The sequence below is a fragment of the Triturus cristatus genome, chromosome 1_1 (assembly GCF_964204655.1).
Source record: "Triturus cristatus chromosome 1_1, aTriCri1.1, whole genome shotgun sequence".
Classification (NCBI taxonomy): domain Eukaryota; kingdom Metazoa; phylum Chordata; class Amphibia; order Caudata; family Salamandridae; genus Triturus; species Triturus cristatus.
Window position 1 is genome coordinate 7,346,674 of NC_140579.1, and position 72,089 is coordinate 7,418,762.

Consider the following 72,089-nt stretch of genomic DNA (forward strand, 5'->3'; position numbering starts at 1 on the left):
TAATCGTTGAGGCACAACCTAATTTATTTAATTTCAATTGAAAACTTTATTTCAGTCAAAGACCATACAAGTAGCATAAAATATAAAAATACTTCACATCACTCATAAACCAATTCACAGCAGCAATTCCAATAACATGATTTCCAAAGTTCAATGGTATCTCCCACAAACCACTACTAAATCACTATGTGCCATGAGCTGCAACCCCTGCATTGCATTTCCGTTCTAGGTTGTCAGCACATACATACACACACAACTGCACATTGACTCTTTTTTCTCTCTGTTCCGAAACCTGGTATCACACCCACTGGTGAAGCGGCGATAGACCGAACCATTGCACAAGCAGTGCAGGTTTTCACCGAAGCATGCAATAGTAATGCATGCGTTTCCCTGTTTGGAAGGATTGTGAAAGTTAATGCAAGCATTGTTCGGAAATAGTCAATGGTACCTATGTGTCAGAACTGTGTTGACAGTACAATCAGAGAGTTTACTTTGACTGTTTTATTCAACATAACTCCACCAGGAAGGTGTCAGCGCACAGTACAGAGAACTACTCGGGAGATGCTTGCACAGTAACAATGGCAACAGAGATGCAGTCGCTCCCTTGCAATGAGGGGCAGTGGCAGCGATCTGGCACCTTGAGTGACTGCTCAATCATAACCATTGCAGGGCGAGGCACCTTCGCCCATGGAGTGCATGTGTGCATCAAAAAAACACTATGTAAATCGCAATTATGATTGCCATTATCGTTATATTTGTCATTATTATTACGGTTGTTGTTCCTATTATTTTTTTTTAATTAGTGTGTCAGATTTTGGGGAGCGCACTCAGGAAAGCACGCTCGGGTATGCATGTTTGTACTACTTCTATAACAAAGCGCCGACCCAGCAGCGCTATAAGAGAAAGAGAGCATTCATCATCTTGCAGACTGTGGAACGGGCAGGGGATGGACGGTGGGTTTCAGCAGCCAATCAGATCACTTACGTCGAATGCCCTTTATTTAAAAGTGCTGTGAGAAACTGCATGAAGTGGGATGTCCGTTCATAAAAACACTGCTTAATTTGTGCTGGTGGTTAGGTGCATGCACTGACGCTTGGTGACCCGCACTTATTTTTAACCCTCATATTTTGACCCAGAACAAGAATGAGAAAGGAAGCAAAGGGGGAAAGAAGGAGGAAGAGAAATATTGGAGAAAGGGAGAAAGCAGGGATGAAAAAGAACCAGCAGTGAGTAAGATAGAGAGACGGGAAGGGCAGGTGGAAGAAAGAGCCCCGAGTTGGGATTAAGACGAGGCTGTCTCGGTGTAAGTGAATGTGGACATTTGGCAGAACCAGCACCAGGCTCTTGAGAACGGCTCCGGGCCCCTGAGTTTATAGTTTTAACAGATTAAGCTTTGCATAAAATGCGGAGCAGCATCTGAGGGGGTCAGGAGTCATCGTTCTCCCTCCCTTTTCTCTAAGGCCACAGCCTGGCTGCAACTGCTCGGGTGCAAGGGGAGGTTTACAATCCACTCCCAATGGAAGAGGCCCTTTAAATCCCCCCGGTCCCTTTAAACACAGACTACCCCTGGGAGCGGGTTTGGTTCATGGCCTGGGCGGCATAGAAATGATGTAGGTCCAAGCGAGCAACAACCCCATTCAAAGATGGCAGAGGATGATGTGTGTGCATTGACAGCGGCCATTGCTGAATGGGTATGTTCAGATATTACAAATCCATATCTTGGTGCCAGTTGGGCATTCACAGGCACCCAATTTTAAATGGGTAAAACCCCACGTTAAGATGGCTTTCTGACTGTAGTACATCAGGCAACAAAATGAAAACAGTTGTAGAGGGTCATGGGAGCAAGGAAGGGATGGGTGGGGCAGCAAAAGCAACACAAGAACTAGGACCGGGAATGGCGTTATGGGAGTTGAGCAAAGGGGGCAGCACAATGCGGAGTTAACAAGAAAACACAAGCACTCCCTTGAACTGCAGAAGTTAAATTAAAAACATGTATTTTTCGCTGAATGCAAGCAATGTAAGTAATAAAGGACACAAGTGAACCAATCATAGCACAGAGACCAAATTGCTTTTAAGTATTACAATAGAGGAAGTAAGTAATCAAATCAAAAGAAGGCAACTGAATTAAACAAAGCACCCGAGAGAAAGGTGGCTGAGTGATGTCTTTTCAAAAAGGATGCCCATCAATAGTGAAAGTGTGCAGGCATTGAACTGATTTCAAATCCTAGGGTTTTTTTAAGTGGAGATTAAGGAAGTGGCTAGACATGGTGCCAAGATGAAGAGAAGTGGCACAAGTGAGCTCTGTAAGTGCTCTTCCTGGGGACTGGCCCCATGATAAACAGACTCGCCGACATTGGAGACAAACAGATGGGCAGGCGACTGCTCTCAGCAAAGCGAACGTGAGCCGCGGCGCAGTCCAAAGTACTCTTCCAAGACTGTTCAGTGTAGTCTCGCCGGTACTTGACTCTCTGTTCTCCTCCAACACCTGTCAGCACAGCCCCTCAGCAACCTGCACTGCTGACTCGAGAGATCCCGCTCAGAGGAGCGATGCGGGGAGGGCACACTGGCGAGATGAGGCAGAGAGATGGGACTTGAAATCTCGTTGCTACCGCTGAGCTCCCTCCCCTTCCCACCTCAGGGAAATGAATGAAAGGATCTTACAAAGGAGGAAGGCAAGAGAGGTCTGGAAATCATTGTGCTGCTGATCCTTAAACTGACCGTGGAGCAGAGGTTCGATTTGACACACGTCGTGCAATGAAAGAGGCCAGTGTACCTCCCCTCCAAGGACTTCAGACCCTGCGCTAAATGAAATACCTCCGGGCTAAAACTCACACAATATTTAGCAGACCTTTTTATTGCAAATTACTCGCCCCTGCTCTCAGAGATTCATACTGACCACAAGAGATTGTTTTAAAAGGTTACTTCTTGGATAGGTAGAATAGACTTTGTAAAATTGTTAACATTAATATACCTCTGGGTTTTCTATATCTCTTTCAGGCCTTCATTATTAAAACGGAGCCCGGTTTCTTTGACATGCTGTATATAATTATGTGTATTGCTTTATATGGAAATATATGCATCCCAGCCAGCCACTTTGAAATTGTTGTTTAACAAGGCAAAGTGTCAGTGGGGCACTATAAAATTCATATTCGAGTGTGAGGAGAAAGGCAAACACTGCTTGCATGTGTAGGTCTTAAAATTAAAAGTAAAAGTAAAATTCTCTAACAATGTTATGGTTTAACTACAGATAAGGTGTATTGAGGTGCAAATACCTCTGTGGATAACACAGGTTTTCCTTATTTAGGCTTAAGTGTTAATTGATTTAAAGAAAAGCATTATATAGAGGATTTAAAATTGTCTGCAGCTGCGATAAAAACATTTTTTGCAGGTTTATATAGCGCAAACTCGACCGTAAGTGCTTTACATGAGCACCGGTTACGTTACGTTACACAAGAACATTCAATTTTTTTAATTTCTTTTTGTTAGGCACTGGGAGATTAAGTGATTTGCCCAAAATCACAGGATGGGGACGAGACTCGAACCTTGGTTTCCAGCACCAAAGTCGGCACCTCTATCCGTGAGACCACTTCCTCGCCTTTCTATATTTAGTGAAGTGAGTAGTTTTGAATGTATAACTGACTTAAAACGGTCCATAGATGAAGAGCCACATGAATTAAGGGAGAAGAGATCATTAATGACTATAAAAACTGTTGAAGTCCTTTACGAGGACACTAGGGAAACGAGGGCCGGCAGCTCGTTAATGCAGGACTGGCGCAGGTCTCCACCTCCGAGCTATAATGAGGGTTAAGAGAACAGGTGTAGTGTAGCATGGTGGATGGCACGGCCCGCTGGGTCAGGACACAGGTGAGATAGAAAGATGTAGTAAGAGGGAGGCAGAACTGGAGAATATTGATCGATACACACAAACTAGTAATCCGATTGAGACACCACACCTGAACACCGTGACTCTTAGCGAGATGCATATTGAGAGTCGGCGGGTTTCCCGCAACCCTGCACGGTGCAGAGGATGTTACTTTGCCCCTCCTGCGTTGTCAAGTGGTAATGGACGGCTTCACATTCTCCCAATGCTTGAGAAATCGGCCTAAACCTGCGTGCTTCCACTCTTAGATGTCCTTTTGGCAGTAGAGACTTAGGCAGCTGCAATGTTAAAATCGGCCCGAACCCGTGGGCTTCCGCTCTTAGATATCCTTGTGGCAGTAGAGACTTAGGCAGCCCTAAAACACTTCGCAACAACACCGCTGTCATTTCCGGGGGCGGGCTAGCAGCAAGTGTAGTAACGATAGAAGCCCAACTATTCGAAGAAAAAGGATGAAACAGAACAAGCCCACATAAGAGGAAGGTGGGGCCGGCATCGGCCCCGCCGCCATTATGGTGGTCGGCCGTGCCCCGTCTCTCGCCCGTCCCGTTGCCCCCCGCATTGGTGGGGGGCCGTGCCCTGGAAGTGATTGGATCACTTCCGGGGCATGGTAGGCTCCTCCACGCCCCGGAAGTGATCCGATCACTTCCAGGTCACGGGTGACCCCTTGCCAGGAACCAGTTCCAGCTGGTGGCTGGGCGACCTTTTAAAGCCGGGGGGAGCGCGAGGTGCAGTCTCTTTGTACTCCGCTCCCCTCGGTAGCACACCCGTAGTGTGTGCCCACCTTCGGGAGGATTTCTAACCTTTTTTTTCTCTTTCTTCGTACTGCAGTTCGTCGGCGCTGGACGCGCTAGATCATTGGGTCTCCGTTTGTTTTATTTTCCCTGCCTACAGTTGCCTGGTGTTCGGCGAACGGGGGAGCGGGTACTGGACGTATCAGCGCGTCGGAGAGTCCGTATCCAGCGGCACTTGGTGTGAAATCGACAGAAGCAGTTCCAGGAGCGACTGGTATCGCGCGCATTGGGATTGACGTCGGCTCTGTGAAGGACGATCGCCGGAGCGGATCAGAGGGTGCCTCGAGGACACGTACAGGGCCTGCATTCCGGCGCTGCTGGGAGCCAAGCGGGTTGGAGCCTGTTGCTCACCTGCCTTACTGGGCTAGCCAGTATTGAGGCTCCGGTAGCGTGGGTGCTGTGGCCGGTCGTGTTTCCTCCAACAAGCGAGTGGTAACAGTTTCCAGAGTAGCCATGCCCCCCAAGGTTAAGCGCGTCGAACGGCGCCCTGATATTGCAAATGTGTTAGACGCCCTGATGAGAAAGATTGGGGAGATGGATAGCACCATGGCACAGCTGGCGGGCAGGCTGGATGCGCAGGAGGGGTCCTCGGGGAGGTCACGCAGAGGCGCTTTACCCCCTAGAGAAGCTTTCCCGCCCCTGCCTAAAAAGAATAGGACAAAGAAAGTAACGCAGGTTGTCCCTGGGAACGGTGAGGGGGGGCCCAGCTTTGCCTGTAGTGCCCGTGTCCCCCAGCCCACCGGCAAGCGAGCTTTCACCCGTAGATCCGGTAGGGGTGCCAGGTCCCGTGGTCCCTGCTTTAATTCCGGGTCCTCCGACGCACATTATTTCACCACCAGCACCAGTAAATCCTATCCTCACGCCGGGGGTACCAGTGCCAGGGGTGCCCAATGTTTCGTTAAATGTTCCACCCGCACCCGGGGGCGTACCAACACTTCTGGTTGATTTTGTCTCCAGCCTAGCAGCCGTGCTTCCCTGGCTTGGGGGCATGGGGTTGAATTTGAGTGCGGCGGGTGTGGCCGGGGCGGACGCATTGGAAAAGGCAAGACAGCTAATCGACCAAAGCAAGCTTAAAGAAGTACCATTGGTCGTGACCCCCAAAGACACTGCGGGACTTTCGCATGGGAAGCCACAGATATTGCCATTGTTGGGTGCGGGCGAATCGCGCACATCGTATGAATCTCTGTCTCGCCATTTGTCACAGGAGGTTAAGGAGAGAATTTGGAAGGGGACATATATTGACATTTTTTCACTCCTAATAGATGAGGTTGAGAGGGAAGAGATGAGGAGGAAAAAAGATTATATGCCCGCGCGTGAATGGGCGAATGAAATGCTGAAGTACAGGGTGGAGGAGAACATCAGGCATTGGATGCTGGCTTTCAATATTTACATGGCTGTGATGACGGAGCGTTTCCCGGAGGAGGCGCCCGCAATGTCTTGTTACTTGTCTAGGATCAGCACGGCACAGGCAACAAAGGGGGGCACAGGGTGGTTGGAATATGACAAAAAATTCAGGCGAATCAGGGCATCCGATCCTACTCTAAAATGGAATCAGGTGGAGGGGATAGCTTGGTTAGATCATTTGGGCGGTCTGACAGCAGAGCCTGTAAGGGACGCGCCAAGGCCGCAGCCCTTTCGGTCGTTCCCCTCATCTGCACCAGGTGGGGGGGCAGGGAAGAAGGGATGCTGTTGGGATTTCAATAGGCGCACCTGCGATAGGCCACCAGGGACTTGCAGATTTAAACACGCGTGCAGTTTCTGTGGCAACTCAGGGCATTCCGAGGCAAAATGTTTTAAAAAACAGAGGGATAGAGGGGCCAAAAAATTGGATTGAAGGTGTATTCAGCAAAGCTAGGTCCCCGATTCTTCTGCATGCAATGATACCCTGGTTGAACAGATACAAATGCACGTCCACGGCAAGGATACTGGTGGAAGGTTTCAGGGAGGGGTTTAGAATCCCAGTGGCGGATTTTGTGGGTCCCCCCTTTTGCAGGAACCAATTGTCGGTCACTCAGAACACTAGGGTGGCGGCGGCCAAAATTGAGAAAGAATGTAGATTGGGCAGAGTGGCGGGGCCGTTCGACAAGATTCCTGTGCATAACTTTGTGTGTTCTCCCCTGGGGGTGGTCCCAAAGAAGGAACCAGGAGAATTCAGGCTGATTCACAATTTATCAGCGCCAAGGGGGCAGTCGGTGAATGACTCCATTGAGGAGGAATTCTGCTCTGTGCGTTATGCATCTGTTGATCAGGCAATTGAACTCTTGAGGGGTTTGGGCCCAGGGGCGCTGATAGCTAAATCAGACATAGAATCAGCTTTCAGGCTGCTGCCCGTTCACCTGAGCGATTTCCACCTACTTGGTTTCCAGTTCGAGGGCAAGTTCTTCATGGACATGTGCATGCCTATGGGGTGTTCTGTGTCATGCGCATGTTTTGAAATGTTTAGCACTTTCCTAGAATGGTCTTTCAGACAGGCGACGGGTCATAGGCATGTGCTGCATTACCTTGATGACTTCCGTTTTTCTGGGGCCTCCAGGGAGCACGGTGTGTGGGCAGGCGCTGGAGCAATTTTGTGCACTGATGAAGAGTTTTGGGGTGCCTCTAGCGCAGGGAAAAACTGTTGGGCCAGCCGCGGTCATAGAGTTCCTGGGGATTGAGCTAGACTCAGTCGCGGGGTACTCGCGGCTTCCCAAAGATAAAGTGACAAGGTTTGGAGACTCACTGAGGCAATGTCTAGAAACCAAAAGGGTAACGTTGCATCAGTTGCAGCAAATTGTAGGTCAACTTAATTTTGCATTGCGTATCATACCAATGGCACGCCCTTTTTCAAAATCCATTGCGCAAGCAATGTCTGGCCTGAAGCAGAAGCACCACCACACCCGACTGAGCGAAGAGGTCAAGTAGGATATGCGTATTTGGTTGGCATTTCTGCGGGACTTCAATGGCTCTGTCCTGTGGCCCGGCCCAGTCACCTCCTGTGCGGAGTTGGGTTTAATGACAGACTCCGCGGGCAGTGAGGGGTTCGGCGCCATTCTGGGCACTCAGTGGGTGGCGCAGCGTTGGCCGGCATGGTGGATTGACGCTGGACTCACGGCGAACATTGGTTTCCTTGAATTGTTCCCCATCTGGGTGGCATTGTTAGTCTGGCCGGAACAACTGGGAAACAAAGCAGTTGTTTTCTGGTCCAACAACATGACGGTGGTGGAATGCATAAACAGTCAGTCAGTTAAATCTACAGTTTAGGGCAAAACATGTCCCGGGGGTATTGAATCACGCCGCTGACGCATTTTCTCGTTTCAAGATGCAGGTTTTCAGATCTCATCTCCCGGGAGCAGCACCACTCCCAATGCCTTTTCCCGAGCAGCTCTGGCAGATTGGTGCCCCCACTTACCGGACTTGGTGGCAGCTAGCCTAGTGCCAGGAACAAGGAAGGCATACGAAGGGGCGTTTGGGGCATACTGCAATTTCTTGAAGGACCAGGGGGAGGGGCATTGGGCGGATTCGGCTAGGGTGTGCGCTTACTTGCAAACCTTGCGGGATGAAGGCCGGACAGTGGGGTCAGCTAGGAGACACATGGCAGCCATTTCCTTTTTTGCACAAATGAGCGGCAGGCGGGACCCTACTCAGACATTTGTAGTGCGCAAGGCATTGAAACGTTGGTAGCGCTTATAGGGGGCCGCGCATGACACTAGCCGCCCGATAGGTCTTACAACCTTGGCATCAATTTTAGGTGTGCTAGAACAGACCTGCACTACCGTGACGGAATGTTTATTATTCAAGGCAGCTTTCACCTTAGCTTTCTATGGTGCCTTTAGGATAGGGGAATTGGTGTCTAAGAATAAAGGGGACCTGGGGGGAGGCCTGCAGCTCGGTGACATACACTTGCATAACAATGCCTTGCAGGTTACTATTCGGAGATCCAAGACGGATCAGGAAGGGAGGGGGAAGGTAGTGGTTCTGCGGCGGGCACCGGGGAACCCTTGCTGCCCGGTGTCACATATGGAAGCGTTTTTGCCATACAGACCAAGTAACAGGGGGGGCCCACTGTTAATGCACACGGGGGGGGACCCGCTGACCAAATTTCAATTTAAACGGGTCTTGGATATGCCGGTAGGCAGAGCGGGGCTGGACCCCAGTGATTTTGGAATGCATTCCTTCAGAATAGGTGCCGCCACCGAGGCAGTCGCACGGGGCCTTGGGGAAGGGGAGGTACAGAAGATTGGGCGGTGGTCCTCCAACTGCTTCAGGCGCTATGTGCGAGTGCATATGTTATGACATTCCATGACAATGGTACTGATGGCAATATTTTCCTTGTTTTATTGTCAGTTCCCTCGGCCTGTCACGCAGGAAGAGAGACAGTGACACCTCACCAAGAAGAAGACACAACCAAGACAAAAGTCAATTCTCCGAATGCCAAGTTGGAACGTCATGCGTGTATTTTCAGCCATTCGTATGTCTCCCGTCTAAGTAACTTTTTTATCGCAGGAAATGAGGCAGCGCGCGCAAAGCGGTTAGGTTTCAGGGTCTCCTTTTTTGGACACGGGGGGCCGCGTTTCGATAGGTTCAGGGAACGGATAGGTCACATGCTTGCTTCCTTAGGCACTCCCCCTGACGCTATCATTTTACATCTTGGTGGTAATGACTTGGTGCACCTAAATAGGAGGATCCTGATTGAAACAGTGTTGTCAGAGTCAGCATGGCTGGCCAGGCGCTGCCCAGGTGCGGTTATTGTGTGGTCACACATGATACCAAGGCTTCAGTGTCGGGGAGGGGAATCAGTGAGGACTCTCAATCACTCGGTTTAGAGGATCAATAATAAAATAGACAAGCTGTTTAGGACCCCCAGATTACAAGTTATTTCTCATGGCTGCATAAAAGGGGACGTCTGCTGCTTGCGAGATGGGGTGCACCTTTCGCGTTTGGGGAACGAGTTATTCCTGGGCAACATTTTAGCTTGGCTGGACCAATTTCAATGGTGAGTATGACCTTAGGTTTGGGGGGGGGGCCTGATAGTCGGTCTACTATGCAGGCCTGTGCAGTAAGGTCATCGGTTGGACAGACTAAATTTACTAATCTTTTGGGGCGCCGTATTAAGTGGGGCACCCAGAGGGGAGGGACATGTGGCTCTCACCAGACTCCAGGGGCAGTTACAACCGGTTGGTTGGAACGGTGCGGGGCCAAAGGGGTGTTACGCTTTCCATTGGCTGGTTGGCCACCCCGCACGCGGGCGTAAGTAAGCTGCGCTGTCTGCATGGCCCCTTTATGGAGTAAGTCTTGAACATATGGGGGTTGCCTGGTGGGAAGTACTTCCGGGTCAGCTTAGCCCCCTGCGCATACGCCCCCTGGTTAGGGGGCGCGGGACAATTTGGATTAAAGGGGGAGGGGCCAGCGTGTTGACCTTGCCGTAGGCCCAAAGGAATACGCAGAAATGTGATCAGCAATATGCTTAGACTAGGATAGGAACATTATGTATTAGAGTTTTGTTAAAGCTAGGAATGAATCAAATGTACCGAATCCTGTCTTGTCATTTCTGCGTAATTGTATATTTGTTTGCAAATATGTGTGTTTTGTTAATAAATACGATCGGGGGTCTACGACCCCCTATTCCAAACAAATGTCTAAGTTGGTTTCTGTCACAGTAGAGGGGAGGAGGGGGCGGTAGGCCGTACCGGACCATATGAGCACTCACGGAAATAACAAGCACAGCATACAGACATCAAAACAAAACCGTCTGTATTGCGCATGTGTTGTGCACATTGCCATGCTTTGGTCAGGCAAAATTTCTGTGACACCAAAAAAGAGTGCGATCACCCAGCCAATCCCACAACAAACAAGTATTTCTTAATGCAATAGGACTCGTACTTACGCGAGACCTATTGCATAGGAAATGGGAGGGTGGGGGTCCAGGACTGCATGAATGGGAGTGGAAAGATGAGGGGGGGGGCGAAATGTCATGGACTACAGAGGGGGCGGGGAGGGGGACACAGGGCCAAAAATCGTTTTTGAGTAAAGGGGCCAATAGCCAGGGAAGGATATAAATGAGAACATGGCCATGAGGAGGAGGGACTAACAAGCCAAAAACAAATCAAAATGCAGCATTTATTATTGAAGCTAATCAAAAATATGGCCGGAAAGTGGGCGGAGCTTCCCCCCACAATACTGTATACAGCATCTCTCGATCAGACAGCGCATGCGCTGCCTAGCCGAGACCTAAAAAGACACCCCCCCCACACACAAAATCAGGGAGGTATTCACACCAAATTGAAACATAGACTCCCGACAAAGCTCGCACCAAATTCAAACATAGTGCCTCTCAGCTAATAAAGCAGAGTGTGTGACGCCGCGAGTGAGAGATCCAATCCCCGTGGGCGGGGCTAAAAGGAGACAAGGCGGCAACAAGGAGGGACTAATAAGCCTCCTTTTCAATGGTGAGCCTGCGTTTTGCATGCAGGATGACGCCAGCGAATGAGGAAGATGGGCGGGGCTTCAACTCAGCCTCCGAGATCTTTGGAATCTGTATTGATTCCAAGAAGCTCTCTTATGACGAGGGCAGCACATGCACGCTGCTTTCGCCAGCCGAGACCTATAAAACTATGTTCAAGACAAAATTCATAGATCGGAAACCCTAAAAAGTGATAAACGATCACAAGATACTGGTAAGTAGATGCATTCTTAGTAAAAGCAGTTTTCAAACTATTGTTAGTACGTTTTGCAAAAGTAAGTCAGACTTACTTTCTTAGATATTTATTTTACTTATTTATTTAACAATTCAAAACAACTGCTAAATGCCGCATAGTTTTTGTCTAAGTGCTAGAGGAGCCAAGAGAATGCAAGACAGGCAAAATGTTCTACTGACCTGAATGAAGTTAATGATGATCGGTCGTAGGCCAGTCAGGCGTGCGGGATTAGCCATCGAAAAGGCTTCGACACTGAATGTAATTTGCAAATGCAGGTTAAATAGGATAGAGCTAAACTGGAGTCCAGTTGAGAACAAAGGGACTTAGGCTGCAGTCTAGTTGGCCCTAAGTAGTGTTTAGAACAGTGCTCGTGGTGAAAAGGAGACAGTATTGGCATACGTCTCAAGTGACACTTTTTTGGATGATGTCACCCTTCCTGAACCCATCTCCGCCCTCCATCCCAGCAAAATGTCTCCCATAGACTTTAATGGAATCACTTGCCATAAAACCTTCCTCTTCTTCCCAAAAGTATTTCATCCTATTAATTTATTGGGCACACCATCTAGAAACTGTGAATCTTACCCTCCGTGAAGTCTGAAAGATTGAGAGGGGTTGTGCAAGGGGTCTTAAATGACTACTTTGGAGAAAAGAAAGACCATATTCCGAGTATGGGGGTGAAGGGGGTGAAATGTATTCTGAACCTTAAGAAGTTCAATGCGAGTCTCAAGGAGAAAAGTAAGGAGTTCCAGAGGAATGATACACCACAGTCTTTTGAGTTTGTGGGCTTTACATGTTCTTGTGTTGAGAAGTTTCCATTTCTGGTCACCGCGCTGTTATCTGGGTAAGGAAAGCCTGCAGGGCTCTGCCAGTGCTGTATACGTTTTATGACTGAGGAAAACTTGCACAACTCTCTAGGGGAAACTAATGTTACTGCTGCCCTGTTTTTAGGTCTTGCCTTGCTATCGCGTAAGCGAGACTATTGTAAGGGGGCATTTCAAAGTGCTCCCAAAAGCAGATTGCATGGCTAGCACGCGCACAATCACGCGCATCGTGCCGCCATGCAATCCGCTTTGGCATCGCACTTCAAAGGGTCCGCTCCCCGACCTGGAATGTGCTCCCCCGCCAAGCGCGCGCCCCACGCTCTGCCGGGCTTGTTTTTTTAATGATGTGATCGTATTTGCAATTAATAGATTGATGCCTTTCAGCTGCACCGAGCATGATTGTGGTCTCTCTAAAAATGATCAGACGATAATTGTCAGACTTTAACATGTGCTAGTTGTAAAACTCGCTGCATTATAATTGTTGCCTCATTTACACAATATGTCCTTATGTTTTCACCTCCAAATAATGTAAATCGTATTGTACTCTCAGGATGAACAAAGGAATGCGCAGTTGAATTCCTCCCAGATCAGTAATACAAGGCACTATGAGACAGCTGTTTCAGTAACACACCTTTTTGAAACCAGAAATGGGTCACACTAATAACAGTAATAGATGTGGAATATTTGACTCTTTTTCACACGCTGACTTTGCCTTTAAAGATCACTGCCTGGATAGTCTGAGACGGAGAGCTATACATCGCATACAGCTACGTTCTACTATGTCAACTCTGCTATCCATATATGAATTTCTCTATACATTTCCAAATGTCTGGGCTGACCTCGTCTGTACATGAGAAATTTTAACACGTTTTTAGAGTTGTATTTCTATTTTCAAACACACACAGATTTTTCATTTATCTACAACTACGATGTGATTTGAAATTGAATAATTTTTTCTTTAAACGCTGTGCTGTCACTGCATGCATTCCTCTAACCATCAAATCGGTGATTGTAGGAGAGTAGGGTCTGCTATCCTATGGTCACCCCAAATTTTTGCTTTTTGCTTCACTGGTTTTTGACATATTGAGGCTGTGGGCCTGCCAATCAGACCCCCAGCCTGCTGTTCTCTCTACTAAATTTAAACTATGCACCCTAGGTGCATAACCAATTGGAAGTGGATCACCCTGTCAGCCCCTGTACCAGTGTACACTAGGTACCCAGGGCATTGGTGTACCCAAGGCCTGCCAGGGGCTGCAGCATGTATTATGCCACCCCAGGCTTGGCCTAACAATCTGACACAACTGGCTGATCACTCAGCTGGGGTAAGTTGGTGTAATCACCTCTTACTTAGGTGTAGTATACCTATACCTAACCTTAAATGGGACACCTGGTAACCTATAAGTCACTCCTATGGCAGGCCTTAACAATCCTGAAGGCAGAGTGCTTGGTTCCATGTGAGATGGTGCTCTGGCATGAGCTGAGCCTGTCTGCAGTGGTCGGAACAACTTCCTTCTACTGTTTCCAGATATCGTCATACCATATACTCTTAAGTGCATTATGAACCTCGCGGTTAAATGCTATCTTTGGTTTGACTTTATCAAAACATGTCGAGTAAGGTGTCATACGAATTGGAATACTAACCCCTCACCAATTCTGGCGACGGGGTTAGCATTCCACCCTTCTAGAGGGACACGACATGTACAGTACCTGAAACCCGGGTAAAATCAGACATAGCCTCAGCTCCACAAAATGGATGCTGCCACCACAGACACAAGTCTGCCCTCCTGCTGCTGGGAGTCCTTCCAGCTTGGGAGGTGTGGACAAAGGGTTTCCTGCCAGGGGAGGTGCATGCACCACCCCAGACAGGATTTTGTGTATTGGTCAGGTAGGGCTTGAAAGAAACCAGACATGCCTGTGGCTCACAAGGAGCCTCGGTGCATATGCCAGTTCAAACCGGTCCTGGGGCACACCAGTCCCGGGCCTGGGGCGAGCTGGACAAAGGATTGGGGGTGTAACCACCCCCCTTCCTGGTCCCACCCTTAGGGAGGGACCTAGCAGGTAGTCCGGCCCCTAGAATCCGCTTAAAGGTAGGAGCTGTGTCCTAAGACTTCAGACATCCTGGAATCAACTTGAAACTAAGAAGAAGACGGGAACTTCGACATTCTGCTGCACAGAAGACTGAAGGAAATCTCCCCTGTGGTCAGGGAGTGACCACCTTGCTAACGCAAGCACCATCCAGCGAATCAACATCTGCTTTGCCGCCGCCTCCCGCCAGAGCCCGAGCCCAGAGACTGACAAGACCTGGACCTCCAGACCTCTCACCGCCCGATCCACAGTCCCTGAAAAGAGGAGACCCGTGGAGGCACCGAGACACGTGGAGCCAGCCATCTTGAAACGACCACGACAAGCTGACAAGTGCAACAACCGAGGCTCCCTCCAAGTTGTGCTTTGGGATCTGAGAAGCCCAACCCTCGAGCAGCATCTGCACCAAAGGTGAGCCCTCCAGCATCTCCATGATCTGCGTGGGGCCCTTCTGCATTTTGCCACTCGACGCGCCTAACCGGTTGCTGGCCCGCTGGCTAGTAGCCATCTTGGCGACGAACTTTACGAAATACACCGCTGGTCTGGTTGCTCCAGACTGGCCCTTGCTCCCCTCCAAAGGAGCAGTCCCTCTGACCTTGCTGGTCAGAACCATCAGCTTATTTCATCTCCTACAACAATTGCTTTTGCCAAGGCTTGTTTTCTTCGATCAAGTCGCCGACACCGCCGACAGCGAGAGCCTGCGTGGGACTGCTCGTGAACCAACTCCTGGGCATCGTCGACCTCCAGGGACCATGTGGCTGCAGAGACAAGCTACACCTTTCTTCCTGTTTGCACCCGACATTGCCTGGTACCCACCTGGTGTCACGCTGGTCACTGGCTAGTGACTGTGAACACTGTCCCCTCTGCTTACAGGTCTTCAACATCTCCGATCCACTCTTGGATCCACCGCATCTCTCCCGGACCGACCGCCTGCAGCATCTTTGTCTTCAGGCTCCACAGAACAGATAGAAGAAACCCGACGCACTTCGAGGCCTATGCACCCGCTTCCTGTGGGTGAGGTAAAGCTGGCACTCCTGTGCCCAAGTGTAGTATTACATCTCTAGTGCCTGTGTTCCAAATCTTGAGTTCCTAGTCCATCCGGAAGATCCTCTTTGCTGTAACTTTGTACTTTTTACGCACCCATTGAAACCTATGGGAGCACGCGTGTGACTATTTGCTCTGCACACGCCACCCGTGGACCTCCTGGTCACTAACTGAAGTTAGCTCCTTGTAGGCCCAGCGATTCTAGAGGCCCTAGGCCTTTTCCCTTTTCTGTTCGTGGTACTTATACCACTATTTTAGTATATGGTTCGAGCGGCCACCAGGGCCTATCCATATAAAGTGCAACTTCTGTGTATTCTACTGTAATCTTGTTTGACGATTTGTGCTCCTGTGCTCATAAAGAGACTAGGGGTTACTTTGAGAAATAAATACATATATATTTTGAATATATATCTGTGTGGTGTCCTTTCATTGGTATAAAAGGGGGTTACATTTGGTAAAACAGCTGGCTTAACACGCTTCACGAGTTTAGCCTCAAAGACTGCTTAGCCTACGCTACCACTAGGGCAGCTAGTCCGAAAAGGTTGACTTACAACCACACCATAAGGGTTGCTTGGCATGGTACAAGGTGATCACTTTAACTAGTGAGCATCATATACCAGGCCAACTTCTCACATTGGTGAGCAGCGGTTGGATTTGAGCTTGCTGTGTTTTACCATTGTAATCTCTTGGTTACCAATTGAAAGATCACATAGGTACCTGTAGGTACATATAAAACAAGATTAGATATACATAAGTTCTACTGAACTTAGTTGTTGTAGAGCAAAGGGAGTAGCACACCCTGACTACAACTACTAGATAGGTTTAGTAGGTAAACCCAAGTGTAGGTAGATTGCAACACATCCACCCACACTTAAGAGCAATGGCTGGGGCAGAGGGGTCCAATGTACCTATCTCTGTTGAGAGTGACCCCCAGAGGGCACCATCCATCTTTGCTACCCTTAATCAGAATGAGCTCAGGCATTTGGCAACTCTTAGAGGCCTTAAACAGCCCAAGAACCCTACCTCTGCTGAGCTCAGAGAACTCTTGCAAAATGATGAAAATCAGAGAGAGCTCAAGAAGGCTTCCCAGTTAGCCCCCTTAGGGTCAGGAACAGGAGGCCCCCCTTCTGCAGATGCTACAGAAGTACCCCTTTCCAATAGCCATCCCTTAGATGAGAACCATACTACAGAGGAGGAAAGTGGAGAGGATACAGAGAGTAGTGATGATGAAGGGAGAACTAGCCCAGTGCCAAGTGTTATACTTGGCCCAGCTAAACTAAGGCTATTGGGGACTGACAATGGGATCATCCCATTGGATCTCCCCAGTGGACTTAACCAGGGGCTTGGGAGGCAAAGGAATCGCTCAGGTGACTCTAATGCTTCTCATGCCTCTAGAGGCTCTCAAGGTCACTCCAGGAAAAGGATGACCACCCCTCAGAGGAGGGAACATGAGGCCAGAATGCAGGAAGCCCAGCTGAGGATCAGGAAGCAGGAGCTAGAAGTAGCCCTGATGGAAGAAAAACTGAACAAGGCTAGGCAACCTAGAGAGAGTGGGTCTATACCCACTGGTGGCAGCATTGTCCCTAAGGACAAAGATAGGGTCTTTGATAATAGGAACCTGTCTAAGGTTGTGCCCCCCTACAAAAGTGGGGATGACATCCACAAATGGATAACTGCTCTTGAGAGAGCCTGCAAAGTACAGCAGGTTCCTGAAGACCAGTGGGCAGCAATCCTCTGGCTCTCCTTTGAAGGAAGAGGCAGAGACAGACTCCTCACTGTTAGAGAAGAGGATGTCAGAAATTACAGAGTCCTGAAGAGTGTTCTAGTTGATGGGTTGGGCTTAACCACTGAACAGTACAGGTTAATGTTCAGAGACACCCAAAAGACACAGACTCAGGACTGGTCTGAATATGTTGAATGTGCCACTAAGGCTTTGGAGGGTTGGTTGCTGGGAAGTAAGGTATCTGATTTTACAGGATTGTATAATTTGATGATGAGAGAACAGATTTTAAATAACTGTCAAAACCAGCAACTGCATCAACACTTGGTTGACTCTGATCTGACCTCTCCCCAAGAATTGGGAAAGAAGGCAGACAAATGGGCCAGAACCAGGGTTAAGCAAAAGAACCAGAACCAGGGCCAAGGGGGTGATCAGAAGAAAACAGACCAAAAGGGTGGAGATCAGAAATCTAAAGACCAGAAGTCTTCAACAGGGCCCCAAACTACTGCTAAGGAGGGTGGGTCCCAACAACAATCCAAGGGAAAGAAGAAAGAAGGTCAAAAGAAACCCTGGTAAAATCATTGCAAGAATACAACTCACTGGACTAGTGATTGTAAGAAGGGTGGAGCCCCCAACACTGTTGCCCCTAAGGCACCTGCTCCCAGTACTTCTGTTAGCAGTGTTGGTCCCCAGACGAAGGGTGTATTGGGAATCACTATGGGAACTGAAGGAGATTCTGACTTAGACAGAACCCTGACACAGGCAGTCTTGATCTGTGATGGGGACATTGATTTGTCCCTGACTGTGAGCCCCAGTAACCTGGGCAAGTACAGACAGACTCCTTTAATTAACGAAAAAGTGGCTCAAGCCTACAGGGACACATGTGCCAGTGTCACTATGGTGACACCAGGCTTTGTGGACCCTGGACAGTATATACCAGGTGAGAATTACCTGGTGACCAATGCCAGCAATGCCACTACTTCACATAGTGTGGCAGTTGTTAACTTCTCATGGGGAGGGGTAACTGGCCTCAAAAGGGTTGTGGTTAGTGCAGACCTCCCAGTAGAATGTTTGTTGGGCAATGACCTAGAGAGTTCTCTATGGTCAGAAGTGGAGTACAGGACTCATGCAGAGATGTTAGGTATATCATCACATGTCCTTGCTGTGACCAGGTCACAGGCCAAAAAGTGCCTCACTGAACCTCAGGTCTTGGATCCTGGAACAATGGACCAAGCACCTACCAAGAAGAAGAACAGGAGGGTCAAGGCTGTGCCTTCCCCCCTGCCTCAGAGTGATGATCAGCCTTCCCAGGAAGCTGATCTAGAGGACCCTGAAGGAACTGTCCCTGAAGAGCTTGAACCTGATCAGGTTGAGTTTCTGGGGACAGGGGGACCTTCAAGGGCTGACTTGAGGCAGGCTCAGTTATCCTGTCCCTCTCTTGAACCCCTCAGACAGCTGGCTGCTGCTGAGGCTGCTGGGAATGCTCAAGGTACCCATAAAGTGTATTGGGATGAAGGGCTCCTTTATTCAGAGGCTAGAGACCCCAAGCCTGGTGCTACCAGGAGGTTGGTTATACCTCTGCAATTTAGGGGCTTCCTTCTTACCTTGGCCCATGATATTCCTTTAGCAGGACACTTAGGCCAGAATAAGACTTGGGACAGGCTTGTCCCTCACTTTCACTGGCCTCATATGAATGAAGATACAAAGGAGTTTTGTCGCTCCTGTGTGACCTGCCAAGCCAGTGGCAAATCAGGTGGCACAACAAAGGCCCCCCTAATACCACTACCTGTGGTGGGGGTCCCCTTTGAAAGAGTGGGAATAGATATAGTGGGTCCCATGGATCCTCACACTGCATCAGGGCACAGATTTATACTGGTGGTAGTGGATCATGCCACCAGGTATCCAGAGGCAATTCCCCTTAGGACCACTACAGCTCCTGTTGTGGCCTGGGCCCTGCTGGGAGTCTTCTCCAGAGTGGGGTTTCCTAAGGAGGTAGTTTCTGACAGAGGTACCAACTTCATGCCAGGATACTTGACAGCTATGTGGAAGGAATGTGGTGTCAACTACAAATTCACCACTCCTTATGACCCACAATGCAATGGGCTTGTTGAGAGATTCAACAAGACCCTAAAGGGTATGATCAAAGGATTACCTGAAAAGCTCAGGCGAAGATGGGACATCCTTCTACCCTGCCTTCTGTTTGCTTACAGAGAGGTCCCACAAAAAGGAGTTGGCTACAGCCCCTTTGAATTGTTGTTTGGGCACCCTGTAAGAGGCCCACTGTGTTTAGTGAAGGAAGGATGGGAGTTACCTCTCAAAAAGCCTAAGCAAGACATAGTGGACTATGTACTTGGTCTCCGCTCCAGGATGGCTGAGTATATGGAGAAGGCATCCAAAAACCTTGAGGCAAGCCAGGCCTTACAGAAAGCTTGGCATGACCAAAAGGCTGTCTTGGTTGAGTTTCAGCCAGGACAGAAGGTATGGGTGTTGGAGCCAGTGGCCCCAGCAGCACTCCAAGACAAATGGTCTGGACCCCATACAATCCTGGAAAAGAAGGGAGAGGTCACCTACTTGGTGGACCTAGGAACTCCCAGGAGTCCCCACAGGGTATTCCATGTTAACATGCTTAAAGCATATGTTGACAGGGCAGACATGGGCTTGCTCATGGCTACAGATGAGGGACAGGAGGAAGAGAGTGACCCTCTCCCAGACCTGTTGTCTCAGAACCCTGAAGATGGCTCAGTTGAAGGAGTGACCCTTGGAGGCAACCTCACTGCCCATCAGCAGACTGAATGTAGACAGGTTCTACAATCATTTTCACATATGTTTTCCTTGATACCTAGTCAAACTGACTGGTGTAACCATGTGGTGGACACTGGTGACAGTCTGCCTGTAAAGAACAAGCTTTACAGACAACCTGACCACGTCGCATACCATATACTCTTAAGTGCATTATGAACCTCGCGGTTAAATGCTATCTTTGGTTTGACTTTATCAAAACATGTCGAGTAAGGTGTCATACGAATTGGAATACTAACCCCTCGCCAATTCTGGCGACGGGGTTAGCATTCCACCCTTCTAGAGGGACACGACATGTACAGTACCTGAAACCCGGGTAAAATCAGACATAGCCTCAGCTCCACAAAATGGATGCTGCCACCACAGACACAAGTCTGCCCTCCTGCTGCTGGGAGTCCTTCCAGCTTGGGAGGTGTGGACAAAGGGTTTCCTGCCAGGGGAGGTGCATGCACCACCCCAGACAGGATTTTGTGTATTGGTCAGGTAGGGCTTGAAAGAAACCAGACATGCCTGTGGCTCACAAGGAGCCTCGGTGCATATGCCAGTTCAAACCGGTCCTGGGGCACACCAGTCCCGGGCCTGGGGCGAGCTGGACAAAGGATTGGGGGTGTAACCACCCCCCTTCCTGGTCCCACCCTTAGGGAGGGACCTAGCAGGTAGTCCGGCCCCTAGAATCCGCTTAAAGGTAGGAGCTGTGTCCTAAGACTTCAGACATCCTGGAATCAACTTGAAACTAAGAAGAAGACGGGAACTTCGACATTCTGCTGCACAGAAGACTGAAGGAAATCTCCCCTGTGGTCAGGGAGTGACCACCTTGCTAACGCAAGCACCATCCAGCGAATCAACGTCTGCTTTGCCGCCGCCTCCCGCCGGAGCCCGAGCCCAGAGACTGACAAGACCTGGACCTCCAGACCTCTCACCGCCCGATCCACAGTCCCTGAAAAGAGGAGACCCGTGGAGGCACCGAGACACGTGGAGCCAGCCATCTTGAAACGACCACAACAAGCTGACAAGTGCAACAACTGAGGCTCCCTCCAAGTTGTGCTTTGGGATCTGAGAAGCCCAACCCTCGAGCAGCATCTGCACCAAAGGTGAGCCCTCCAGCATCTCCACGATCTGCGTGGGGCCCTTCTGCATTTTGCCACTCGACGCGCCTAACCGGTTGCTGGCCCGCTGGCTAGTAGCCATCTTGGTGACGAACTTTACAAAATACACCGCTGGTCTGGTTGCTCCAGACTGGCCCTTGCTCCCCTCCAAAGGAGCAGTCCCTCTGACCTTGCTGGTCAGAACCATCAGCTTATTTCATCTCCTACAACAATTGCTTTTGCCAAGGCTTGTTTGCTTCGATCAAGTCGCCGACACCGCCGACAGCGAGAACCTGCGTGGGACAGCTCGTAAACCGACTCCTGGGCGTCGTCGACCTCCAGGGACCACGTGGCTGCAGAGACAAGCTACACCTTTCTTCCTGTTTGCACCCGACATTGCCTGGTACCCACCTGGTGCCACGCTGGTCACTGGCTAGTGACTGTGAAAACTGTCCCCTCTGCTTACAGGTCTTCAACATCTCCGATCCACTCTTGGATCCACCGCATCTCTCCAGGACCGACCGCCTGCAGCATCTTTGTCTTCAGGCTCCACGGAACAGATAGAAGAAACCCGACGCACTTCGAGGCCTATGCACCCGCTTCCTGTGGGTGAGGTAAAGCTGGCACTCCTGTGCCCAAGTGTAGTATTACATCTCTAGTGCCTGTGTTCCAAATCTTGAGTTCCTAGTCCATCCGGAAGATCCTCTTTGCAGTAACTTTGTACTTTTTACGCACCCATTGAAACCTATGGGAGCACGCGTGTGACTATTTGCTCTGCACACGCCACCCGTGGACCTCCTAGTCACTAACTGAAGTTAGCTCCTTGTAGGCCCAGCGATTCTAGAGGCCCTAGGCCTTTTCCCTTTTCTGTTCGTGGTACTTATACCACTATTTTAGTATATGGTTCGAGCGGCCACCAGGGCCTATCCATATAAAGTGCAACTTCTGTGTATTCTACTGTAATCTTGTTTGACGATTTGTGCTCCTGTGCTCATAAAGAGACTAGGGGTTACTTTGAGAAATAAATACATATATATTTTGAATATATATCTGTGTGGTGTCCTTTCATTGGTATAAAAGGGGGTTACATTTGGTAAAACAGCTGGCTTAACACGCTTCACGAGTTTAGCCTCAAAGACTGCTTAGCCTACGCTACCACTAGGGCAGCTAGTCCGAAAAGGTTGACTTACAACCACACCATAAGGGTTGCTTGGCATGGTACAAGGTGATCACTTTAACTAGTGAGCATCATATACCAGGCCAACTTCTCACAGTGATATATACTATTTGAACAATCTTTTAATGCGCATGTTCATTCTGAAAGATTATTTCATGCTCTGTTATTTGTATGGTGCATTTTCGCCCACGATGGTGCTACGGTAACGTACGGAAACCAGTGCAAAGAGTGGTGATTGTCAGCATCACTTCTAGAGAGATGTCTGAGCATGTGAGTGGTTGATTATTCTCATATTATTTCTAGGTAGATATCATGGTGCTTACAATTGGTCTCAATGAGCTAGTCCTTTTGTCTCTGTCCTGGTGGCTTGTTCTTGCGGTTGATGTAAACCAATTTACGTCGGCTGCAAAAATATATCCTCATGCATGGTCTGCTCACAACCTGCATCTTTTGTTGCAAACGAGCTTGTGATAATGAGCCCAATGCTCTCCTCGTCCCAATGTTTGCTTGTTCTGAACAGTTTTCACGTTTTCAGATCACTTTCCACCTCTGAAGGCCCACCATCAACCTATAGGATTGTTCTGTTGCCAGAATACTCACTCTTTCTGGCATGTTCAGGGCTCCTACTCATTCCCTGAGAGAACCCTCTCTCCCACTGCCAGGCGCACAGACACTAAGGGCTCTAAGATTGGTGGTTGTGACAATAGTTGCAGCACCAGTGACAGTTTCAGCAGTGCATGCATATGATCTGGAAAAAAACACACAAGGTGACAATAGCTTTCAAAGACTCTCCATTAACCTTGTAAACAACGTGCATTCATATGATGCAAAAGTAAGAAAACTTTACTGAAACGCATTGGCTCCTTGAATCCAAAAATGGATCCAAGATGCATGTTGCTCTCACAAATGGTGCAAGATTGCATGCAATGTGGCACACGCAAGAGGCCACGTTTGGCTTGTGTGTGGCAGTCGGCACCTGGCTGCCTGCCTTAAGTCATGGCAGACACAGGATCAGGTCCTACTGCCACTGATGCTTTGCCAGGCATGATCCCTGCAACATTTTCTCTGAGGACGAGGTAGTGACTCTAATTTTGTATCTGGTACATTAAATTCCCTCATGTTGGTGGCAGGCTGCAGACTCAGTAAGTGTTCTAGCCTTGTGGAGTGCCTACTCCATTGATGACGAGTGTGGACTGCATGTGCAGCTGCACCAGCTCAGCGGCAGGTCATGCGTGGCTGTGCAGAGCAGATGTCGGCAGGGCATTGACTTCCATCAGGCCAGGCTCTATGTTCAACCCTCCCCAGTTAGCCAAGGCTTGCTGTGCATGACCTCCAGCTGTGCACAAGAGGGCCTGGCTGCACAGCCTGACCTACGGACAGGCCCTGAGCCCAGTCCTTCGTGGTTAGTCAATCCCTACTGCAGATTACCTTTAGCAAAGGTTGGCGGACAGGCCTATGCCAATCTCTCAACAGACAACATCTCCCCCCACCCCACTACTGATGGCTTTCGGCTGGGGAGCCTGATCTATGGTCAAGCCAGGCATACAACGCTCCACAAGTTTCCAAACACCTCAGTGCGCAACCTACCGCTGTATGCAGCTGGGGTTGGATGAATGGCACAGTCTTCAACCAGGACGTGCATCGAAACATTTGTGAGAAATCAACCCCCACTGCACACGACTTTCAGCCCTTCAGAGCGGGGATTAGCGACAGAACGTGGCCTGTATGCCCTGAAGCCACCCATTTAAAGGCAGACAACCCCCAATCTGGCTGGTGGCAGACTCTTTGCTCTTTCCTCTGCAATCAATTTCTGCTGCAAACAGACGTAGGCCCCTTTTTTGAATTTTTTTTTTACGGTTCACAGTCTAATGTCAACACCACTATCATAGATGATGTCATCGGTAATGCAATCACTGCTGTGATCACTGATGCCTTTGGCCATGCGCAGTGGGAGTAGGTCGAGAGCCGGACCAATGGCCATGGCCTGTACACAATCCTGCACCAAACATGACCTCTAAAGTAACAAGCATTTGCAATGCAATAGGTCTCGCATTTATACGAGTTTGAGCTATTGGCATTGTAAATGACAATGCTTTTTATTTAAGTTTGTTTTTTTTACAACATAAATAAAAGGCACTGTCATTTACAATGCTAATAGCTCAAACTCTCGCAAATGCGAGACCTATTGCATTGCAAATGCTTGTTCCTGTTTGCATCCGTGGTAAGATATTTTCCATTTTCCGTACCAATATTGTCCAGATCCTTAAAGTGATGCATGGCAGGATGGGTGGTGCGCATGCAACTATACATATTGATTTCATTCAGAGAAATGCATTTCAATTCCCCACATGAATGCCTGACACAAACATTCAGGAGTTATATACAGGGCAAGATTGAACGAGGTCCAACAAATGTATCCAAGATAGATGTACCTAGGGAACGTCGGAACTTACACTCAAAATGTTTCATGTCCAATAAAAACCAGCATTTGCAATGCAATAATAGGTCTCGCATTTACGCGAGTTTAAGCTATTGGCATTGTAAATGACAATGCGTTGTATTTATGTTTCAAAAAACAAAACATAAATAAAAGGCATTGTGATTTACGATGCCAATAGCTCCAACTCCAGTAAATGCTAGACCTGTTGCATTGCAAATGCTTGTTTTATTAGAACTGCGAGAGTTTCGTCAAGACGTGCAGGGGTGTGTTACTTGCGCTGACGTCAGTGCTGTGGGCGGGATTAGGAGGGAAGGGAGGAGCGATTGGCTGCCGCTGGTCGCAGACAGTGACGTTGGCAGAGCGCAGGGCACGTGTGTTCAACGGCCACTGAGACTAACGGAGATGCCGAAGGAAGGCCGTAACCGGGGTCGTGGAGGCTCGCGGGCCAGCGCTGCTTCGCGCGGCCCAGGCCTCGCCGAGCAGATACTGCAGGCCGACGCTCCGCGGGAAGCGCGCGCCGGCAGTAGGGCCCAGCCCTCTGGTCCCGAGGAGAGCTACGTGGATGACAAGCTGAGCGGACGCATCCTGCGCCAGGCCAGGGCGCAGCAGAGAGAGCTCGAGGAGGAGCATGGCCCGGGAACGGGCCCCCCTGCGAGGAGAAGCACAGTGCTTGGTACGAGTGAGATGGGAACTACTAATTAAGGCAGAACCATTGTCGGGTAGACAGGAATAAGAAGACATTAGGGCTAACGAGGTATGGCAGAGCTGAACGTGTGTTGCAGATTAAAGTTCTACCTTGAAGGAAAACTAGAGCAGGATATTTTTTTTTTACCTTTAAAGTTTTATATAGCGCTAGCTTGAACCGTAGGTATCGGAGCGCTTTACATACTTACTGTAAAGAAAAACAGATGGAAATTGCATTACATAGTAGGTGGCAGTAAGGAAGCAAAACCAGGGATAAAGTGTGCTGAATATGTGATTCGGAGATAACTCGTCCCCTGTTCTCTTTCTGCAAGTGAGCGTCCCCATTCTTTAAGAATGATTACAGTGTATGGAATCTTTCATTGTAAGAGCGTAGTTGTGCATCATTACTAGTCAGCTGTAGTATGGCAATTGCTTAGCAATTGCAAGGGCTTTAAGGCGCAAGAGAATGTGACGTTACTCCAAAGCTGCCAGCTTCGGAACTGGAGAACGAGGTTCGAATCTCGGCTCCCGGTCAGTGCCCTGTGATTCTTGGCAAATCACTTAATCTCCAAGTGTTTAATAAATGAATGTGAGTGACATTGTGTAATGTAACTGGTGCTCATGTAAGTGCTCAAGTATCTTAGGTTGAGTTCCTGCTCTGAACAAAAAAAGAAGAAAGGGAGGTTGGGGGTCTCTTAAAAGGTGTGGTCAATGAAGTTAGGAATCCTGGTGCAGGGGCGTCACCTAAAGCATGTGAACTAAAATCCTTTGGCTCGGTCTATTTGTACCCTGAGCCCTATTTGGGTATCTCTGAGAGTTTTCTGTTATTGCATTCAAACATATAAACCAAAAAATATCATGCCTCTAAAAAAACAAACCTTGGTTTTGCTAATGCTTGTTTCTAGCAAAGAAACGTGTAACCATGACTTTTAAATTCGAAGTGAAAATGTTTCAGTTTTGAAAATACGAAACTAAATTAAAAATAAGTTCTCTGCATTGGACTAGTGGGCTTTGAAGTTCCTCCCTCATGGTCTCACAACTTTTCTCTCTTGTCTCTCGCGCTGTTTCACGGCTGTCATCAATGTCTTTTTTCACTGTAGACTTCTTTTTTTATTTTTTTAAGGTCTCGGCTAGAGAGCTCATGCGCTGTCTCAATGAGACATATGTTCTATCTGTGGGCATACAGGCTGCCCATCTTCCTACCATTGGTAAACTTCAGTGTCGCTCTAGTTTCCTAGAAGCCATTCTTCATGCAGGCGTCATGCCCTCTTCTTGTGTTTGGCTCTCTCATAGTTCATGGACCTAATACATGTCTCCTTACACTATTTTGCCAATAAATGTTTTTCCCATTGTTGCTTACCCATCTCCCCATACCCTCCTGCTTGACCTGTCTTCCCACTACTTTTCATGTTGCTGGTTTTTTTGTGTGGATGATCGATAGTATTGGAGCACTTGTTCTGTCCTCCATATTGCCATAGTACTAACGCCAGCCGACTGTATTGGAGCACTTTCAGTGCTCACCATTTACATTACACAGACCTTCCTTTTCGTAGGCGAGGGAAGCTTAAGTGATTTGCCCAGAATCAAATTGTTCAGCTAACCCTGAAATTTGAACCTGGTTCCCCTTTCGGTAGCTCTGGCTGTTACGCCACATACTCGATTCATTTCAAAGCCCTTCAACTGTTTCTCACTATCACTTCCGTTCAGCAAGACACTGTCAACACTGAACAAGCACTTGCAAGTCATGCCTAGCGTTGCAGCGCGCATGCGCTTCTTGCTCTGCTAGACATATTGTCAATGAGATTTCAGAAGGGGACTTTAAGCCCCACCCATCACTTCCATTGGGTCGCATCAACGTTTATGCTAAACAGTGGCTTCCTATTGAAAAGGATGCTTTTTTGTTATCGCCCTTTCTCCTTTTCGTCCGGCCCTAAGAGCACGCACCCGGTTCACGGCAGACAATGGAGTTGCTCAGCCTGCTCTGCTCTCTCCACCCAGCATCCCTCTCCTTGCACTGGTTATCCTAACCTGGGCTGCTGCAGGCATAGATGTGTCAGCCATTCAGTTGAGACTGATTATGATTGCAGCAGATGGGCTGGATTTGACAGCCAATCCTAAGCAGTTTCTTTAGAGCTGGGGGAACTAATAGGCCCCTCTTTGCAGGATCGTGCAGGGATCGGGCAGCAGCGGCCCTCCCCGATGTGGAAAGTGCCACCTCCCTCGCCAGCGGCCCTCCCCGAGCGCATTTTCAACATCCTGGAGCCTGAGAGGAGCAGCTCGCCAGGCACACAAAGCGAAAGGAGAAGCCGGGGGTGGGGAGGGGTGTGAAGCTCAGCCTGCTGGGGCTGCTGCTGCGCTCTCTGGCTTGCTGCTGGTCTGGGCCCGCTCCCTGCCTGGAAACTTTATCCACTCTGGCTCCTGCCCCCTGCTTCCTCCAGAGTCGCTCGTTCCACTCTGGGATTACAAAGTTGTGGTTGCAGGATGCGTGAACTCCCTGCTGCCCTGACCATGTTTTTCCACAGAGCAGTTAAGCAGTTATGTCCGCGCGCTTCCTCTTTCCCAGAGAAGGTCTACAGTGTTTGCACGCGGATTGCACGCTGCCCTGATCGCTGTCCAGCCTCGCGCCCCCTCCCAGCACTATTTCATAAATTTAGTGCCAGCTTCAGGTTGTGCGTCTTTGGTATGATACGTCATGCTGCCACGGTTGCTGCCCTGACCTATGCATTTATTTCCAATGCACATGTCCCCCTGTTTTGGAACAACATATTGATTTGTAATTGAAAAGTGCATTTGTGTTAGACTTATCCCATGGTGTTTGAATTGCTATCCTCAACTCACACAATTCTTTGACGTAAAACCGCATGGTGGTGTGTGGGGGTTTCAGCACATTTTGTGTTTGTTTTGATTGTGTTTCTGTACAGATTATGACTTTGCCAGGGTAGCTGTATACAAGCTGCCATTGCTGTCCGATTGTTGCACTGCTTCGCCCCATTGCCGGCCACATTTTATTTTGCTTTGAGACTCTTTTCTGGACAGTGAATGGACCCTAAACTGCAGCTGAATAATTCTGCGTCCTTGTGAGGTAGTGCCAGGGCTGAGACTGGCACATGGGTGACACGGTTACGCATTATGCTGGGCAGAGACTGGCACGGAAAGGGAGCTTTCCGCTCCTTTACCCTGCTCAGCCTATGAGTGGACATTTACATTGAGGGTCCAGGCTTTGCTACTGTATGCTTGTACCCCTGTGAAGCCTCTGACATGCACTATTTTAGTAAGAGTGGCTCTGTGCTGCCCCCTGCTGTGCCTGTGACTGGCACCGGAGAGGGGGTTCCCCTGGGCCCTGCTGCTCTAGCGGGACAGGTTAGGGATTGAGACTCTACGCCCTACGTCACCCTGATTAGCCCAGGACTAGCAGTCACATCTACTGCTATGCTGTGCTCTGCTGAGCGCAAAAGTATGGACGGAATAGTGCGGGGTAGAGGAGGGCTGGCAGCTCTGTTACACTTAAACCACGGCTATTGCTGGCACCGAGGTCAGAAAGGGTCCCCGTCTCCACTGTTGTATTTTGCCCCACACTGTCAGTGTTGTAGTGCATAGGAGGAGGTGCCCCTCGGGTCTACTGCTCGACTGAATACCCTCTTCAAACTAAACTGCTCTGCAGCTGAACAGTACCTACGCTGGCCTGAGACTGGAACAGGTTGTACTTTTAGCCTTTCAGAGTTGTAATAAATGTTCTCTAGCATGGATGTGCGGATTTTGCCTAAGCTGCTGCACTGGAATACCCTGGAATGAAGGAAATTGTGACTTTTAGTAATAATGTGTATGGGACACTGGCCAAATATCCGGATTAGAATTACTTGCTCTGTGCTTAAAGGGGCATTTCATGACATCCACGCTAAATGCACAGGAGAGTGTTCCCTTGGGCTCCAAGGGGGTGGTGCAAAGTGTGCAGCAGGTGTTTGCTCAGGGGTGCAGCAACTGCAGTTGCACGGGGGCCCAGAAGCTCGTGGGGCCCATTGAACCGTGCCAATGCTGTATTTTACTGTCCGAACCGTGGCCACAAAGGGCTATTTTCTTGCTTGCAACATGGTCCATGGCACTTGCTACGTTACTCCCCACCTTAGACCTGAATAACAGCGCACAGCTCTGCACACACCCACCCACCCCACTTCGGACCTGAATCATCATCAATCAGCTCAGCGCACACACACACACCCCACGCACACAGCTCTGCGCACACACCCCCCCCCCCACTGGTTTCTTGGTTATTCGAGGGACGCACGTGGAAGCCATCAGGTGCCTGTCGTGCTGGACGTGCAATGTTGAGGCAATAGTGAAACGGTGCGATAGCTGTGCCAGATGTTTACTAATCATCAGTCCATGACGCATGCACTGCCCACAGTGCTTGATGGCGCCTGGCATGCCACATGTCTAGGTATACAAATCCTGTACATCTAGCAATACAACAATGAATATTATACAGTCCTGTCCCCCTGAACATTGGAAAACAAGCATAGGCATAGCAATAGGTCTCGCGTTTTCGAAACATTAACATATTAGTATTATAAATGACAATGTCTTTTATTATTGCAGGTTTCTTTAACAAATCATTAAAAGACATTGCCATTTACAATGCCAATAGCTCAAAATCTCGCAAGTACGAAACCTATTGCATTGCAAATGCTTGTGTACCCTTCCTCTTCGTGAAAAGACCAGTACCATTTACAATACCGATAACTCACACTAGTGCAAATGGTGCAAGTGGAGAAGTGTAGCTCACTGGTTAGAGGAGGCATACCCTGAAGCAGAGGTCAGACCCGGGACCAGGGTTCGATTCCCGACGCGGCAGGGTCTGGAGCCCAATTGTCCACGGACTCGATAATTCTCGCTTCGGTGCCTACTCTAAGCACGAGTTCTCACTATGCAGCTCTGGGCAACAAGCTTGCTTAATCTCCACAACGGCCCCCTGCGGCGGGATGCCTGGATTTCACCTTGGGGATGCCCAGTACGGGTTATCTCACAGGGAAAAACCAGGACGGGTTCCCAATGCAAGCGCCGAGATGCCCAAGGGTAATTTGAGCGCTATATAAGACTGCACATACATACATACATACATACATACATACAAATGCAATGCTATAGATTTTGCAGTTACCAAAAAGTTAGCTATTGTCATTGTGCATTAGAGCATTTTCTTTGTTTTTTTTACAAAGGCAATTTTTTTTAAACAATTTCAATTACAATGCCAATCGCTCCAAATAATGTAATTGCGAGACCTACTGCATTGTAAATGCTTGTTTGTGTTAGGAGGGGCGAGTCAATCATCTCAACATGGGGGGCGTAGGGACCCTGTGTTGGCTCAACATCCTGTGATTCTGGGCTTTCAGCCATGTTGAACAGCAGATGTGCTGCTAGACAACATGGCTAAAAGACATGCACATTGACCTGGCCGAGACCTGTTGGTATTCCAATGCTTGTATTGTTAGCTCTTTCTAATTACCCCCAGATCTAAAACCCACACCTTCACCTGCAAACATTGCATTTTCTTTTCCTTTTGTCACTGTCCACATTTCAGCAGCTGTGTACCTCTATACGCTTTTGATTGTCATCGCCTGGGGCGGTCTGCAGAGACGCCATGGATTGGATTTGCATGTAATGTGAACACCTTTATGACCCACTGGCTAGCACTATGAGAAAATCACACTGCCTTCAGCCTAAACTCGAGTCAGTCCTTGTCCTTCACAAACACTCGCCTACTTGAACTGTCTTACCCACCTACTTGAACTTGCCCAGACATCTAGTGTTGGTTCGGTTCACAGTAAGCACTTTATAATTGCATGGAAAAGCCCAAAGAGATGAATCTGGAAAAACAATCCCTTTTTAGGGAATGCAAGATGAAGAATAACTTGAAATCTAAATGAGGGCTGCATATCTAACATGGGTAACATTAAGGCGTTTAGTCACTTTAGAGAAATTGATCAGTATTTTGCCTGTTCGGTTGAGGGTATTAACACAGGGCCCTGTAAGTACCAGTTTTAAAAGAATAAGATCTGGTGTTGACCCAGACCTTTTTGATTTGACTAAAATTAGACCTGAGAAGACTCACTGCTTTAAAGCCCTCTGCTTAGCTACTCCAGTTGTGGTGTTGTGGCATAAGGATGCATTCTGTCAGAGCGAGTTGGGAGACCATGTGAAAAGCTGTTTCAGCAGAACGCTTAACTGTCCCTCAAAGATCTAAAGAACAATAACAAACTTTTTAGATCCTTTTTTTCAAACTTATGGTCTCTCAAGGGAATTTGGTGAGAGACTGCCCCCTGGAGAAGATATCTATGCTCTTTTATTGAGATTGAAATGTGTGGCCTCCAGCAGGCACATTCATTTACAACTCCCCAAGCTGTTATACATGGATTAAAGAATGTTGCTTGCAGGATAATGCAGATCTTGCGGGAAGCAACCGGAGCTACCTTACTGTAAAGCGGTCATTGACTTGCAGCATTCGTATATCTATTAGCTACGCGCTCTATCGACAGCAGGTACATCAACCTGAGTAGGAATCATATTGCCATTGTAAAGTGCAGCCTGCAAGTTACTAGCTTATTTCTGCTACAAGAGCATTAACCCACCTGGCCATATTTCTAGTGTTAGATATTGTGATCTTCAAATTACACACAACTTTGGCAGAAGTGCTCAGAACGCTGTGTTACCGTATTGTTACACAGTTCTTAACAAAAATAATCTTAACTCACTGAGAGAGTTCAAGTTTTATCCTAGGCTTCTTGCATACAGCAGTCAGATGTCTTGGTGCTTGATCTTCTTCCTTTCCTTGCATTTCCTGTTTATACGTGACTCTTCCTTCCCTTATCCTTCCTTTACTGAGTCTCCCTCTTTCAATCACAACCTACTTTTCCTCGCTCTTCTTATCCCATTCCTTACCTACTATTTTGCCTTTTCTCATCCGTGCACATCCACCCTTCTCCACCCCATTCCCCCCGCCTCATTCTTCACCCCTGAAAAAGAAGTGAATTGGCAGCGCATGGATGGGAGGTGAGATATGGGATAGGGGAAGGAAGGAGAAAAGAAGATCACGGTCTTCCATTCTCCTACCCTCCCTAATCCCATATCTCCCCTCCCTTTCATGCGCTGCCACTACTTTTCCCTCCATTTCTATTGCCCTCTTTGGCTCCCCTGCTTATAGTATACCCTTTACTCTGTCGCTATCAATGCTTGCGTCAATCTCCTCTACCATTCATACACTTCGCTTCTGCCCCTTCTTACCTTATTTCTCTCCTGTTAACACCCAGAACTTGCTTTACCCATCCCACTCTTAGCCCCATTCGCCTCGTCATGGGTTCCTACCCATCCTATAATCATCCATCATGTACCACATTCTTTTCCTTTGTGCAGCTGTCAGTGCCCTATCCCACAATCCACCATTGTAATCTGCAGACCCATGGTGCCAGTTACCTTTGTCTACTACCCAAGCTGTGGTTTGGAAAAGTAGATGTGGAGCAGTGACCGGTGGACTGGTAAAAGGGAAGTAGTAGGTTAGTTACCTGGTACATCATGACCAACCTAACTTCAACATTGCATATCTGAGCTAGGCTTCTCTATGGGGTCCCCATGCACAGTTTGCTGTATTCCTGGTCTGGAAATGTCTAGTCTTCCTGTCTCTAGATTTAAATTTTCAGCAATATGGCCATCCTCTTCTCGCATGCATGTCCTAGACAAATGTAGTGGGTGTTGCTTGGAAACAAAATCCTAGAATTCCAACTGCTGTATGTGCCCCTTTTCCCAGCAGTAGTACCGGACTCCTTACTGTACATGGACCCGTCTTTGGGCTGGCTCTAAGCTTGCTGAGGAGTGGTGAGATGTTGGCAGAGAGTCTGTAATCTGTGGCTTTACCCCCCCCCCCCCCCCCCCACCCGCTTTGATATTTAGTGACCACAATATTACCCGCATTAGATATCAATCCAAGACCATCGGTACCTTCCTATAGCACCCCATATCCATGATCCCTAACTTTGCTACATTAATCCTTTGCTCATGTTTCAGGTACTGGGGCGAAAGAAGATTCTGACTCCGATGATGAGTGGCCTTCTCTGGATAAAGCAGCAAATATGGATCAGGGGGATTACTGCGAGGACCTGCAGGTAAACCCCGAAGATGAGGCGGCCATTGAGAAGTTCATGAACAAGAATCCACCGATAAGGTAAAGAGTAAAATATTTATTTGTGTAGTGCTCCATATTAAGCCAGTAAACTTCCATATTCTACACATTGTTTTCTAAAGAGGATCATTCTAAAGAAACCTGTGATTTCCACCTCGGATCCAAATAATTTTTGGATGACCTTAGACATAGTGTAGTCAACAGGATAGGGGAGCCTTAAGTTCACAAGGGCTGTCAGCAGCGTTCAATACTTCTGACAATGCCATCCTGCTCTCCAGAGTACAAGAGACATCTGTGCTGTGACTGGTTGTCAGCATGCTGGTTTGAGCCATTTCTGACATGCTGTACACAAACCATTTTCCTTCCACCCTTTAAGCTTCAGTCTAAGTTATCATCTTTTGGGTTACCACAGGGACCAGTATTGTCTGGTACTTTTTAACATCTATTTGGTCCTCAGAGTGTAACTCTCACAGGCTATGGGCACACATTTCTACATGTATGCTGATGATACACAGCTTGTTTTTAAACACCAGCAGTCAGATTGCTCTGACATGGCCTCTGTACATGCCCTATTTGATCTGGCAACAATTCTCACTAGTTTGCCAGTGGTTGGCCACAAACTTACTGAAATGTATTCCAGCAAAAAACAAATTAATAACAACCAGGAACAAGGTGAACACAGTGCTTCCTTGTATCTGGTCCAAAGACATGAGATCCTGTCCTACATATGGACAATTGTGTGGGTCAGCGTAGGCTCACTGGAACCCAGCAGACAACTGAGGGTGAGATACTTTGTCATTGTCGGCTAGTGAAAAAATAAAATCGACTGAGGCGTGAAACAGAAAATAACCAACAAAAAAGTTAAATGAAATACTAAAGTAAGCAAAACGTCTAAAGGATGTTGCACTAGTTCTGGGGGATGGTAAGGGGTTCAGTACATAAGGTGGGAATTGGATGCTTAAATTTCCTTTTATATTGAAATATTTTTTTTATTAAAGAGCACACTACACAGATTAAAATTGAGGAAGACATCCCTGTCCTTCCCCGGAGTTAAAATCAATGACACTGCATCACAAAATATTAAGCTAAACGCCGTTAGGTATTTAACTCTGATTGGCCCTAAGGGTCCTAAATTCTTGATTACTTTTGCAAACCATTCTCGTTGTGCCTTCGCACTTTCACCTTTGCTCCATACCTGGCACCTCGGTTTTTCATGATCAACCTCACAAAGGAAGGATTATGCTGCTGCAACTTGAACTAAGTCGCTGTGTTTCCCCACCTGCTACCAGACAGGGAATCGTAGGCTCCCTTGTTGAGAGCCACTATCTTTCTCTTATGGCCCTCTATATTACTTCCTGTGGAAGTTTTGAATGCCTTCGACTCACTTATGAAGTGTTGTCTACTAGACCTTGCATGCCCGGTCTGTTGCAAGACATATTGTTAGCTTACAGTGGGCTTAGAGCCTACTATTGATTACCATTGTCTGTTATTAGTGTCACTCATTTATTTGCTGCTTATTAGTCAGTTTCTGTGGCCTTTCCTTCGTCTGTTTACACCTCCCCTGGAGTATGAAAACATTACTTGGCCTTTCACTGCTCGCTTTTCATGAACTACTTTCTTCTTTTTGTTTATGCAGTCCATGAGACTGCAAGTTTTCCAGCTGTTTCCCCGTGTACTACTTCTCTGCCACTCTCCATGTTCCTCTCACATGTGTGCTTCTCGCTCCACTTTGCTCTCTCTGTGCCCTCCGGGTTTGCTTCCGCCTCCATCTGTCAAATCTGCCACCCCCTCATGTTGCTTCAGCTCCCTATACCTTGTTGCTTCCCCACATATGCTTTAAACAAAGACTCGACCCCCCGCCACCCCCCCTGCTTTAGGTCTTGTCTAGGCAGCACTTGCGCTGTTTCTTCAAAACATTCAGGAAATCGTCATGAAGCTCCGCCCACTTTGCTCTCATCTTTCTAATTAGCTCCTTTCCATGTCCTTTGTAAATTGTGGCTTTCTATTGGTCAATAGTCCTAGTAGTCCCTCCTTAGTACCGCCTTGTCTCTTCTTGTAACCTCTCTTGAGGACAGCCGCGCTACATTTGTTGTTACTCCCTAGGTTTTAATTACAGCCTCAGAGCACTATTTTCTTAAAGGGCTTTCAGGCAGGACACGCTTGGTCCTAAGCAAGGCTGGCAGTGGTTACTGACTCATTAGGACATCTTGCTTTTATATAAGACCACCTACGAATTTCCCCTCATCAGCTCCACATAGATTACAACCCAATCCTGAATTAATATATTAATTCTATTGCCACATTTCAAAGCTACTAATTGGATACTCTATATGGATAGCTATTTGAATGTGCTCGTAGTACAGTCTTGCATGCAATGCATCATGGGTAGGGTGGATTTACCATATCTTCTGCAGGGTGCAGTACCATATGTGGCCAAAGGAAGTCCCAGACCTCTTCTGGCTGCATATGGTACTGCACCACATGGCTTAAAAAATGGCATTTACAATGGCATTAGCTCCAACTTTGCAGGGTGCAGTACTGTATGGGACCAAAAGAGGCCCCCAGGGACCTCTTTTGGCCACACAAGGTACTGCACCCTACAACAAGGCTAGGCACAAAAACATTGGCATTTATAATGCCAATAACTCCAACAAATGCGAGACAAATGTGTTTCCAGTGCAATAGGTCTCACATTTGTTAAAGTTAGAGCTGTTGGCAGTGCAAATGCCAGGTATTTTTTTTTTTAACAGTTTTTTTATTCCACTGACAGTAATGCTATGCAAATATATTAACTACTCTGGTAAGCAGATTCATACGCAGCCCCAACCCTTTAGCGATTCACACATCCCAGCCTAGGGAGTGAAAGGCTCTGGGAGAGTGTCTCAAGGATCAATGATTGGAATCAAATTCAAATAGCTTGATTTCGACAGTTTGTCATAAAAGCACAACCAAACAACACATAACACACATATAAATAACACATAATACATTACAGTTACAGATTAAAAAAGATATTAAATTCCATATACTGTCTGATATCTAAAAACTTTAAGAACAGTTAAAAAAGGAGAAGAGGCAGCAGAATAAACAAGTCCTATTTAAAAGATACATCTTATGATAAGATAGCAGCAACATTTTTGTTTAAAGTGCGAGTGGGAATAATCCAGGTCCAGCCCAGAAATTTGGCAATTGCTATAGCTATACTAGGGCTACAATCAGACCCTAGAATTCTCAACGCAACGGCACATCTCCGGACACCCAACAGGTTACAGATCGGCCTCAGCCATCTCCTCCGTGGGGCAGCATATAATGGACAAACAAAGAAAATATGGGGAATGGTCTCTGCCATTGTCACACAATAATGGCATTTGTCATCAGTTCTAGAGGCCCATTTACACGTAAAAGTCTTTATAGGCAAACTACCTGCCCTAAACTGAAAATAAAGTTTTCGATCAAAGGGCCTCTCGATCAAATCTCAGTAAGCCTCACATACAGGCCATGATTTAAAATCCAAAAAACGACCTGTTAGGCTAGTTGGAGTACTGGAGTGACCTATAGATGTATAAACCATTTCCCAGTATTTCTGTTTCAATTGTACCTTAGACTGGAAGACTGCCGTCTCTGGATTATTCCAGAGTATCTCTAGATCCAGTTTAATGAGTAGGGACCTAACCTCCTTTAACCAACCTACTCTGTGGAAACAGTCCCTCAAGATCACATCCTTGAAACCCATAGCGTATTGCACAAGTTCTGGGGTGGCCCAAAGACGCCTCCAATAAAGGAGTGGCCGTAGCTTTGCTGTGTCCACTATGTTTTTCTTCCCTAGATCTAGATGGAGCGGGATCGTGGGAGTGCTTTGCGGGACACTTGCAAGGTTACGTAGAGATTTATTTTCTAATCTTGCTAGGTGTTTTAAGTCGTTAAATCCCCAGAGCTCAGCTCCATAAAGGGCCGAGCTCACTACTTTGGCGTTATAGATTTCTAGGGCAGGAGTAACTGGTTTGGTGAAGGAGGATTTATATTTCTTGGTCAAACACCCTATGTGTTGATGTAGTTTTAGAGCGGTTATGTCCAAGTGGTGTTTCCAACCCAAATCCTTTTGTAGGGAGATACCAAGGTACGTAAACGCACTCACCTGTTCTAAGGGCTCATTATTTAATAAAATACTGCCTCTAAAAGATTTGTGCTGATTAAAAGCCATAAACTTGGTTTTCGAGATATTTATTTCTAACCCTCTTAAGGAACAAAAATCTACAAATGCATTAATGGCCTTCTGGAGGCCACTCGGAGTCCTGGAGATGAGCAAGGTATCGTCCGCAAACATGAGGACAGGAACATGGTTGCCAGCCAGAATGGGAGCATCGGTGGGGACCGCTGAAAGATACTCAACTACCCCGTTGATATACAAAGGATCAATGATTGGAATCTTCATAGAGAACCGGAGAAGTTGTGGTCATCTTTGACGCCATCTGACTCCACCCTCTAATTGCCATTTGATCGTTTGGTTCATATCTTGGAATATGATTGCCCCCGTTAGTCCATGGTACAGGGCCTGTTTTGCACATGGGTCTGCTATGTTATCTTGTGGTGTGTTGTGTGGTTTGCATATTCTATGATAGTCACATGTTGTGGTTAGTGGTAGGAGATGGTTTTTGATTCTAGTAGTGTTGGTTTCCATGAGTTTAGGTGTGAACCTTATCTTGAAGATGGGACGAGCTGGGTTTTCAGGCATTTACAGAAAATGAGATGTCAGTCTATGTAACAATTGTGTTTAGAAACACAATCCCCAAATTTGCCTGCTGTAACCGATAAGGATCTCCCACTTAAACGGACTCCGTAGTAATGGTGAAGAGGAGCTGTGCAGCCATTTATCTAAGGTTGCGCTTTAGCCTTTATATCTTGATTTTGCAGTGGAGAAATTCAGTCCAATTTTATGACTTGCTCTGTGGGTAATACATAGTGATTTGAAAGTGTAGCGGAGTGATACTGGTAGCTAGTGATGGGCTTTTAAGAATGATGTAATGTTTCAGCAGTTTATGTGAAGTTAGGGGTCTTGTGACTGCATTTTCTCTGATCTTGCTAGGGGAACCAAGATAGAAACCGATGGAGTAATCAAGTCTTGAAAGGGTAATGAACATAATAACTTGGTAACTTTTGCAATGAAAGCTGGGAATGGGAAGAGGCACTAAAGAGGTGAAAGCTATTTTGACCACATATATGCATCTGGGCTGGCAGTTAGGAGGCACAAGTCCTCCTATCCTCTCTTGGGCTAACCTCTTCTCCAGACATGCCTTTTAAGCCTTCAGCACCCGACTTTGCCCCTGGTGGCTTTTCATAGAAAAACTTTACATCGATACTGTGATCGTTGTATATCTTTTGATCTGTGAATAGCTTTTGGCCTCCTTGTTGCCTGCACCAGATCTTTCATTCCCCGCCTCTCTGCCCCTCCCACAAGATCAACTTCAAAATCGAGCCATTTAAATAAAATGATCCCTGCTGTACAGAAGCAAGCAAAAAGCGTTGATTAAGGAAACGGACATGATTATTGGAGGTTTGCTCAAGCTCCTTCTGGAGATCTATGTACTCTGGCACACTGACAGTTACTGTATATAGCAGAAACTACACCCATTATTATCCCAGAACAGGACATACAGACGGTCCTAAGAAATCGGAGGTTCACGGAAAAAGTGAATTAAATCATTCACTGACTTGGTAACCTGATCAAACATCTGAAAATTCAAATGTCCTGATGAGAACCTGTAAAGTCTTTCACATCTTTACCACCGCTGTATGTACAATACGCTATGAATATTTAATGACTCCTCTGTATTATCTTTGTTAGTGACTACCTTGCTGGAGTGACCGCACAGCACTAAGCTGTTGTATGGCATTTTGTAAACAAATGCTTAATGTTCTTACAAAGAGTAAAACTAAGACATGTCAGTCGGGCACCACTGTTATCGTAGTTGCAAGTTCTTCCCAGAGTCCCTACACATAAGGGGCAGCAGAAACAAAGGTTACTCTATTTACGTCAAAGGGAAGCTTCTTCACTGACTATGGGGAAAACAGACTCCTTGTCCTGTGATCAACGCTGCAGGACCAGACCGGAAGACACCATTATAATTCGTAGATTTATATAGCGCGGCTGATCACCCGTGATGTGCAATCCCAGCTCAGTGGGCTCTCTTCTACTACAGGTGGACGCTGGCTGATATCATCATGGAGAAGATAACAGAAAAGCAAACTGAGGTGGAGACGGTCATGTCGGAGGTGTCCGGTCGGCCAATGCCACAGCTGGACCCCAGGATACTAGAGGTGTACAAATGTGTAAAGGAGGTAATAAACTGGAAGAGAGTGGCTCTTGGTCAAGAGTTTTTCAGTAGACTGTGTGACATTTGATACAGGTGGCTAGTAGCATTCTGGTGGTTAGGAGGCCCAAGTCCTCCTAACCTCTCGTGGGCCACCCTCCTGTCCAGCTATGCCTTTAAGCCATCTGCACCTGACTCTCTTCATGGTGGCTGTCCTAGAAAAGCTGCACATGGAAGAACATGTGATCTGCTGGTTTCATAAAAAGAAAGCCACATTTTGTTTTCTATAGGAACATAGTGTGTTATGCAGATTTGTAGAGCGCTGTATCACCTGTCAGGGTATCCTGGCGAAGAGTAGGTGAGAATCTAAGCACACCTACAGCCTAGTGGGACTACTCTAAAAAGCTAGGTCTTCACCTTCTTGCAGAATTCTAGAAGTGAAGAGGCTCTTATGGGCAGCTCCAGGTTGTTTCACTGTTAAGGAGCGATGGAGAAGGCTCCAGGAACATAGTGTGGGTGCTTCGTAATTCACAGTTTGAGAGCAGTGTCTCAAATAAGAGTATCAGGGATATTCCCAGATATCAACGAGGTTAAGTAGATGTGCTGTGCCAAAATGTGATGGGGAGCAGAACTAATGCAAGTACAAAAAAACAACCTGAAGAAAGTTGTAGCTAAAACAATGAAAGGAAATTACAAAGGTAGAGTGTAAATTGAGGAAAGCAGAAGCTGCAACTTAGTCTTTGACCTGTTTTCTACAACTCCATCGTTAATAGGGACTCTTAGCAATAGGTAGTGTGGTTTAAAAAAAATTTTTTTTATACAAGCCGTTACAGTCCATCTGATTCTAGAATTGGACTTCTTGGGCAATGTTTTCCCAATTGTATTTGACTGAATACTCTTGCATTAGTAGCCATTGTTTCTAGACAGGACTGTCTTGTGATTGTTTGCATTTTTTTTATCGCAATACTGGGGCGGAGGGGGTGGGGTCTGGTTTCAGATTGCTTTTGCCACTTGGAGTCACGGAATACTGGGAACATGGTTGGTGAGGAAACTTCCTTTCATACTGGTTGGGATTTGCCAGTATCTTGTTCTTGAAGAAAATGTTTTCCTTTCCCCTTCTGTATTCTGCAAATGCCAGATCTTATATTGCTTTCACCGTCAGTAATGCAAGGCCTTTTTCTGCAGGTGCTTTCAAAGTACCGGAGTGGGAAACTCCCCAAAGCCTTCAAGATAGTGCCTGCTCTATCCAACTGGGAACACATTTTGTACATCATGGAGCCAGAATCGTGGACAGCCGCCGCGATGTATCAGGCCACTAGGTGAGTATAAAGGTATGTCACAGAATGCCTTTTTATAGTTGCTTCTTTGGGTACTGGAATTAGAAAGGTGAACATATTGCTGCTTGTGTCAGTGTTTAATGTTAAATTTTAAGGAGTTTTCCACTCTAATAATGCCATCAACCCCGGTATGAAAGCACGCATCATTTATGCATACTCTGATGTCTGATCCGCGAGTTTCCTCTAAGCTAGCTCTTAATAGTTGAGGCAAAACCTAAGCCAATTGACATGTAGGTGTAACCCCCACCTATTTCTCCTCTAAACATAGAAGTGGTGATTCTTGGCATACCTACAGTGACACTTTTCCCCCTAAAGTCCTTACCTGGTCCTCCTAATACTCGCACATTTTTACAAAGGTATGTTTCTCCAACACAGAAATAAGCAGGGAGCTTCCTTTTGGAGTATAGTATAGTAACGTGTATAATGCAAGAACAAAAGTCTAGAAATCCTCTATTTTGTAATGTGCACGTCATTATCTTTGCTGCTTTCCTGTAGGATATTCTCTTCAAACTTGAAGGAGAAGATGGCCCAACGATTTTATAATTTGGTCCTGCTGCCCCGAGTGCGGGATGACATTGCAGAGTACAAACGTCTCAACTTCCACCTCTATATGGCCCTCAAGAAGGCACTGTTCAAGCCTGGTGCTTGGTTCAAAGGTTTGTTCTTGTGAATCCCTGCTTCTTAAGTAGTTCTGTTGAACATAGTTCCCAGTCACTGCTTAGCACACATCGAGTACATTTCATTGGTGCCCCTTTTACATGTCCTAGTATTGTTGTTTGAAAGAAACATGAAATGAGTCTATTGTGCGAATTGATTCAAATCTAAACTTCTGAGCTAAAAAATGTTGTATGGGCAGAAGACCTGCTGCTGCAGTTTTGGTCATGAACATCCATGCCATTTATATTAAATAGTGCACAGACTCCATCTTTTTTTTTTTTTTTTTTTTTTTTTTAAAACATAAAAATGAAGAAAAAAATCTTTATTCGCATCTGCTTGTTCTAAAAGTCTTTTCTTCCTGTGTCCAACGCATTTTATCCCTTAACAGACTTCTTCGGGGCTTAGTATAATGTTGGTATACGTATCAGCCGAAGAGACCGAGACCCACACCCCTTGCCAGTTACGCGCTCAGATGCCTACATATGCTTGGACACAACTCGCTTCCGACAGTTCTGAAGAGGGAACAGTGGAATTTTGACATTTAAACATTGGATATTCCTATATTTTTAGGACTAGACACAGATCGCACAAGAGTACTGAATATGCTACTTACCAGTATGCATCTGTTCTTGGCATGTAGGGCTGCTGACATTCATATCTGTGCATACATCGCCGCCTAGTGTTGGGTCCGGATGATTGCACATTGTTGTCCTGGAAGAGTCTTCGAAGTATCACGAGATAGGTGACTCCTCCCCTGGACCATAGTGCGCATGGGCATCCTCTCCATCCGTAGATTGTGTTTCGCCATTGTGGCAGTGATGGAGTAGATACAGTAAGTGATGACCATGCTATACAGTAATTCTGAGTGCTGCAGCCGCTACAGGCTCCGGGGAGAAGGGTGGGCGATGTGAATGTCAGCAGCCCTACATGCCAAGAACAGATGCATACTGGTAAGTAGCATATTCAGTTCGAGGCATGTGGGCTGCTGAATTCATATCTGTGCATAGAATAGATAGCAGTACCTCCGTTAGCGGCGGCTACCTGTGCCAGCTGCAGCAGTCTGAAAGAGTTTTGAGAACAGCCTGTCCTACAGCTGCCTGCTGTTTTGAGTGTACATCTACACAGTAGTGTTTGGTAAATGTATGTATAGTGGACCATGTGGCTGCTCTACATATTTCCTGTAAAGGAATGTTTCCTAGGAAAGCCATGGACGCCCCTAACTTTCGTGTTGAGTGGGCTCGTGGGGGAATCGTTAATGTGCGTTTAGCTTTTTGATAGCAAATGTGAATACATTTAACGATCCATCTGGCTATAGCTGCTTTGGAAATGGAGTTGCCCTTGTGTTGTGGAGAAAAGGCAACGAAAAGTTGTTTTGTTTTCCTAAAGTCCTTAGTTCTGTCTATATAGTACATGAGGGCCCTCTTTACATCTAGTGTATGGAGCATTCTCTCTGCGACATTTTGTGGATTTTGAAAGAAAACAGGCAGTTCAATAGTTTGATTCATGTGGAACTGCGATGTCACTTTGGGCATGAATTTGGGGTTGGTACGTAGTACAACTCTGTTTGCGTGAACCTGTATGAATGGCTCTTGAATGGTTAGTGCCTGGAGTTCACTAACTCTTCTTAACGAAGTGATTGCCACTAGGAAGGCTACTTTCCAGGTGAGGAATTGAATCTCACATGAATGGAGAGGTTCAAAGGGTGGACCCATTAATCTGGTGAGGACCAAGTTGAGGTTCCACAGTGGTGCTGGTGGGTGTCTTGGGGGGATTACTAGTTTGAGTCCCTCCAAGAAGGCTTTGATGGCAGGCACTCTGAATAAAGAGAGGTGCTGCCTGTTCTGGAGATAGGCTGCTATCGCGGTTAAATGTATACGTATGGAGCTGTATGCCAGATTGCATCGGTATAGGTGTAGGAGGTAACAGATGATGTTTTGAATGGATGCGTCCAGCGGGTTAATGTCATTGTTGTTGCAGTAAATGACAAAACTCTTCCATTTAGCCACAATTGAAGCTCTGGTAGTGGGTCTTCTGGCCTCCTTGATGATCTCCATACAGTCAGGTGGCAGGTTTAGGTAGCCAAACTCTAAGACTTCAGGAGCCAGATTGCCAGGTTCAGCTGTTGCGGGTCTGGGTGCTGAATTTCTCCATGGTTCTGCGTTAAAAGTGCGGGTTTGATTCGCAGCCTTTGATGCGGCACCACGGAAAGTTCTAGAAAGGTGGTGTACCATGGTTGGCGCGCCCATGTGGGAGCAACTAGGATGAGTGTCGGTGAGTGTTGTCGCAGTTTGCCTGCCACCAGCGGTATTAATGGCGCTGGGGGAAAAGCGTACGCAAATCTGCCGGACCAGTTCATCCATATCGCATTGCCCTGTGACTGTGGATGTGGGAACCTGGCGGCAAAGCTTTGGCATTTTGAGTTTTCGTTTGTGGCGAATCGGTCTATCTCTGGGTCACCCCACTGTTGGAAGTACGGTTGGAGAACTGACGGATGTAGCTCCCACTCGTGCATCTGGTGGCTGTCTGCTGAGCAGATCCGCCATCTGGTTGTCCTTGCCGGGGAGGTGTTCCGCCATGAGGAATATGTTCCTCTGAATGGCCCACTTCCACATGCTCTGAGCCAGATGAGACAACTGTGGAGAGTGTGTTCCTCCCTGCTTCTGTATGCAGTACATGGCAGTCATGTTGTCCGTCCGGATCAACACGACTTTGTTGCACAAGTGTACTTTGAATGCCTTCATGGCGAGGAAGATTGCCATCAGTTCCAGAACGTTGATGTGCATCTTCTTTTGTTGTGTTGTCCATAGTCCCTGCACTGTGTAAGTGAGTACATGAGCTCCCCAACCCTGGAGAGAGGTGTCCGTTGTCAGTATTATTTGTGGAACAGGCTCTTGGAACGGTCGGCCCTTGCAAAGGTTTTGTGGATTCCACCAATGCAGAGAGTTGTATGCCCGACCGCTCACCAACACTAGGTCTTTTAATTGCCCGTGAGCCTGATTCCATTGACGTTCCAAGCACTCCTGAAGCGGGCGCATATGTAATCTCGCGTGCGGGACTATGAAAATGCAGGAGGCCATCATGCCTATTAACTGCATGAACACTCGCGCAGGAAGGGAGTGTTGAGGTTTGAACTTTGAGATCAGCAGTTGCATGCTGTTGATCCTCACTAAATTTGGCTGAGCTGTGGCTGCCAGTGTTTATAGTCGCGCCCAGGTACTGTCGTACGTGTGCGGGTTGGAGATGTGATTTTGGGTAATTTAGTGAGAATCCCAGACTGTGAAGAAGGTGAATGGTGAGGGACATGTGGCTGGCACATTGCTGGGCTGACTTTGCCTGAACAAGCCAGTCGTACAGGTAAGGGTAGACGTGAATGTGTTGTCTCCGTAGATGTGCAGCCACTGTTGCTAGGCACTTGGTGAAAACCCTGGGTGCTGTTGTTACTCCGAAGGGGAGAACTTTGAATTGATAGTGATGTCCCTGAATAGTGAACCTGAGATATTTTCTGTGTGACGGGTGTATGGGTATGTGGAAATACGCATCTTTGAGGTCCAGTGTGGCTAGGAAGTCTCCCTGACTGAGTAGCGGGAGAACCTGCTGTAGGGTGAGCATATGGAAATGCTCTGAGAGAATGTATTGGTTGAGGGGTCTCAGGTCTAGTATAGGTCTGAGCGACCCGTCCTTTTTTGGGATTAAGAAGTACAGAGAGTACACCCCTGTCCCCTGCTGGTTGACGGGCACAACCTCTATTGCACCTTTTTGCAGCATACTTAGCACTTCCTGCTGCAATAATGCCAAGTGCTCTACGGACATAGGACGGTGCCTTGGCGGTATGTTGGGTGGAGTGGACGTTAATTCGAGACAGTAACCGTGCTGGATAATGTCCGTGACCCACCTGTCTGTGGTGATGGTTTTCCACGCAGACAGGAACCGTTGGAGTCTCCCCCCGACAGGTGTTATGTGGTCGGGGGGGAAGGGAGAGGGCGTCACTGTTTGTTTTTGGGGGAGGACCTGGTGTTGCCGTAACCACGTCCTCTGCCCTTGGTGCTGGAGCCACGATATCCACCTCTGTTGGTTTTATCATAGGTACTTTGTGTGCCCCCTTTAGTGTACTGCTGCTGTGACCCCTGACCTCTAGCTGCTCCTCTACTCCCGGGGCGATGAAAGGAGCCACTACGAAACTGCTGTGTTTGCAGAGCCCCCATTGATTTCGCAGTGTCAGTGTCTTTTTTAATTTTTTCGAGGGTAGTGTCAACCTCGGGGCCAAATAAGTAGTCGGTTGATTTAAGATATTGTTCTGAATCTCCGGCTTGAAGCTTGAGATTCTCAACCATGCGTGCCTTCTCAACATGACGCTTGTGTTGATTGCCCTCGCCGCTGTGTCGGCAGCATCCAGGGCGCACTTGATGGATGCATTGATAAGGAGTTGTCCCTCCCTGATGAGGAGCTCCGCAGCCTCTTTATATTCATCTGGCAAATGTTGGAGTAGGGATTCTAGTGTGTCGTAGTGGGACCTATCATAACGGGCCAGGAGCGCCTGTGTGTTGGCAATGCGCCAGATGTTTGCTGCTTGTGCTGCAATTCGTTTGCCTGATGTCTCCAGCACTTTGGACTCCTTGTCTGGGGGAGGAGCATCACCTGTTTGCGAATGGGCTCTTTTGCGAGCATTAGCAACCACCATGGAGTCCAAAGGTAACTGACCCCTAATGTACATAGGGTCTCCGGGTGCAGGCTTGTATTTTTTTTCAATCCTGGGGTTCAGCACCCGTGCCCTGGTTGTTTCCTTAAAAATGTCTTTTGCAGGTTTGAGAACTCCTTTTAACATGGGCAGAGTTTTGACAGTTCTTTCGGAAGAGGCGAAAGTGTCCACCAAGAAGTCTTCTTCGACAGTGTCAGAATGGAGTTCTACTCCATGATTGGCAGCAGCCCGTTCTGTGAGGGCATTGAAGGCAGCAGTGTCCTCTGTGGGAGATGTCTTTGTGCTGTAAAGCTGCGTGTCATGGGTATCTGGTGCGGTACCCTGGTCTGTAGGGTCATCCCATGCCTGATCTGGGTCTTGCAGGTGCTCATCAGGATAGACATCCCCAGGGTAGCTGGTATCATCCCCTACATAGTCCTCTATTGCGTCTGTCTCTGAAGGCGTAGGAGAAGAGGACTGTGGATCCTGATGGGAGGGTTGAAAGTGTTCATGAAGCACTGGCTCCGACCCTGCTGGCAATTTGTGCTTGAGAGGGATTTTGTAGGAGTCCAATCCTCTCTCTGGCGTGATTTTCCGCTTGCGGAGCATCAGCCTACCAGTGTTGGCGTCGATGGAATTGTGGCTGTGAAGGCTCAAAATCTGTGTCCAGTGGATGGGGACTGTGTCTGGCGAACACGTGTCCGAATTTCGAACATTTTCGGCGCCGTGGAGGGCGGCAAGCCAAACGGGATGTTGGTTGGCGCCGAGGGTGCTTTTGGAGCCTTGTGCGTGTCGGGGCCCGACGTATAGCGGAGGGCTGCCCGTTCCCTGATGCGTTGCAACGATACCGCGACCTGTTGCACGGAGAACGCAGATAGCTCCTTGGAACCGGTCGGCACCTTGGAGGTAGGTGTGGATGCGGCACCCGACGTTTTTGCAGCCATGGGGTCATCGATCCGAAGGGAGGTATCGACGCTCGTTGTAGTCGACGACTTGGCAGGCGCCGCTGTTTTCGACGTCGACCGGGTGGCCACCGTGATTTTGGTGGTCGGGGACGATGTCTTCGGTGCCAGAGGCCGAGGCGCCTTGCGGGGACCGAGGGCTTTCTTTTTGGGCTCGGCACCCATATCCGCTTTGGTGAGCTCGGCACCGAAATCCCTTTTCGTGCGTTCGGAGCCGATGGCCTTTACCGGCGTCGAAGGAGTGGAGGGCTTCGAGGCCTTCGAGCCGATCACAACCAGTTTCACTTTTGGTTTCGATGGAACTGGTGCGACGATTGGTTTCGGTTTCGCTGAAGGGAATCCAGTCGTCTTCGGTAATAATGGCTCTTGCGAAATGTTCGAGGCCGGGCCTGAAGGCGGGGCCGAAGAACCGTGAGATTGATCTTGGGTAAGGCCCGAAGGCGATCCCTCGACCTGAGCCTCAAGACGACGTATGTTTTTGGCCTCCGTATCGACTGGTGGGCCTAGCTCCTCGCTCCTCGCTGGAGCTATCTTCCTCGGCCCCAAAGGCCTCACTGTAGTCTCCTACCTCTTCGACTTCTTCTCTGTGAAAGATCACCTCATCGTCGTCTTCCGATCGGGAGTCGTGTTCGGAAGCGGGGCTGGAGTCTACGTCTTCCACGCTCTCTGCGTCCTCATCGCTAAAGATGTTGGCCGGGGCAGGCGCCGATTGCTGCGCCTCTAATCTTGCCGCCCGTCGATTCCGGAGAGTCTTCTTGGAGCGGAATCGGGCACAGGCCATACATTTGGACTCATCGTGATCCGGTGAGAGACATTTGTTGCATACCGGGTGGACGTCGATGTGTGGGTATTTCGCGTGGCATAAAGGACACCGTCTGAATGGAGTCCTCAATTCCATCGTCGATCGAAGTTCGATGTTCGGACCAAGCGGATCCGAAAAGCTGTAAGAAGGTGCTAAAGCACTAAAGAAAGTAGTCGATACCGAACGGGAACAGTACCGACAAACTAAAGGCCTTTTGGCCTTAAACTGATTTTTCCTAACTTGAGCTAAGATAAGCACATCCGAACCCAATCGCGGAAAAAAACAATCTAAGGATGGAGAGGATGCCCATGCGCACTATGGTCCAGGGGAGGAGTCACCTATCTCGTGATACTTCGAAGACTCTTCCAGGACAACAATGTGCAATCATCCGGACCCAACACTAGGCGGCGATCTATGCACAGATATGAATTCAGCAGCCCACATGCCTCGAACATGGTAATTTTGAAAGTTCAAAGAATGCTACAAATCTTGTTAACTCACTCTCTTTGGCTGATACGTCAACATTATACTAGGCCCTGAAGAAGTCTCTGTTAAGGGACGAAACGAGTTGGCTGCAGGGAAGAAAAGATTTTAAAAGAACAAGATGATGTCAATAAAGAAGTATTTTTTTAAAAAAAAAAATATTTACAAAAACCAGGGTGCAGTCTGTACACTATTTATTTTTTAATGTCCATATATTTAACTAATGAATTGCGGGTGCTGACCATCTTTGTAGTTTACTTTATGGAGCTGTGTTCCTGTGTGGAAGATTACGAGGTTGATCTTCCCGATTGATGCACCACTAGTTTTAACTAAAAACCTTACTCAAAGTGTTGTGTGCATTGATTGCTTCAGCCTTATTTTGTAAATCACTCCTTTAAAACTGTTTCTGTTCGTGGAAATCTGAGAATGTAGTTTAGCCATGATTGTTCCATGGTTATGCTGTATGTTATTTTTTTTTCTTTCAGTGTGTGTAGATTGACTGGTGGGTTACTGTTCTTTTATAGAGATTGCGGTAACATGAAACTTGAATCTATTGGCTAAACTGCCAGGAAACACTAGGGATAGATCATGGTATTTTTAGTCTGTGTTAGACTGTAATGAATTTTACCAGTTCTTCCACTGTTAGAACACTCTAAAACGTCAAGTAGAGCTCACTGAGTTACTCTTTTCCTTTCCAGGTATTTTGATCCCCTTATGTGAGTCTGGCACCTGTTCCCTGAGGGAGGCTGTGATCGTGGGTAGCATCCTTACCAAGTGCTCTATCCCAGTCCTGCACTCTAGGTAATGACCATGGTTCTTGATATGTTCTTGTCCCCTCCCCTTGAATGCCACTTATAAATGACTGAATCTCCCTTCTACTCTTTTCACCCTTATTAATAAACTTGGCAGCTTGGCCACCTTCAAAAACCTCTCGCCTCAGAGAAACGGGACTAATAATATACAATTGCATACAGGGTGCAAAAGTACACACATGCAGTAGAAGAATGGTAGAAGCAGTATGTTGTATTTTTAGAAAGACTAGGCACAAGTTTGAAGCATTCTTTTTTTGTGAACTGGGGTACAGACATTTACTAAATACTGGTTTGGAGAGCTACTGAAATTACGTAATCTTTTCCTTACATGTGCACACGTATTGAAGTTTCAGTAGTACTGATTAGATTCCAGCAGATATTATTGAAAATGCCTTAAACATATATAACTTATATCCAGGTTTGGTGGGAGTCTCATTTGTTCTGTGTAAACGTGGACATGGTTGGGTAGACAATCAAGAGCCAAGTTTGTTTCGGTGCATATTCGTGCCCGCTCCCTTGTTCCCCCACCCACCCCAACTGGTGGCAGGAATGATGGGGTCTGTCTGCTAGTCGTAATGGCTCTTTTCTCCCTCCCTCAGTGTTGCGTCCCTTCAGGTATTACGGCTTCTGGTCCTGTAGGCAGGCAGTGAAGCTTTGCTTCAATCCTGTTGACGTCCAGCTTAACTGCCGGCTAGCAAAAGTCTTTGAGACGGTAACCAAGAGACTTAAAAACCTGTTGTTATCTGAAGTATGTTAAAAATAAGAGTACAAGGGCTTCAGGAGGGAGCTCCCCAAAAAGGAATAATAACACTCTATAGTTGTACAATTATTTTTACTTATTGCCCAAAGGTTAAGAAAATGCTTCTCACATGTAAAATTAACTATATCTTACTTTAGTTGCACTCGCATTTTAAATCATCAAGCCTCAAATTTGAACAATGGACTTGGTCAAGCTGGGAAATTAATGGTAGTTATTGTCAGTTCAGCACTACTTGAAATACAAGAATCCAGGAGTATTATTTTTTAAAACGGCCAATTGCACAAACCGGGAATATTTTATTGATCTTTTTAATGCTGTTTTTAAACTTAATAATTTGTGTTAATTGTTATGTATTTGCAAAGATTTTAATTAATCAAGCAAAAATAAACATGATCTTATCTTACCCTCCCTCAGTGCTGCTATCCTGAAGATTGCAGAGATGGAGTACAGTGGAGCCAACAGCATCTTCCTGCGTCTCCTCATAGATAAGAAGTATGCACTGCCCTTCCGTGTGGTTGACGCTTTGGTTTTCCACTTCCTGGTTTTCCGTTCAGACCAGCGGACGCTGCCCGTTCTTTGGCACCAGTGTCTCCTCACTTTTGTGCAGCGCTATAAGGAGGACTTGTCATCTGAGCAAAAGGAAGCGCTACTAGAACTGCTACGAACACACACTCACCCACTGATCTCTTCTGAAGTGCGTCGTGAGCTGGTGAACTCTACCTCGAGAGACGCAGAAGGTGCCCAGACCATGATGTTTGAGTGACCAAGGAACTATGTGCCCATCAGACTGCAAACTGATCTATTATCTTCATGCTCTTGGTGACTCAAGCCCTTGTTTGTGGTGGATTTGCTGTGCTGACTGACCTTGATATGACTACTACAGAGCTTCGGCCTAGACTCCTGTTGCTGTTTTGAGATAATAGCCGTTCCTGGGTTACAAAGTTGTGCCCCACTGAGGTTATGCTAATGATTGCACCAGCTGAAGAGTCAGTCTCTCATCTCATTGTACCAGGTTTGGTTTTGGACATTCGAGGTATTAGTTTTGCAAAACAACTTGTAAGATCTGTGGAAATGTGATGAGGCAATAAATGTTGAGATTGTTGGTAAGAATGGTGTCAAGCAGGACTGAATTCTGGAATTGTGTGGGGAAAAAAAACAGATGGGGGGGGGGGGTGTTATGCTGTACAGGCATCCGTTTCTCACCTCCTCTGATATAGCTCTGCCTGATTTCTCTGGTATTCCGCCGTGCAGCATACGCTTTTTCTAAAAGTCAGTGCACGCTGAGGCAGCATCGCTGGGTTCTGTGGCTCGGTTGCCTCTTTCGCCACCCCCACGTTACCCTATTAATTGGAAAGCTGTAACAAATAACTGTAGTTCTGTTTTCTACGAAGGAGTGACTGCAAACTAGGAGCTGTAACTGTTTAGTCTAGGCACATAACTAGCTTAAACTGCAGGCTAAGCTGCTCGGCTAACTCCACCCATCTAAAAAAAATAAAAATTTGATGAAGGACTTGACTTAAACTCTGTCTTGGTCCTAGAATGCAGACAAATTAAGATGTAGCCTATATAACCTAAGCCTTCCTTTATTTGTGACATGTTGACAGTCTTTTAATTGGTTACTGTGAAATTGTTAATTAAACGAAAGCTGGGGCCATTTTATTGAAAATGGTATTACAAAAATAATGTGTGTATTGGTACAATATGACCTTGTAAGCATTGCTTGTGATTACAGATCAGTCGGCGACTAGTTTGAATAATTTGACTGATTTATATGTGAATCTAATCAGTTGATGTAAAAAATAGTTTGTTACAAGGGAGGTGAGTTCAGAAAGTTTATCAGCGTTTAAGGTTATGCCTTGGATGAGTGTTAGGGTGTGAAATGTAATTTATTAGCTTTTGCATTTGAAATGTGTCAGTTCTGTTAAGAACACATGTGAGTGCCTTTTTTCCCTTTATTTTAAAATGCAGCAGGCTATTCAAAACACATAAGGACAGAGTCTTTAATAAAAAAATCATAACATGACCTCAATTCAACAGCCAGTCTAGAGGCCCCCCTCCCTGTCAACCACTTGTTCTCTTTTCGTTGGTAAATCGTCACGTGTTGAACTTTTCACCACGCAGTCACTCTTGCTTGTTTTCAATACCTTTTAAAAACTATATCGCATTTCAATGTCTGAACTGTATATGACAACCATTTTTAATAGACTGTCCAGCACACAACGAAAGTAGTTTTCAATGCAATGTCTTAAACTGACGAACTGAAACATTTCAGATGTGAAAGGAAGGCAATCTTGTATTTTAGGTCTAGGTGCTAGGATTTATCACAATAAATAAGTTACTTGCTGTAATAAAAATAGATAACTACCATTGATTGCTAATAAACCTATTACCCAGGTTAGACACATTCTTGACGTAAAATTGCTTAAATGCTGATTTTGAACAACAGTCCACACATTTCATAAAGTCTTCTAAGTGGACACTGGTTAGAATGGACTTAAAAGTCATAGCGCCTCTCGGTGCAATCTATGTTGCACATTCAATATCATTGCTGGCTTCTGACATGATCCACCTTACCCACCTGGCCACACTGGATCCCTAAAACAGGGCAAATGTGTTTTGAAAATAAATAAGCAATTGTTTCCCATTACTAGTTTTGTATTTACCTTGGCATGATTCGCGCTGTCAAGCATTGTACTAGGCATACGTTCTGGAAAACTCTAGTATGAGATGGACCTAGTGAATATCTCTGTTCGTCCAGCAATATTAAAGATTACCCCCAGGGAGAAAAAAATGCGACCTTTTAATATACCAAGCCCTGACCTCAAACACTCAATAATATGAGATCGAAGACTGGCAACTTTGCTGAAATTTGATTCCTAGGTAGTTTTTCAATGACTGGCCAATGATGTAAGAAACTCAACACTATATACACGTCCCACAATCTATTGTATCTTGGCTCACAAGGCATGCGAGACGTTTACAAACTATGGATGTTGCCCAACAGGAACATCTGACCTGTAAATATTTAACGTTTTGTATGCTATTCCGGCTTATGCCAGTACTGAAAGAAAATTTGACTTGATGACTAGTGGCTTTAATTCAATCGAAATCCTGTCCCAGACAACAGCTATGTCAATGTCTCTAAGCTGAGCTGTAGCATTTGCAGGTACTGTCTGCCCAAACTCATTAGATGTAAGAGACCTCTTTTTCTGAAATTCCAGACATTTGCCATCTACTCCAGGTAACCAGACGAAGGCGCTCTTCTAGCATTAACAAGTATTTCCTAGAAGGAAGGCTGGGCAGTTACATGAGAGCTTCAGAAGTATCTGGTACCACACCTGGGACCTCCACAAAGGGACCACCAAGACTGCTTCTGTTAACTGCCTGTGAACTTGAGCTGTACCGCTTAAGGAAGGGTATGTCCGGTAAGACTTGTTCGTGTTTGGACCCCTACTCAGCTCGGCAGTTCGCATTGCTCTCACTGCGGCCTTGCCTTCCAGCACCTTTCTCTGCCCACTAATTTACCTACCTCTTTCTCCGCTCCTCCCAATGGAGAAACATGACTTTTAATATTTTGTGTGCTTATTAATGTGAGGTTGTTAGATAAGAATGCCTTTGCATTCCGTGAGTTTTTAGAATCCGGTCAAATTGATTTTGCTTTTATAATGGAAACATGGGCAGATGGTTCCTCTGTCCCTGATCTAGTTCTGGTCATACCGACAGGTTCTAAAATTCACAGAGTCGACAGAGTAGGTAGAAAAGGCAGCGGCATTGCTTTTAATCTGTAATCAAGTTTTAAATCTTGTATTGAAGCGCTACCGGAGTACCGAGATTGTGAAGCACTGGAGTTAAAGAATTAATTTAGATGGACAACACTCCCTTTAAGAGCATTTTTCTCTGTCGTCCACCTAGTCCTAAGGCCTTTTTTATTGATAATGTAGGTCTCCTAGCTCGCAAAGCTGAACATTCCAGTTTCTCTGTTAGGTGACTTTAATTTTCACTTGGATGACGTCACCGACCCGGACACTGAAGTGCTTATCGATCAGATGGCCAGTGTGGGATTATAGATTAAACAAAACCATTTAAAATAGGGTCCAAGGGATATATATTTTAAAGACCCACACCTGATTTTATCCCCAGCACCAACTGAATGTATAACACACGAAACGCAGGGGGTCTAACAGCCAAATTTGAGAGGCTACACTGTCGATACTGAGTCAACAAGATCTCAAAATATCTTTATCGCACACACATAACGTATTAATAAAGATAAAGAAGGAAAAAAGGCTAACGCTACATGCATAGAGGAGACCGGTACATCATAGATTATTCGTAAAATGGCTGATTAATCCACAACAGATTGTAAAGGGTTTCCATCAAATTAGACTCCATGATCAGTCCTATCATTTGGCCAAACCCATGTGCAAATGAGGCTAGTCCCCTGATCAGTGGGACACTCCGCTCCGCACCTTATTGTTGTATCAGGATTTGGTCCACCAAATACACAAACCGTCCATGATGACTGATCTTTTGATGGTAAAGTAAGAAGAAATAGTGCAACGAACAAGAAAGTGATTTAAAATAGGATGGAATGTCCTCCTTCTAAATACTTTATTCTACGGACTGGACACGCCTCCTAATTAAAAAAATAGAACAGTGCAAAAGAAGACAGTGACAATTATCTGTCTACATAAGGGCCAACATGTTTCTGCCTAACGGGTATTTAATCCCTTGGCATTTGTCAGGGCCTCTGCTCGTATAATAGTTACACTTTTAATTAGGAGGCGTGTCCAGTCCGTAGAATAAAGTATTTAGAAGGAGGACATTCCATCCTATTTTATATTACTTTCTTGTTCGTTGCACTATTTCTTCTTACTTTACCATCAAAAGATCAGTCATCATGGACGGTTTGTGTATTTGGTGGACCAAATCCTGATACAACAATAAGGTGCGGAGCTGAGTGTCCCACTGATCAGGGGACCAGCCTCATTTGCACATGGGTTTGGCCAAATGATAGGACTGATCATTGAGTCTAATTTGATGGAAACCCTTTACAATCTGTTGTGGATTAATCAGCCATTTTACGAATAATCGATGATGTACCGGTCACCTCTATGCATGTAGTGTTAGCCTTTTTTCCTTCTTTATCTTTATTAATACGTTATGTGTGTGCGATAAAGATATTTTGAGATCTTGTTGACTCAGTATCGACAGTGTAGCCTCTCAAATTTGGCTGTTAGACCCCCTGTGTTTCGTGTGTTATACATTCAGTGTGGGATTATGCCAACTTGTAAAGGGTTCGACACATGCCACTGGACCCTGTTTAGATGGGATCTTCTCTGATGATCCTTCTCGAACATGGATTGGATCCATGTATGATTTGGTACAATTATAAGGCAATTCTCATTGCCACGAAATGCCCAAAAGTTCTCAGTGAATCCTTTGTCAGTCGTTCGTTGAAAAAAACTACAGGCTAAACAGCTAAACCCCCTTTTAGAAACCTTACCACCTACGACCACTGACCCTGACTCATGGCTTGACTCAGCTATGACGCAATAAGATCCCCCTCCCCAAATAGCCTACATTCCAGAAGCTCACCTTCTGAACCCTGGTATAATGACACTTGGAGCTCAAACAGCTATGCTGTAAATTGAAAAGGAAATGGAGACTTGAGGACCACTCTCTTTCTAAAACAGAATACAAATCATCCCTTCAAAGGTATAGGAACCTTATCCTTAGGGAAAAGGCTTCCTATTTTACTGAGAAAATAAGAGCGGCCTAATGGATGACCTAAAGTTGTTTACCATGGTAAAGCACCTGTCCAAACTTCCAGCTGCGCAAGACACTGAGGCCAGTCAGGAGTTCTGCAACTCCCTAGCTGAATCCTTTCAGCACAAGGTTAAATCCATTTTTGACACCTTTGTGCTCCAGGACAATGGTTTGACTCAGACCCCTGTCCATCTCAACAAGATACAATCCACAGTCGAACCGGATATTCCAGTTCTCTCACCCTTCACTGCCATGACTATCGAACAGACTACTAAAATCGTTGGCTCAATCAAATCCGGTTCTCCCTCTGATCCCATGCCCCCCAAAAATTCTGCACTTGTCTCCTTACATCATAGGCTTTCCCCTCATGGCTATTTTTAATGCCATGTTTACATCAGAGCAGTTTCCAACAGAGTGAAAGAGAGCTTCCATATTTCCTTTAGTAAAAAAACCTAATTTGGATGTAAAGGAGACCCTTATTTACAGACTGATATCGAGACGTTCCTTACCCGCAAAAGTGATTCAAAAAGCTATTAAAACTGAATTGTCCTCCTTTGTTAATGATGTTATTCTGGACCCCTCCCAATTTTGATTTTGTGCTTACCAGAACATGGAGCTGGCTCTTATCACAGCCACTGAGGAACTCAGGCGGACTTTGGATGATAGGGGGGATGGGGAAGCGCTGCCCTGATCCTCCTGGACCTCTCAACAGCTTTTGATACGGTTAATCATGTGCTACTGTTGGTCTGTCCAGCTTCGATTGGAATCCGGGATAAGACGCTCTCCCTACTGGACTCCTTTCTGTCAGGGCGATCTCAGTTGGTCGCGTTGGGAAATTATGCTTCACCCTCCTTTACGCAGTCGTGTGGGGTTCCACAGGGATCTTCCCCGAGTCAAACGCTTTTCAATCTCTGTCACTCCCCTGGCCAAATTGATAAAAAGCTATGGCTTTGCCCTTATATCGTATGCAGACGATACTCCGATTGTGTCGGTGAGCAGCTCTTCCAGCCCCACAGGTACCAGCTCTCATGACTGTATGAGCCGTATAGCCAATTGGATGTAAGACAACTGTCTGAAGTTAAATTCATCCAAGACTGAGGTTCTGGTATTTGGTAACAATCCTTCATTTTGGAAAGATAGCTGATGGCTGGTCCAACTTGGTCCTGTTCCTACACCACAGCCTAAAGCTAAAAACTTAGAAGACATCTTTGATACTAAGCTGTCCTTAGGAGCGCAAGTCAACTTCATCACCTCTGCCTGCTTTTTTTTTTTGTTCTTAATTTTGAGGGAGATACTTCCTCATTGCCTATGGATTTAAGGAAAACAGTGGTTTCAGTACTGATAGCATCTAGATTAGATTATTGTAATGCTCTTTTCACCAGCGCCTCTAAAAGTAGCATCCCAAAGCTGCAAACCGCTCAAAATGCGGCAACGAGTTCTAGGTATCTCCAAATTTGATTCTGCTTCCTCTGCTTTCTCATCTGCACTGGTTGCCGGTAGCTAAATTAATTCAGTTTATATCACTTTGCATTGCCTTTAAATTGCTGAACAATTTGGGGCAACACAGCTGGCAAAACATCCTAAGCCTTATATTCCAGCAAGGCTCCTCAGGTCAGCTGACCTTGGAAATATTGCTGTTCCTAGAGTAAGTAGGGTCAGGTGGGGGTGGCAGGAGCTTCACTTATGTAACCGCTAACCTGTTAAGATTTAGAAAGTGCTTAAAAACATGTTTTTTCAAGGCATACTTTTCTAAACTTAGTCCAGTTATATCTGCATGTTTATGGCAGCGTCCAGACACCCAAGGGTATTTGTCGCACTTTATAAATTCTTTATCATCATAAAGACCCAATGAAGAGCAGTCAACTGGTTTTGGAGAAAAGCATCCATTGCTTTCGCCTTTGGGTTCAGTCTCCAGAAGAAGAACTGGAGCAGTTGCCTTTTCATGTGTGAGGCAAACCAGTCGATGGTAGGAAACCCTGTGGTCCATCAGCCCTAAGAATAATTCTTGTTACAGCATCCAGTCGCTGTTGTCTTATCAAGACTTTGGAATCCAGTCTGCAATCACGTTGGAGCTCCCTGGTAATTGTTCCACCAGATAAACCGCATTTAAATAGAGTTTAACCATCCAGTTTCGTATTTAAAATGTTAGTTCAGTGAAGAATTGAACTCCCTAAGATTTACAACCACCCTGTGGCCTTCACCCTTCTTGTTACCTACAAAGATATATCTTGGCGTCCAGGGTGGGAGTAGGATTCCTTATTTGTGAGTTTTATATAGTGCAAACTTCAGCCAAAGGCATGTGAGCGTTTCACAGGGTAAGCACACAATAATAACATGCAGTACATAAAGGGTCAAAAGTAATGGGGAAAAAAATGCATACAGTATACAATGGGATATAGAAAAATAGTAGCACATACCAGGCTTACATAAAGTGCCACTCGAAATATATAGCAACATTTTTATAAAATAGGAGTCCGAATGACAGTAGGATACAAGTAACAAAGTCCTGAGGTAGATATGAAATGGAGTTGCCGTGGAAGGGAGAGTAGATGTATAGATTAGTTTGAGGTAGTGAAGGTACAAGGCATGTTAGGGCTTTTGTTCAGGGCAACTTGACGCTATACAACGTAGGGATGATATCAGTAGCACGAGGTACTTGGTGAGAAAAAATAAAAATAGTCCACCAGGAATAGTGGGATTTATAAGCAGAATAGCAACGGTACCTGAGCTATGTAAAAGAAGATTATAGCACCATATTGTGATACCTGCTCGCGATAGACCAGGGCAAAGTCAAAGATTCAGGCCGGGTGCGATGGAGCCCTGAGTGGCAGCAGTGCATTGCGGGCGCGCGAGTTATAGTTAGCTGAACTAACTATAACAGGGGAATTTCAATGGTTTTGTACGAGTGAAAAGTCCAGCTAACTATAACGCCCCTGAAACCTATGTTTTTTTCAGTGAATGTATGTGCATATGTGTGCGCGTAGAGAGGTAGCGAGATAGAGGGGTAGAGAGAGTAGTAGAGTGAGGAGTAGAGAGTGTGTAGTGTAGTAGAGTGAGTAGAGTGTGAGTAGTAGAGTGAGTAGTAGAGAGCGAGTAGTAGAGAGCGAGTAGTAGAGAGCAGTAGAGTAGTAGAGAGCGAGTAGTAGAGTGAGTAGTAGAGAGTAGAGTGAGGAGTAGAGACTAGTAGAGTGAGTAGTATTGAGTGAGTAGTAGAGTAGTATTGAGTGAGTAGTAGAGTGTAGTATTGGGTGAGTAGTAGAGTGTGAGTAGTAGTTAGGAGATTAGTAGTTAGTAGAGTGAGTAGTAGAGATTAGTAGTGTGAGTATTAGTAGTAGAGAGTGAGTAGTAGAGAGTAGTAGTGAGTAGAGAAAAGTAGTAGAGAGAGACTAGCAGAGAGTAGTAGAGAGTAGAGTAAAGTAGAGAGAGAGGAGTAGGAGTGTGAGTAGGAGTATGAGTAGTAGAGAGTTAGAGAAGAACAGCCGACTGAAGCTGAACTCGGACAAGACGGAGGTCCTCATCCTCTGATCCACCCCTTCGGCCTGGGACGACTCCTGGTGGCCGACCGCACTGGGAACAGCTCCAACACCCACCGACCACGCACGCAACCTAGGGATCCTCGAGTCCACCCTCTCCATGACTAAGCAGGTCAATGCCGTCTCTTCCTCCTGCTTCAACACCCTCCGCATGCTCTGCAAGATCTACAAGTGGATCCCCACTGAAACGAGAAGAACAGTCACCCAGGCCCTCATCAGCAGCAGGCTGGATTATGGAAACGCACTCTACGCAGGAGCCTCGGCCAAACTCCTGAAAAGGCTTCAACGCATCCAGAACACCTCTGTACGCCTGATCCTCGACATCCCTTGCCGCAGCCACATCACGCCCTACCTGAGAGACCTGCACTGGCTCCCCGTCAGCCAGAAGATAAACTTCAAGCTCCTCACCCACGCACGCATTCTCCCACCTAGCCGCCAAGACCTGGAACACCCTCCCCATCCACCTACGGCAGACCCAAGACCTGCTGACCTTCAGAAGACTCCTCAAGACCTGGCTTTTCAAACGGTAGCAGCATTCCCCTCCCCCCAGTGCCTTGAGACCCTCACGGGTAAGTAGTGCACTTTACAAATGGAATGATTGATTGAGTAGTAGGAAGAGTGAGTAGTAGAGAGTGTGTAGTAGAGCGTGAACTGTAGAGAGAGTAGTAGAGAGTGAGTAGTAGAGTAGTGAAGAATGAGTAGTAGGTAGAGTGAGTAGTAGAGAATTAGAGAGTGAGTAGAGAATGAGGAATAGTGAGTAATAGTGAGTAGAGAATGAGTAGTAGAGAGTGAGTAGTAGGTAGAGTGAGTAGTAGAGAGTGTGTAGTAGAGTGAGCTGTAGAGAGAGTAGTAGAGTGAGTAGTAGGTAGAGTGAGTAGTAGATTGAGTAGTAGAGAGTGAGTAGTAGAGTATGAGTAATAGAGTATGAGTAATAGTGAGTAGAGAATGAGTAGTAGGTAGTAGAGAGTGAGTAGTAGAGAGTATAGAGTGAGTAGTAGAGTAGAGAGTGAGAGTAGAGACTAGTAGAGCGAGACTAGTAGAGTGTGAGTATTAGGGAGTAAGTAGTAGAGAGTAGGCGAGACCTAAAAACGTTGTTTGGGTGGGTTAGAGGTAGCCTTGTGTCTTCCCCGGTACAGCCAGCACGTATTTGGACTTCAGTTTATTAGCTGTCTAAACACAGCAGCTGGGTGTCATGGTGCTGTTCAGAGTGACGCAACAAGACACAGAAGTCAAATCGCGCATTGTCAGATGTAGCAGAACAGATTTTAGCAACGTGCAATAATTGGTCAATGATAATTACCAAAGTAAACAAGATGAACAGTAACGGAATAAATAAGAAATACACGTCACTGTCAGCATGGTTTTAGTCACTGTCAGCATGGTGTAGACTCGGTTCGGCATCAGCACAACCGGTCTCAACAAAGCAGGTGGTTACACGTGGTGAGGAGGGCACCTTGTGTGTCACTCAGACTCTGTTACTTTCACTTTCGAAGGGAGACGGGCCTTGCTTTCTCTCTATACGCTACATTAAAAGATTGAGAGAACTATAATATCATTGCTTAGATCGCGGTTTCAAGTTTTCTGGGGTGTGTGGCCTCCTTCCTCTCCAGTGTGTGTGGGCCTTCAGTCTGGAGAGCAGAAACGTGAACTCAGTCTGTGCCTGGGGAAAGGCTGGCCCCCCTGAGAGAGGGGTTCTGTCCTCTCGCCTCCCCTCTCCTCTCAGGCCTCCATCCAGATGTGCTGATCTTGTTTTTCCGACTCTGAAGAATTAAAGCTCTGTGTGTAGCACCGCTCACCCCTGCCCCTACCTTACTGTCGCACTGGCTCTCTGAGAGGGGAAAGACATGAAGTGTGAGCGAGTCAAGTAAAAGAAAACACTGCGGCAGGAGGCTAAAATAAAGCTCCTGCCTTCCCAGGACCCTTCACTTGGAAGGACAGGAAGCCACACACACAGTGGCAGACAACGGGTATCACTCCAGGTAAGAACTAACGCAAGTTCGGAACTAAGAAACCGAATATGTCAAAAATGTACACAGAAGACTACAAACATAAGCTAGAAACCGAAATGGTGAGAAAAATAGAAAGTGTGGTGAGGATGACCGAAGTGGAGAAGAGATGAAATGAAAAAACGGAGTAGCTGAAGGACTGGAAGGAAGAAACAAGAGACGAGCCCCCCTCCGCTGCTAGGCAACCTGCGACGCTGGGCCAATCCCAGCGTGGTTTGCGGTGACGTAGGAGCCCACAGCCGATGAAGCTCCTGACGGTGATCTCTTGTCTTTATGGGGCCATATGTTTAAACACATGGCCCCATAAAGATAAGAAAACGTTTACGACCAACGTAAAGCAGGCGAGGGAGTCCAAGAAGGCCGTCCCAAAAAAAAGCCAAAGGGAGGCAACCTAAAACCCTCCTTTTCAATGGGAAGCCAGCGTGTAACATAAACGCTACCCAATGAAAATGAGTGGCGCGCCTTGAGTCCCCTTCTCCAAATTAAGCTTGATTATTATAAGTCTCGAGGCGAGGAGCGCATGTGTGCTCCAACGCCAGCCGAGACCTAAAAATGGCTTGAGCCATTTTTCCATCACCAGGACTTACAAAAGCATATTTTATAAGTACTTGTCTTGTATCTACAGGAACCCCACCCCACCCCACATGCAACTAGGGGAGACTTTAGGGGTTCTGAATCTGTAGAAATATTGCAGATCTTCCCTCCACAGTGCTCCTTGCATCAAAGTCGAATTTGAGTAGCACTATACCACAATGTGGGGAGTGAAATGTGAAATTTCACTTTACCCAGCCATATAAAAACTCATTTTATAAGGGTGTACCTTATAAATACCTGACCCCCCACTCCTGGGATACCTAGGGAAGACCCTGGGGGTTCCTAATATGCGACAACATTGTAGTTTATCCATTTTAAGTGCCACAAACACCAACGTTCAGTTTGGGCACAATTTACTTTTTAAAAGCAGTCCTGGCACTGCTAAAACTGACCTCAGGCTTGCGCAGTGCATACATGCAAGTGCAAAAAGAGATGCTGGCCTCTTAACTGCCGTACTAGGGACTTATAGGAGGTTTCAATCCCCCTGCCCTATTATATACTAGGGGCTTATAGGGTAGGTCATGCCAATCACAGGGGTACCCCACCATACCATTGTGTACCCTAGTGTATGTAGGTGTTTTAACTGTATTCTAATGGGTTTCTTTCAGCATAGCACTGGCCCTGGGCCTGGTTAGGTAGAGCCCAGAGTCAGTCAGTCAGTCAGTCAGTTATCACCAGCATCAGTAGCAAAAAGTTGGGGGTGCCCAGGGCACAGGATGACTTTGCAACATAGCCCCCCCTCCCCCAAACGAAAGGTGATAGGTTACTAACCTACACCCTGGTAGTCCTCATCAGCTAAGTGGAAAAACCTAGAAAGTCCATCTGCATTTGCATGGGCAACCCCAGGTCTGTGTTCCACTGTAGTTTAATAGTCCACCTTAACAGCTTGGGATTCTCCCCTCTCATTTGCATGAGCCATCTGAGAGGTCTGTGGTCAGTTTGAACACGAAAGTGAGTCCCAAACAAATATGGTCTCAATTTTTTCAGGGACCACACCACAGCAAAAGCCTCTCTCTCAATGGCACTCCACCTCTGCTCTCTGGGGAGAAGTCTCCTGCTAATAAAGGCAACTGGCTGATCAATGCCCTTGAGAACTCTAGTCAGGTGTAGTATGGGCGGGAGGGTGTTCAGAAGGCCCGATGAAAAGCGTTGCAATAGCCGCCTTGGAAACTCCAACTGCTGAAAGAGACCTTGCACCTCCTTCAAGTGGAGATGCCAGTTTACCCCAAGAGAATTAAAATACTGTAATACGTGGAGTTTGACAAAACGTTTTACAGACATCAAGTAAAAATCTAGCAGTACCAAGTGGTAGATTAGAGTCACACTGAAGTGGGTACTGGACATATTCTAAACCCCCAGAAAAGGAAAAGATGGAATGATTAGCGAAGCCAACCTTCTATAAATGATGCAGGTGTATAATGACCCGCAATAACGGTAAGCTCTAATTTAAAAAGTAACACTTGTAATTTCTCTATGGCAAGCTTACAGGTTGACTATCACCTGCAGAACCCGCTGTAAACTTTAACAACAGGACATTTATAATTTCTTCCAACTCAGTCCTTCAGACAGCTCTTTAGTCTTCTGGTAAATTCTAGGACACATCCAAGACATTGCATCTAACACACTGCATTTTTTCCCATAAGTCTGTGCACAGACTACTCTTCCTTCAGGAACTTTCTGGTTGCCCTTGTGGCGAAAGGAGTGCCGGAAGGTGGAAGGCATTCTCATTCCATGCTGAAAACGTATCTTGAAAGCGTTAAGATTCCGAAACCAATCACCACATGTACAATTGGATAAATTGGTATGTAAAGCACATTTCACAGATAACCCTCCTGATCATCATGATTCAAGCTCCAGATGGATGTGAACCTTTTCATCTAAAAGGCACATTATATAAAGTACTGGTCCACAGAGTCTCGGAACAGTCACTGGACCATCGATGTAGCGTGGACTCTTCGAAGAAAGGCAAGTAATCATAAACAGTAAATTCCAATATTTAAAGGTTTGCAGCATTGTTTCCCCTCAGGTTAATGCTAATGTAGAGGGCACTGGCTTCACAAGCACATAGGTTGGGAAACTTATATCTACTTGTTGGAAAACGAGGCAGCATCTGTGAGGCCTGCACAAATAACATGACTACATTTGTCCTTCACTGGGAACCAAACACCCAATTGTAGCGCCTGACTCTCAGAGGGTAGCGTTGCAGAGCAGTCTGAGGCTTACTCAAGGGAGGTGGTGTGGGCTAGTAATCGCCATTTGCTGGTGCACAAAAATAACACTCAATAATTGATTGTCCAGTCTGTACTTTGCTTTATAAAAGTAAGAGTACATTTATTAAACACACACACTACTCAATACCATGCACCAATTTACAAATATACATAAGCTGTTGGAATTACTTTGTGACATTGCATAACATCTCCACCCCTCCCGCAGGGGGGGTGGGGTCTAGTACCAAGACTCCCATGTATGCACATCAACTTGCCCCCAATGCAGTTAGTTGAACATAACCTGGAGCGAGGGCCCTGCGCACTGGCACCATCCCAGTGGCGACCCACCCCATTACCTCAACCAGCATTAAAAAGGGGTAAACCTGCCTTGGTGACACATGACCCTGACTGAGCATCTCCTACTGACCATAAAGTATGCACCTCTATATCTTAAGGGCTAGCAGTCTGGGGTCTTCACCTAAGCGCAGCAGCAAGAATCCATGTTTACGCACACTTTAGAATGACAGTACTCATTACCTTAGTTGATCACTTGAATGCATTGCAATTACAGCCTCTAAAGGCATCACAGATGAAATCACAGGATTACGCATATACAGCCAGACACCCTAGCAAGACTGTCTGACAACATAACGCCACTTGGCTTATGACATCACCTTACACCAGCACATTACATTAAACCATTGAACTTCAGACCCTCTGAAATAAATAACTATTAGTAAATGCATTTCGATGCAGTTACACCACTTCACCTCCAGGGGATGCCCTTCGTCGTACACCCTCAGCTGCAGAACATAAGTTCCAGCCCAGAAGATGATAGATGCTGGCTGCGCCCTTGAGGGGTTATTCTTTCAGATGCCCCATGAAACTTATGGGGGGGACGGTTCTCCGTTAGGCTGGGGAAGGCTGAGGTGCTCCTGCAGCCCCCATGCACTGTCTTTCACTCATGAGGGTGACCCCCTCCTCTGGAGGCCACCCGGCGGCAAAAACAATGTTCTCACCATGCCTTGCAAGGCATTATGGGGCGCTTAGAGCTCCTTTTCGTGAATATTAGATGAGCGGCTCTCCCGCTGTGCCGGGGAGAGCCGCGCTGGCGATGCTGGCGGCTTCGCCGCTTCTTCTCCCCTCGGTGGGGGGCCCGGTCCCACCCGGACCCCCAGGTGCTGCGAGGCGACTCGGGGAGCCCACCCCCGGTCGCTCCTTCCGTTTCCTGGGGCCCGGTCCCACCCGGGCCCCTCACGCCTTATTTTTCTGGTTCGGGGTCCCGGTCCCACCCGGGACCCCCGCCTGCCTCCACGATGGAGGGCAGCCTGGGGAGCCCACCCCCGGCTGCCCCCGCCGGCTCCCCGCCCGGCCAGCACCCTCGCGTGCTGCCGCGAGAGCCGGCACGACTCTTCTCGTCTGCCCGCTCCAGCGGGCAGACACGCCGCCTCCTCCATGGAGCGGTTCTTTGGGGGGAGTGCGACGGCACGTCCCCCCCCCACCTTCTCCACACTCGGGGCCCGGGGATGGGGTCCCGGGCCCCCGAACATCTTCGGGGGGCGCGACGGCGCTCCCCCACACCCAGCATCGGTGGGGGCCAGGGTGGGCACCTGGCTCCCGGCTTACGATCAGCTCCGGCGCTCCCCATCCTCCTTCTTCGGCGGGGGCCAGGTTGGGCTCCTGGCACCCCGCGGGGGTACTTTCACGGGGTGCGCGACGGCGCACCTTGTCTTTTCTTCCTTGGGGGGCAGCACCCGGGACCTGACCCACCCCGGGGGCAGTTGCCAGACCGGCGGCGAAGCCCCACGTGCTTCGTCGTCGGTCCCTTCAAAGGTCAAAGGTCGTGTACCTTCTGGGGGGCATATCTCAGCCCCCAGGGGTCCGATCTTCTCCATTTTTGCATCCTCTTGCTCCTGGTGGCGCCCCCCAGCCACTGGGCGCACTCTCCTTCCTCCTCTGGGTCTACAAGGGGGTGCCTTCTGCAGGGAACGGTCTTCACTGGCTCCCTGCGCCAGCCGTTCGCCTGGCTCTGGGCCCCTCTTCTCCCTGCGCTGGGGCCACTGCTCCTGCGCACCGGTCCTGGGCTTGTCTTCTGGTGCTGGTAGGGTCCTGGGGGCAGTCAGGGGGTCTCTCCTTCCAACTGCCCATTGCGCCAGGCTCCAGCACCTTCTGCCTCTGCCGACCACACCCCAGAGAGAGCTTCTATTCCTGTGCAAGCACTTTTTAAAAGTTGAGTAGGGGGCTGGCAGGAAGTCCCTGTTGGTCCTATCAAACAGCGACACATCACTTTTCCTGCCCCTGCTCCCTCCTTCTTGTCCAGCCTCTGTGTTTTTTCAAAATGGCGTTGTCCAGTGTCTCTGGCCACATGGCCTCTGAAACTCAACTCCTTCCACGCTGCCTTCCCTCCTTGGTGCAGCCCAGTGCCTGGCACCCAGCGACAGTAGTTGATGGATTGGCCTGCAGCCCCTCCCATCTTTCCTTCGTGGAGAGGAGGCCCTCGCTTGTGGAAGAAAGGTTATCAATCCATCCAGCTGAGGTCAGCCCTCAGCCTGGGTCTGGTCCTGGCTGGCTCAGAGGAATATGACAGTTCTGGATGACCCAAAAGCAGTACAAATATGACTTTGGAATCTGCAGAATACTTCTTTTCACATTGGCTACAGTGGACTTAAGTGCGTGTCTGGAATCCGTAGGCCTAATTAAAGTTAAACTAGCCCCTGCCTCCACATTCCCATAGGGGAATAAGGAAGTGAAAACACAGTAAAACACACTGACTTTCCCTGGCATGTCTCTTCCATCCTGAGTTCACTGTGGGTGAGTCCCAACTTATGAGGCTCCCCCACAGTAAAAGCTCCACAATAAGGTGCTCAAAAAGCGAAGAATCCGGGCAGCCCATGGAACCACCTTCTAACACTACTGAAATGGGAAGAACATTTTATATTAAGAATGCCTTTATGATTAAAGAGGTAGGAGATTTTGACACTGGATTTAAACAGGAGTAGAATGCAAGAAACTCTTTGTTTACATACTCAATATCCTGCATCAGGGGCATGTCAATCTATGCATGACGGACACAATGAGTAGTAATTGTTTTCTATCATAATTGGGTTAGACGACACAGAGAACTTGACCTACAGTGACATTGATCTAAATGCAACCCAAAACCAGAAAAGACAGTGTGATTTGTCATTATGTATCAAGAACGCAAGGTTTTCCGGTTCATTACACATGTAGGTTTAAATTTGTTCCATACCTTCAACAATAGTAGACAAGCAGCAAAATCACGAATTGATCATGTCAAAGGTACAACTGGTGTAAATCTAGCTGATAAGTGTGGTCTCATTGCAGAAAAGTAACCAACCATTGAGTGTTTTACATATAACCTCAAATAAACATGGGCCCAAAAAGAGACAAAAAGAATCTGTTAAATAGGAACCATTAGAACACGGCAGCGGAGAAGTTTAAAATGCAGAGAGTACTGCATGTTGGTCTGGAAATGCGCATGGCGTCAGCACATCTGGAATGAGCAGGACAGAAGCTGAAGAGACTATAGGAAAGGATTGCTTAATACAGTTCTCCAGAGTTGGTATTACATTCACATGCTTGAATTAGTACCCATCATCAAGCTTCCCAGCTCAGGCTGATGATGGCGGGTAGTTATAGTAATTAAATCTATGAAAGATCCAGTCCTGGAGAAAGTTACTCTCTTAACTGTGGTAAATAAAATTCCTTTACCTGGACTTAATTTGATACAGAAACATAATAAAATAGCTCAGTAAAATGAGAGGCAGAATCCGTGATATTAGAGGTTCGGAATGGGCTTTATTCCAGTGATCGATTATAATCGGTTGCTCCAAGTTCCATCACCACGGGGGTTCAGGAAGTGAAGTACATACTTTATTGACAAGAAGTAACTTTTATAGTACATACATTACAATGAAGCGAATGCAGTAGGCGTAACAATTGATAAGGAAAATGACGATTTATCTGCGCAACCAGAAATGGGTGTAATAAGGAGTAAAAAGGAACATAATTGGTTATGATGTCACATATAGGTGGATCTATAAGATAATACTTGGCATAGATGCGCGCGCAGCAGCATGACATGTAATTGACGTGTAACTAGGGGGTGAAGGGGACTTGACATTTAGCTCTACATGTGGAGACAAAAAGTCTGGGGGGTCAAGTCAACCTAATCCCAAATCATATCTAACATCCTATGTTTAAAGAACTATGTTATCCACAAAAGAAGGACTCTCGGACAGAATCTATTCTATACTGACTGTGCGTGCGTGTACAAGCGTCTAAGTGTCTACACTGAATGCGAGGGGGTAGGAATATTCCATGGTAACAGGGCTATGAATTACTTGCATGAGGACAGAGAAGCCGAGCCTTTTGCTCGGTAACTGGAAGAATGTTTACTTAAACTACTAGGCAGGAATGCATCGGCTGAGGGGGAAGCAGATAATTCGAAGGTGAAATACAGTTCTTGGCAGAGAATAGGCTGATGTCAGGCTTCGTGAGCCGCGCAGGGAATGAGACAAAGTTCATGGTCACAGATGCAGGCTCAGACTCGAGGTTTCAGAGGCAGAAAGTAAGAGGAGTTTGATGACAGAATCAGGGCCTACTTGCCTGGACTGTAAAATGGCATAAGTGAACCATATAAAGCCGGTGGCCTTTCATATTTAGGAATGGAATATCCGGCCTATTCATGGCGGATCTGACAGAGGACATGTTGACGGTGGACGCACATGTATTTGCGTCTTCATAACTGGAACTGGAGGGAACATACATGTACTCGTGACATGCACATAGAACCGTTGGGGTCCAAGATAGGGGACATAACTGACCAGAAAAATCCATATTTCCACATTCCCTCCTTGTCCCCTACTTGCCCGTCAAGAGATATCAATCTTCATTAATCCATTGATCTGTTCATATAGCATCATTTGTTCTTCTTTCTTCTTCCGTGACGAATGAAATCTTGGTGGTGGAATACACGATGTGGCGCACAGACCACAAATCGCTGGTCCACATTGTAGACATAGACAGCAACTGAATAGTATGAGAAGGCCAATACCTAGGAAGGATAAAACTCTCCATCCCCAGGCTGATACCACATTCCAAAACCAACTGGACCAAGTCCAAGTGCCTGGGTTCTGGTGTATCTGGTTTACAATCTTATGAAGGCGAGTGATGGCTTTATATACAGATGGCGAATTTTCTGGTATGAATACGCAGCAGCTTGATCCGATGACCCTACAAGCTCCGCCCCTATCAGCCAGGATGACGTCAAGGACAAGACGATTTTGAAGCACAACAATCCGCATAGCAGACTGCTCTTCTGTTAAATTGCCTAAGGCGGAAATAGTCTCATTCACTACTGCTTCAAGGGTTCTAGTTAATCTACGTATCAGCTTACTATTAGTAACAGTACCTATATAGGGAAAGATGCCTTTATTAAAATCTACATACTTGTCCCATGCCGTCTCAGTGTAATCGACAATGGGGAGATCTCTCCGCTCTCTGTTGTGTACTAAATGAATATTTCTGTAATAATCAGGAGGAGCTAGGAAAACAGGTGGCAAAAGGAATGCAATGTAGCAGGTACCATCCCAATCTAGAGGTAGACGCATATATGCAGTCTGACCACATATAAAGTAGGAGTGGCGATAAGCTCTAAATGAAGATTTGCCTTGATCACTGAATTCTACTATAGTAGTGCATTTACTATGGCCCATATGTATGGAACCAACCTTTCTTACACATAATTCACCCTTCGCTGGGAATACTGACATGGTGGGTAAGACTAGTTCAACTTCGGATACGACATTTAGAATCATGAGATTAGGTATAAAATTACCTAATCCATATACTTCATTTTCTAGATCAGTTCCTGTTCTTTTGGGGCGACCCTCCTTGTCAGGGTAGCAGACCTTGAGTAAAACTAGGTTCAGGTTTCCCCATACCCAATGATCTTGGTAAACTGCTGTGTCTGAGTCTATGGAATTGATTAAACTAAACCATGCTCCACAGGAGCCATTATGTGTAAATGGGTGTGGAAAGAATGGCAGGACTCCTTCATAATTCTGATAGGGAGGGAGCCGACCACACACCCAACAATTAGTAGCATTACTAGTCTGATGGGAATGATGTAACATACTAATGAAAGTGTTATTGCGCAGTGCAAGTCTATAAGACAATTCATGCGGAGGTAAGTCACTAAAAGAATGTTCAGCAGTAACATTATAAACATGTCTAGGAATAGGGTAATATATGTGCAACAATATACTTGCAGTAATTATTAAAAGACTCAAGAAAAACAAAATTATTAATGTCACTATGCAATGGCTACGCAGTGATTTACAATACGCCTGTCGTTTCATCATTTTTCGCGACTGTCCATGATTCAGGTCTAGAGGATACATGTCAGAGACAAATTCAACCGCTTCACCTTGGAGAGGACTTAAACAATTAAATTGTCTGACGTTCTAGGCCTCAATTTTACTTTATAGAGTTCGGTTTCAGTCTTTTCAACCAAAGGAAGTTTTGAATCAGTCTGTGAGGGAGTGCAGGGCACAATGTCTATATCCGAGGATAGTCCATGAAATTTCTTGATATGACTTGAATGAATCCAGCCCTTGCGGCCCTCGATCTTCACGGCTGTCCTTGTGGTCAGCAGGACCAACTTGGGTGATTTCCACCTGGGCTCCAGCTGAGTCTTTCGGTCGAAATTCCTCACAAAGACGAGATCACCCGGAACTACGTCATGGGGTTTCACCTCAGTGTTGTCGGGAAAGGCTGCAGCTACCTGTGAACGACAAGATTGTAGTGCAGACATCAAGGAAGCCAAGTAATCTGTCAGCATATTACAGTCAACATCAGTTATTTTGCGTGGTATAGGCGTCCCCCACATATTTGGTGGTCTGCCGAAGATCACCTCATACGGGGATAGCCCTGTTCGAGAGTGTGCTACCATTCTCATGTAAAAGAGTGCAGCTGGTAACGCTACTACCCAGTCGACACCTTTCTCTCTGCATATTTTGGACAATCTGATTTTCAGGATCTGGTTATGTCTTTCTACGAGACCTGCTGCCTCGGGGTGTCGGACACAGTGGAATTTCCACTGATATCCTAACAGGAGTGAAACATGTTTCATTAATTCGGATGAGAACGGCTGGCCGTTATCTGAGTAGACAACACGTGGTAAACCGTATCGTGGGAAGAATTCTCGAACCAACTGTTTGGCAGTAGTCGGGGCAGTGTAATCTGAAACCGGGTATGCCTCTGTCCAACGGGACAGAGCGCAGACAACTACGAGAACATATTTGAATCCTCGACATCGTTCCATCTGGATATAGTCCATCTGGAGGGCTTCAAAAGGGTGATTAGGAGGCTGAAATCCACCCTGTTCTACGGGAACGCTTTTTCCTGGGTTAAACTGACAACAGATCATACAGGTACGAACCTTTTGTTTGGCTGCTCCTCGTAAATGTTTATTGAACCAAATGTGTTGAATGCTGTCTAGCATAGCTTTTTCTCCTAGATGTGCTGGACTATGTATAGTGTTAATTATAACTTGGACCATTGAATCAGGAAGGAACCATACAGACTTTTCCTTCATCATCCATCCTTGATCCGTTTGGATCCCTCCTAATTCAGTCCATTTCTTTATTTCGTCTGGTGTAGCATGTGTCTGTATGTCAATTACGTCAAGAGTAGGATCTTTAACTGTCATACAATGTGTCGGTGTCGGGACTATTGTCTTTATCATGTCGGGGGTTTGAGTTTGAGCAGTCTGTTTAGCTGTTCTGTCGGCT

General features: G+C 46.8%; 1 protein-coding gene across 1 annotated transcript; it reads left to right on the forward strand.

The window, feature by feature from the left end:
* The first annotated feature begins 24,807 nt into the window (after nucleotides 1-24,807).
* On the forward strand, nucleotides 24,808-52,807 carry LOC146869092 (bystin-like). The gene is made up of 7 exons (XM_085601672.1): nucleotides 24,808-25,186; nucleotides 33,250-33,406; nucleotides 39,562-39,700; nucleotides 40,858-40,991; nucleotides 41,505-41,665; nucleotides 49,287-49,389; nucleotides 50,575-52,807. The coding sequence occupies exons 1-7, from the start codon at nucleotides 24,916-24,918 to the stop codon at nucleotides 50,921-50,923; spliced, it is 1,314 nt and encodes a 437-aa protein (XP_085457798.1). The 5' UTR covers nucleotides 24,808-24,915; the 3' UTR covers nucleotides 50,924-52,807.
* The last annotated feature ends 19,282 nt before the right edge of the window (nucleotides 52,808-72,089 follow it).

Excerpts from the sequence above, each read along its gene's own strand:
- LOC146869092 (XM_085601672.1), top strand. The coding sequence starts at position 24,916 with ATGCCGAAGGAAGGCCGTAACCGGGGTCGTGGAGGCTCGCGGGCCAGC. Across the intron at positions 39,701-40,857 it reads TGTACAAATGTGTAAAGGAG|GTGCTTTCAAAGTACCGGAG; the intron begins GTAATAAACTGG and ends CTTTTTCTGCAG. Across the intron at positions 41,666-49,286 it reads GCCTGGTGCTTGGTTCAAAG|GTATTTTGATCCCCTTATGT; the intron begins GTTTGTTCTTGT and ends TTTCCTTTCCAG.